The following is a 72,089-nucleotide window of genomic DNA, read 5'->3' as shown; positions in this document are numbered from 1 at the left end:
AAAATCTTAGGCCTTTCTTAAACATTTGAAATCATTTCAACTAGCCCCATGACTTTGTGTTGGAGACTTTAATGAAATTTTGGAGCAATCAGATAAGGAAGGGGCAGCTATTCAACAAGAATCACAAAATGGCAGGCTTTCAGGAAGCTTTAGAAGAAAGTGGTTTGTGTGATTTGAGGTATGTTGGACCTCGATTCACATGGTGTAATAAACGTACGGATGCTTTGTTTACTAAAGAACATCTTGATAGAGCTGTAGCCAACCGGGAGTGGTGTTCCCGATTCAACCACGTGACTGTTAATATCTTCGCAACACATACCTCTGACCACAATCTGATTCTAGTAACTATCCATGAGCAGGTGAACGAGAGGTAGTCTAATAAGAGGGGTTTTAAGTTCGAGGCTAGCTAGATGAAGGATGTAGAATGTCCAGGAATTATTCAGTCTACTTGGGAAAATGCGGGACACTAGGGCTCTACGTTGAACATAAAGACCAAACTTACGACCTGCCAACACTAACTGCTTAGGTGGAGCGGGAGGAAATTCGAGAGGTCAGAGGAGCAATTAAATAAGAAATCAAAACAGCTTCTGGAACTTCATAATCGGAATAGCCCAGTGATGTGAATTTTAAATGTACTCACAAGTGCACGAATCGTTTGTAGTTAATGGATTGCAAGTGTGAGGTCGATCCCACAAGGAATTGTGTTTTTGAAGAACAATTTTGTTTCTAAACTATTTTTTTTTTTTTGAACGGGTTGTTTCTAAACTAATTAAACCTTAACCAAGTTCCAAAAAAAATTGATTTTGATAAATAAAAGAAAAAAAAAACATAAATAAAATAAAACCAAAAGAAAACAAATGAAAAATACTAAGGTTTTGGAATCCACACTCACCGAATCATAACAACATACTTCATGTTCATCAATATTAGTCCGAAGTTCTCACAATTAAAATCTTAAGTATGTTTTATTATGCTTCAAATAGTTAATCAAAACATCTCATATATCCATTCTTTACACAAATCACAAAAAAATATCCGGTTTAAACCAAATCATCAAATGTATCCGTAGACTAAATCACAAGGGATATCCGATTGTTTTGTAAATAAAAACCAAGCAATCAATTATGTGAAATTATCTCAAATCAACAAATGTATCCTTGAATCATAAAAGATATTCAAGAATCATTCCACACATTGAAAAGAAGCAAAACATTGGAAAAATTAAACTCAATACAATCGGACAATAAATTATTGTTGTTTTTTTATTGATGATGCTTCATCCTCAACCTTAGTTGAAAAATTAGCTACACATGGCCATGAAAAATAAATCCTAAACTAAAGAAAAACTAAACTAAAAAGAGAAAAATATGAAGTTTAGTTTCTGCTCTCTTGCTTCCCCTCCTCTTCTTGAAACTTAGAGGTTTATTTATAGGGAGAAAACAAATCCTAGAAGCCCTAAAATTTCTAGAAAAATTGGTGGTTAGTCTTATAGTTTGAGTAGGATACTCAAAACTAAATCCAAGAAAGAAAAGGATTCCAAATTCGTCCAGATTTGCAGTCTTTTATTGCAGGGCGATTTTGGTATAGCAGACGTCTGAATTAGAAAAATCCTATTTCATAGTGATTTGTAGTATTTTGAGTTACATTTCTAACGCCACTTGATTCATCTTAATCTGATACTTGAACTAAAAGTTATGGTCAAAATACTATGATATGTGCAAAATCTGAAATTTAATCCAATCCGATTTTGACTCCAATTAGAAAATTTTCGATTTAATCATTTCATTGGTTGGGTTAAACATAATCACATCATCTAGGTCTTCTCAAAGTGTGCTTTCTTCTAAGCCTTGCATTTTTCACCTTAAAGCTATTGTTTTCTCTCAATGAGTTGCAAAATACTAAAATATCAAAACTAACCAAACACATTAGAAAATAACAAAGCTAAAGGCTTAGTAAATACAAATTATGGGGTCCACATATGCAATATTTTGCACTCATCAAATACCTTCAAACTCACATTTTGCTAGTCCCTTAGCAAAACCAAACAAAAAAAGAAATTCAAAGCATGAAACATAAGTCATATTTCGTGGGAGAAACGATTGCATTTAGCGTATGCAACAAGCCTTTTAAACTTCTAGGACTCCCTAGTGGACGAGTGAAGTCTCATGAGGGTTTGACAAGAATGATACCCACAAACATTTTAAAGTACTATATTGTTGACAAACAATGACATCCACACAAACACATGGTTCATATATCATGAGCAAGTTTAACAGGATAAATATCACAATCACGTCATCAGGACATCAAAAATCATTTAACTCATAGCTGGAAAATTGAGATAACTCATGCTCAAATGAGTGCAAAGTGAGATAAATATAGACTCATGAGGTTTCAATTTTACTCAAAGTTTGTGTATCCCAAAATTCTTACGAATCCTATCAGATGAAAATAACCAAGGCTTAAATCAACAAGTTTGTTTTTTTTTTTTTTGTAGGCTGTGCAATGCCTAACTCCCTTAAGCTTTCTAATTGACCTATGTAATGAGTATTGGGCCACTGATTCCCAAACTAAATGGTTTTAGGACACTAGATGTAGAAACATCCCTAAGGACTTAATTACTCAAATCAAAAAGGCTACAAAGTCAAACTAGCCATACGATCAACCAAATTGAATTTCTCATCTTTTTACGCGAATAATCAATGCTTAGTGAGGCAAGAGGCCCGGTTACTCAATGAGAACTCAAACTGATGATTTTATTATTATTATCTTTTTCTTCTTCTTTTTTTTTTTTTTTTTTTTTTTTTTTTTTTTTTTGAATTTAAGCCAAGGTTTCATCAACAAACCATCCTACAAATCTTAAGATACACATTCATCAATTCAAATCTCATACCTCACAGAACCAATGCTAATGTGCTTGTAATAAATAATTTAAACAAGTGAAGTCTCTCTAATCCAACAGATGAGTCAAAAGATTCAGATTTCTAATGACATGTAGTGTTCAGCATGTTAAACAAACCAATGATATACAAACCACAGTTGTGATGTAATCATGCTCAATCAACAACATAACACAATATTTTTATTTATTTTTAAAAATTTTAAAATTTTTTAGAACAAAAAGTCAAATAAACAAACAAACAAATAAAATTTTTTAGAACAAAAAGACAAATAAACAAACAAATATATAGAGTGCTTTCCATACCTCCAAACTTGAATCACACATTACCCTCAATGTGTAGTATAGAAAATGGCCGGTGCGTCCCCCAACCTTAAATTATACATTGCCCTCGATGTGTAGTGTAGAAATACATCACCAAAAGTAGGGAAACATCAAGGTGTGAAAAAGGCCAGTCCGTGCCCCAAACTTAAACACCAAAACACCTGTCAACAAAACTAACAGCAATATTTTTTTTTTCTCATAGAAACGAACATCAAAAGGTTAATTGCTGTCAAAAACAAAAATAAAATGACAAGAAATAAAATGAAAAAAAGGAAAAAGAACTCATAAATTAAATGCGAAAAAAAAAATTACCATACCTTCCCCAATCATTTGAATGTCCAACCAATCTCTTCCACCATTTTTTTTAAAAAAAAATTTGATAGCACTCTGGGAGGATGTTTCGCCATCTTAGGTAGCTAACTTGCTTACTTGGAAATATTTTCTTGGGACGATGATTCTTAGATTTGTGCGCTTGTCTATATAAATCCTTGAGAATCTTGGCATACGATGGCTCTTTGAGACATTGAAGAATTGAAGCTTTGAATTCATGATGTTTCTCAAAAGGGACAATGATAAAGGAATGAGCTTCAGTACTCACTTCCTTGTTGAAAAATTGACTTCTAATATAAACAAGTGTGTGTGTGCACAAAGTGTCAACAAAATAGTATCAATGCGAAAATTAAAAGACACAAGAATTTTGTTAACGAAGTGGAAACTCAGTATGAGAAAAACCACTCCAGGGCAGCCGATATCCATTATTCAGAAGACAAGACTAGTTACAAAGTAGTAGCACTCACATACCCCTGATGCAGTGGTCGTACATTGCACTCTAACGTGTAGCCTAACACAAACACCTCCCAACCAAGTCTCCTACCTGAATGGGTCTGCAATGGAATCATTTACCTTAGGGCCAACCCTTAAGATAGACTTCAGATCAGCACAGCAACAACACACACAGCAATGGCTTCAGAGAGACTAACTCAGCACAGTAACTTTACAATATAACTCTCTAAGTACTAAAGAATTCAATACCGAATTCTTGCAGTTCTCAAGCCTAGGGACCTCTATTTATACGTTGCAGGTTCAACTGAGCGTTTGGCTTGATAAAAACTAGGCTCCGTCCAGACGGTAGTCATAAGGCGTTCGGACTAACAAATGTACGATCGGCTTTCCAAAATTTCACTGAAATTCTTTCCTGATTTGAGCCGCATCCGGACGGTGTTGCCCTGTTGTCCGGACAGTCGTACTTCAGTTGCACGCAATTTCCATATTAAGGCTTCGAGCGTCCGGACCAAGGGAATGGTTGTCCAAACAGTTGATCTGATGCATTCAATTTCCATATATGATGCTCGCGCGTTCGAACCATGAAAGATTGGCGTCCGGACGTCTGAATTTTGAATGCAATACTTGCCTTATGGATGAGCACGTCCGGACGAGAATCCACATCGTTCGGACGGTTGCAGCGATCTTCCCATATCTGTGTTTTGGAAAGAAATCTTGTAGCTGGTCGAACACTGCGTGTCGTCCGGACATGCTGCTGAAACGTTCGGACGGATGTAAGCTGGAGCAGTTCGAAGCTTCTCGACACAGAGGAAGGTCCAAATGGAAAGTACTCGTCGTCCGGACGAATGATGCTTTGGACAGTTGGGCGTCTGGACAGTATATCACGTCGTCTGGACGGGTACAAGGGATCCAATTTTTCTGACTTGCAGACTGTGCAGAATCTTCTAGAAGCACTCTGAATAGCGAAATCCTTGTTTAAAAACATCATTACATAGAAGTGATTTTGTCCAACAGAATGTGGCCAATTACAAACTAACAAACTCCCCCTTTGGCCATTCTGTGAGAAAACTCACTTGACTGGTTAAAAATATAATCTTGGTCCAAAATAAAAATTACTCCATCTTTTTGTCACAAAAGGACAAAGGGTAAAACAGAGTAATAAAGTCCACAAGTTTAAAACAAAAAAGGACTAAATAAAAACATCTTGCTAAAGTGAAGAGAGAAGAGCAGCAAGGTTAGATCCTTCACAAGTATAGTAGCACACACATGTATCTCAGTCTGAAAAATTAATCAAAGAGCAAGTCAAAATTATGCAAACATAGAGTCGATAGACAAGTATAAAATAAACAAAGATTTTCCTGCAAACATAATAATAAAAATAGCTTGCTCAACTCATACAATGCGTGTGTGTGTGAAGACTTTTTCCAAAAGGTATGACTTTCACTGATATGACACAAAGCAACTAGATTTTCTAGACAAGAGAGAAAATCAATGAAAGATTAGTCAAAAGTCAAACCTTATAAAGTACTAAGGCCTAGCCACCCTCATTTGATACACTCCCCCTAAGATGCAGCACCCAATTATTTTACTTGTACTATGAAGAACAAGGTAAAATTTTACTTGCACCATGAAAGACAAGATATATTGCTAATTCAGCACATAGGCAATGAATATACGTACATAGCACATAATTCATAAGAGTAATGTTCTCAACCACATGTAAGAATAATTCATCAAAGCACAATGAATTAATAAACCAGAAAAGATACATGAGATAGCTGACAAACCTTTGAAAGAACTGCCCTGCTACAAAAACTCCCCAATTTATTATTATTATTAAAACCATCATGCTAGTAGAGGACAAGACTTAAGAAACACAACAACAAAAGTCTTATCCTAGCATGGAAAAACATGTCTAGGACATGTCACAAACACCAATGGCTTTCCAAAGAGATTCAAACCTGCTACCATCTAGAGGTTTGGTAAGAATGGCAGCCAATTGATTTTCAGTGGGAATGAAGGAGAGAGATACTACCTCGGATTCCACAAGATCACACAAGAAGTGATGTCTGATGTCGATATGCTTAGTCCGAGAGTGCTGAACGGGATTCTTGGAAATATTTATAGCACTAGTATTATCACAGTTGATAATCATGGTCCCTTGAGAGAATTCGAAGTCACCTAGTGGCGTCTTCATCCATAGTAATTGGGTACAACAGCTTCCCGCGGCAATATATTCAGCCTCAGGCATGGAGAGAGATATAGAGGCTTATTTCTTACTCGTCCAAGCGACGAGATTGTTTCCCACATAGAAGCATCCTCCCGATGTGCTTTTTCTATCATCAGCATTTCCAGCCCAGTTTGTATCAGAATATCCTACAACAACAAGATTTGTTTCCCTGGAATACCATATGCCATAAAGAAGAGTATCATTTACATACCTGATGATACTTGACTGCAATGAGGTGAGATTCCTTAGGATTTGCCTGAAAACGAGCACAAACTCCCACACTGAAGGCAATATCTGTTCGGTTGGCTATGAGATATAAGAGACTCCCTATCATACTTCTATATAGAGATGGATCAACTAGTTTCCCTGCAAAGTCACTACTAATCTTGACACTGGTGCTCATGAGAGTTCGGGCACTACTCTTCCCATCTAAGCCGAAACGTTTAACCAGATCCTTAGCATACTTGGATTGAGAGATGAAAATGCCTTCAGCAGTTTGTTTGACTTGGAGACCAAGAAAGTAGTTCAGCTCACCAATCATGCTCATCTCAAATTCCTGCTTCATCTCCTCAGAAAATTCATGGGCAAGGGAGTCTAAAGTAGCTCCAAAAATAATGTCATCAACATAGATTTGAGCAATGAGCTTGTGAGTACCTTGATTTCTGATAAACAAGGTTCGATCAACCTGTCCCCTTGTAAATCCCTTGGCCAAAAGGTATGTGGTGAGACACTCATACCATGCTCGAGGAGCCTACTTAAGACCATATAGAGCTTTTTTCAACTTGAACACATGATGGGGATGATGAGGATCTTGAAATCCTTTCAGTTGTTCTACATAAACCTCTTCTTAAAGAATACCATTCAGAAATGCACTCTTTATATCCATTTGATACAACTTGAAATCAAGATGACAAGCAATGGAGAGAAGAATTCTGATGGATTCTAACCTGGCAACCAGGGCAAAAGTTTCATCAAAGTCTACTCCCTGGGCGACAAGACGTGCTTTATTCTAGACCACTGTACCATGCTCATCTGTTTTGTTCTTGAAAATCCATTTGGTGCCAATGATATTATGTTCAGCAGGTCAGGAACCAGAGTCCAAACATCATTTCTGGTAAATTGATGGAGCTCGTCATGCATGGCAGACACCCAGCTTTCATCTTGTAAGGCTTCTTCAACTTTCTTGGGCTCTGTCTGAGCAAGGTAGCAGCTGTAGGACACTTGATTTGCTACTTCACTGGTAGGCTGAATAATCATGTTTCTTAGTCTACGCCCTTCATTCACGATCCCAAGAAACTGCTAAGGAGGATGATTGAGCTTCACCCATAACCACTTAGGAGGATTTGTAGGAGTATCCTCATCTTCGGAAGCACTGGCAATGGTATCTGAAGTTGTGGGAGTAGAAGGAGATTCAGCCAAAGACACACTTGGAGAAGCCTTGAGAATGTCAGTTGAAGTTACTGGCAGTTCAGCTGAATCGAGCTGATTTTCCTCTCTACTGCTTGGTCCCTCAACTTCATCATCATCAATAACAACATTGATGGATTCCATCACAGTCTCTGTTCTTTTATTGAAAACCCTGTAAGCACGACTGTTTGTGGAATACCCCAAGAATATACCTTCATCACTTTTGGGATCAAATTTCCCAAGATTTTCCCTGTCATGAAGGATATAGCATTTACTTTCAAAAGTTTTGAAGTACTTTACTGCGGGCTTTTTACCTCGCCAAATCTCATTGGAAGTCTTGTTTGTTTCAGGCCTTAGGTGGACTCTGTTGATAATACGATATGCAGTATTAACTGCTTCTCCCCAAAAGTGTTGAACGAGATTCCTTGAATGGATCATCACATGAGCCATCTCTTGAATTACTTTGTTCTTTCGTTCTACAACTCCATTCTGCTGAGGAGTGATAGGAGAAGAAAATTTCTTTTTTTTTCGAATTCCCTTCCATGATCACTGCAGATTCTCATAATCTGGCAATTTTGCTCAACCTGAATCTTCTTGAATAAATGTTGAGCTCATTGAAACCATCAGATTTTTCCCGAAGAGGAATAGCCCATGTATATCGAGAGAAATCATTAACAATTACCAGTATATACCTTCTCCCACCTAAACTAGCAGTTCTAGTGGGACCTATGAGATCCATATGCAGGAATTCTAGATTTCTGGAAGTTTGAATACCTGAGGTCTTTTTATGAGCTGCTCGAGTCTGTTTCCCTAGTTGGCAAGAACCATAAATTCCTTTCCCAGTCTTCTCCATTTTGGGTAGATCTTTAACAATATCTTTGCTAGCAATCTTCAACATATCTGTGAAATTTAGATGCCCCAACCTTTGATGCCATAGTTCACTGTCATCTATAGTTGCCTTATTACAAAAAATTTAAGGGTCTACAGTGAGACTAGGAAGACCATAGCAATTGTCAACAGTTCTTTCTCCCCCCATAAGCCACTTCCCACTGCTGTCAAATATATTACATTACTTTTTGGAGAATTGTACCACCAAATCATTGTCACAAAATTGGCTGATGCTGAGGAGATTTACCTCAAACCCCTCCACATACAAAGCTTCCTGAGATGTTCCGAGACCTGGAATGTCGATGATTCCTTTTCCAATAACCTTGGATTGGCTCCCATCTCCATAAGTGATTCTTCCTCCTTTGCCCATCTGAACTTCTTTTAGCAGAGTCTTATCACCTGTCATATGTTTAGAACAGACATGTTTGGAATCTTTCTTTTTGTAGACAGATCTTTGTTCATTAGGGGAGAGGTAAGCTAACTTTTCACTGATGAGCTTAACTTGATCACTTAACCTCTTGACTTGTTCTTCAAAACCTGGTTCATCTTTTCTAGGAGCATGAGTTTTATACCTAGGTTTTTGAGTACAAATATGGAAACAATTTGGGCGAATATGACCATTAACACCACAGTGGTGACATGTAGGTATAGAATGATTATGAGACATGATAGGTTTAATGAACATAGTTCTATGAACAGACATAGCATGAGAAATAGAAGCAACTTTATCAATACTCAGATCAGACATGGTAGAAGTCAAACAGAATATCACTCAAGAATTTAATCTTCTCAGAGTGTACCAAGCTCTGATACCAATTGAAAAATTGACTTCTAATATAAACAAGTGTGTGTGTGTGTGCACAAAGTGTCAACAAAATAGTATCTATACAGAAATTAAAAGACACAAGAATTTTGTTAACGAAGTGGAAACTCAATATGAGAAAAACCACTTCGGGGCAGCTAAACCCAGAACATCCACTATTCAGAAGATAATACTAGTTACAAAGTAGTAGCACTCATATACCCCTGATGCAGTGGTCGTACCTTGCACTCTAACGTGTAGCCTAACACGAACGCCCTCCAACCAAGTCTCCTACCTGAAAGGGTCTTCAATGGAATCATTTACCTTAGGGCCAACCCCAAAGATAGACTTCAGATCAGCGCAGCAACAACACATACATCAATGGCTTAAAAGAGACTAACTCACCACGGTAACCTTACAATATAACTCTCTAAGCACTAAGGAATTCAATACTGAATTCTTGCAGTTCTCAAGCCTAGGGACCTCTATTTATACGCTGCAGGTTCAACTGAGCGTCTGGCTTGATAAAACCTAGGCGTCGTTCGGACTGTAGTCATAAGGCATCCGGAACGATAACTGTGCGATCGAATTTTCAAAATTTCGCTAAAATTCTTTCCTGATTTGAGCCGCGTCCGGACGGTGTTGCCCTATCGTCCGGACGTCGCACTTCAGCTGCACGCAATTTCCATATTGAGGCTTCGCGCGTCCGGACCAAGGGAATGGTCGTTCGGACGGTGGATCTGATGCACGCAATTTTCTATATATGATGCTCGCGCGTCCAGACCATGAAGACTGGCGTCCAGACGTCTAATTTTTGAATGCGATACTTGCCTTATGGATGAGCGCGTCCAGACGGGAATCCACATCGTCCGAACGGTTACAGCGATCTTCCCATATCTGTGTTTTGAAAAGAAATCCTGTAGCTGGTCGAACACTGAGTGTCGTCCGGACATGCTGCTGAAACGTCCGGACGGATGCAAGCTGGAGCAATTAGAAGCTTCTCGACACAAAGGAAGGTCCAGACGGAAAGTTCTCGACGTTCGGAAGGATGATGCTTTAGAAATGGATCCGATTTTTCTAACTTGTAGACTGTGTAGAATCTTCTAGAAGCACTTTGAATAGCGGAATCACTATTTAAAAACATCATTACATAGAAGTGTTTTTGTCCATCAGAATGTGGCCAATTACAGACTAACACTTGTTATTGGACAGACTTGTATCAGCTGGGGGCTCAATTTTCTCTCTATGCTCAACTTGCTCTATGTGTTCAATTTGCTCCTCTTTTTCTTCCTCCTCAGTGATAAGCGTTGAATGTTTACATTCAACGCCCCTTAATTTACATATGTTAAACCCTAATTTATGTTGTTAAATAACGTTTTAGTATGTTTTAGTGTTTCATCTCTTTTTTAGGTCTTAATTGAAAAACAAGGAAAAATCAACAAATTAAGCCTAATGAAGATATGTGAAGATCAAGTGTTACTGCCAAGGAGAAGAAAATCGATCAAGTGTATTCGATCGATCGAAACTCTATTGAGTGAAACATTCGATCGATCGAAATGTCGATCGATCGACATTTACAAGGCAAAACAAGTCGATCGATCGACTTCGGACATTCCAGAAATATCTTCAGATGTCGGCAGCTTTTTGTGTGGCTCTAAATCATCCTCAAATTGTGCGGTTCAAAACAAAAGTTAGCACCATTATTTTGCACGGTGGAGAATGAGTGTTAGAGCTAGGGTTGTTGTTCCAAAACCTCTATAAATAGAGGATGAACGTATGGGTTGGAGGAGATAGGTAGTTTTTAGTTGATAAATTATTTTTCTTAGTTTTTGTGCATCTAAGTGATGCACCCTTTTCTTCATATTTTCCAGAGAGCTATTCTCAAGATAAGTTTGTACTATAGCTTAGTCTAAACTCGTTTTTATAGTAAATTGAAGTTGAAGTTTCATTTATTCAAGTGTTCTTGCTAGTTCCTTTACATTTCCAGCAACTCTTTCTTCTTCTTTCTATTGTTTTTGTGTTATTTTATGTTGAAAACGATTCTGGAATCCTTAAATTCCAGAACCCATAGCTTGTTCTTTAAGTTTTATTTAGAATTTCTTTTCTTTTAAGCTTGTTCTTGAGTATTTTTAGTTGTTAAAAATAGATTCAATAATCAAGGTTGTAGTTTTTATATCCTCTAGAGTAATGGGTTCTTCTTCTTCTATAAGAGAATTTCATAACTCCATGAGTGGCTAATTTAGTTGTAGGGTGTTGATGAATTCTTTCTAAAGGCCATGGGGTAAATTGTGTTGTTCTTGGATTTCTATGTAAGTGTGATGATTATATAACCTAAGGATGGTTGTGTAATGGTGCTTATGACATAATTTATGTGAATTTGATAAACTCATGCTAGGGAGCACATATCTCTCCACACTCTTTTTAGTTTAATTATTGCTTAATTGCTTTTCCATATTAGTGTAAATTTATGTGGAGATTATGTGTTAAACTAAGATGATTTATGCTTTTTCCATAGATGTGTATGCTTATTAATAGACCTTATAATCCATACTAGGAAGCATGAATCATTCAACCCTAGATTTGAGTTGAATGACTTGTGTATGAATAGATGGTTTATCATTGTCATTAACTAAAGTAATTTCATGTTGAGGTCGTCGTGTGATTGACAATCATTACGCGCTCGTATTGCATTTGTTAAAGAAATCCGAGAGGAATACAATATACCATGTGCTTAAGGATTGAGTGAAATCAATGCCCTACACTTTCTTTATTTTTAGAATTATCATTTTTACTTGTTTATCTTAGTGTTAAAACAAAACAAATCATCATTTTCATAATTAAATTAGGTAACATTTTAAGTACTTCATAACCTAAACAAACTTTCCAATCTCTGTGGTTCGATCACCCTTACTATAGTACAATCGATACGTGCTATTGCGAGTGGTTAAAAATATTAAAATCCACGTAGTTGTGAAAACCGATTAATTGTAAAACCAAATTCCTATTTTTAAAACATCGGTTGGAACGCTACCAATTTTTGGCGCCGTTGCCGGGGATTGCAAACGGTTGTTTGTGAAGTGTTTATGATTTTATCTAGTTTGATTCTGTGCATATTGTATATTCTGTGCATAGGCGGTTTCGGTTCTGTTTTAAATTGTTTTTGGGTTTGAACACTGATTTGGTTCTGTTTCTGCAGAATTCTGTTTCTGCAGAAGTATATTCGATCGATCTACTTTTTAAACCAAAAGAATCGATCGATCTAAAAAATCGATCGATCTAATTATTTTCGATCGATCGAAATATCGATCGATCGCATATATACTCGATCGATCGACATATCTCAGTGACATCTCAGCAGCTGTTTCAAGGCAGAAACTAATTTTATTTTTATTTTTGTCAATATTTCATGTTTGTGTACAAATATAATTTTTAATTTTTTTTTTTAGGATTCGGTAGAGTTTGTTCTTTTGCAGAGAAAATTCGATCGAGCGACACATAATTCGATCGATCGAAATATCGATCGATCCATTTTGAAGTCGATCGAGCGACTTTGGTGGAGCAACAGAAACCACTGCATCAACTGGAACTCTTCTGAAACCAGTATTTTTTTCTAAGTCCTTGTGTCGTATATATTGTTTTATTTTTGTTAGTTTATGTTCGGTCGACGGTCGCTATTATTGCCTATTATTCCATTCGACCTAGACCTAGAGCGGATTCCTAGACGTCGTAGATCCGAAAGGAAATCACGTCAAAAAGCCCGTTCGAAAACACCTATGGCTGAAGAAGAAAAGCCCGTGTTGTTGAGGGATCATTATGTTCCCACTACATACACCCCTTCTTCAAGCCTTCAGCTGCCAAACATTACGGCAGCTCATTATGAAATTAAGCCTAGCATTATTCAAATGCTTCCATCGTTTTATGGGCTTGATAACGAGGACCCCTATAAGCATCTTGATGAATTCCTTGAGATTTGTTTAACTATGCGATTACAGAACTTTTCTGAAGATGCTTTGCGTATGCGTTTGTTTCCATTTTCTCTAAAAGATAGAGCAAAATATTGGTTGAATTCCCTAGAGACTAACTCTATCACTTCTTGGGCTCAGATGCAACAAGAGTTCCTTAAGAAGTATTTCACCATAGGGAAAACAAACCAAATACGGAAAGCCATAACCGGTTTTTCACAAATAGAGGGGGAACCTTTTCATGAAACTTGGGATAGGATGAAGGACCTTTTACGAAAGTGTCCACATCATGCTGTTCCTAAGTGGCAACTCATTCAGTGTTTCTATGATGGCTTGACTGAGCCTCATAGACAAATGGTAGATGCCTCCTGTGGGGGTACGTTTATGCTTAAAAGTGAAGATAATGCGTGGGTGTTGTTTGAAAACTTAGCTGAAAATTCTTTACATCATTCATCATCTGGTCGTAGGGCCCCTGCATCTAAGAATCAAAGAAGTGAGACAATTTTCGGAGTAAGCCATTCCTTAGATATGACTACTAAGGTAGATGCCTTATCAAGGAAATTAGATCAGATTATGGCCGCTGGTTTTGCACCTACGACTATTTCTCAAATTCCACCTTCACAGGAAATTTGCTCATTTTGCTCTAATCCATCGCATCATGCGAAAGATTGCTCCGTCTTAGGACAATTCTCTGAAGTTTCTCATGAGCAAGCAAATGCAGTCATCTCCAGACCGGGTAATGATCCATATTCTCATTCATATAACCCGGGATGGAGAAATCATCCAAATTTCTCTTGGCGACCTCCAGGAAATCAGGGACCGACTATAGGAGTGCATAATCAGGCACACCCTTCGCCTCCTAATCAATCCTATAATTCCAATTATCGACCCCATCAGTATCAGTCAGCTGCTCCTCCAAGAAATTCTGCTTTTGAGGATAAGGTTTTAAATGCACTTGGCAACTTGGAAGCAAATACTCAATTGCTGAATTCTCATTCCCAGTCGATTGCCAAGTTAGAAGGTCAAATTGGACAGCTGGCAAATACATTTAATCAGAGAAAAGAAGGGAAACTTCCCTCCCAACCAATAGCCAACCCTAAGGGACAATACATGGTCGATGGGAGTGCTTCCAGTAGCACCACCCACGAGCAAATCCAAGCGGTTACAATTTTGAGGAGTGGAAGGACAGTCGATAATCAGGTCAGGCAGAAAGACACTGAAGAAGTTGAATCCCAATCAAATCCAAAGATACCCCTTGAGAATCCAAAAGATGAGTTGAAAGCCACTCTTGAGATACCTTATGAGCCTAGAGTTCCATTCCCTGAACGTCTCAAGGAGCCTCCTAGTGCTGTGAAGCAAGGAGAAAGATATCAAGAAATAATGGACGTTTTTAAAAAGGTACAAGTTAATATACCATTTCTTGATGCTATCCGACAGATCCCACCTTATGCTAAGTTTTTAAAAGATTTGTGTACTCAAAAGCGTAAGATGAGGAAGCGTAGTCCAGAAAAAATTGTTTTGACCGAGCAAGTAAGTTCTTTGATACAACATGCTGTAGCCCCCAAAGTTAAAGATCCAGGTGCTCCCACTATTTCTTGTATTATTGGGGACCATACCATTGAAAAGGCACTTCTTGATTTAGGTGCAGGTGTTAATTTGTTACCTTACTCGGTCTATCAGCAATTAGGACTCGGAGAGTTGAAGCCCACGACGGTTATCTTACAACTTGCAGATAGATCCGTAAAGAAACCTCGTGGTATAATTGAAGATGTAATCATTAGAGTGGATAAGTTCTACTTCCCAGTAGATTTTATTGTTCTTGATACAGAACCTGTCCCAGACCCCGCAAGGTTTATCCCAGTCATCCTTGGACGCCCTTTCTTAGCTACGGCTAACGCTTGCATAAATTGCAAGACAGGAGAAATGGAGATAACCTTTGGGAACATGAAGGTAAAGTTGAACATTTTCAATGCTTTTCAGCATCCATCAGATATTAATGAGTGTTTCTTATTGGACATGATTGAAGAAACTGTTAAAGACACACTCCCCCACCTTTTGATTAAAGATCCATTGGAGGCTTGTCTATCTCACTTTGACTTTGAGGATTTTGATATTGAGCATTATGTTGGCGAAGTCAATTCATTACTTGATAATATGGCTGCAATAGACTTTCCTTCTTGGGAAGTACCAAAGGAGCCATTACCTAGTACTTCAGGCATCCCTCCTATTCCTTCTCTGATCTCCCCACCAAAGCTTGAACTTAAGCAACTTCCTGCGACACTTAAGTATGCTTTCTTAGGTATGAATGATACTCTCCCAGTTATTATTGCATCTAACCTACAGGATGACCAAGAGAGTAATTTACTCGATGTTCTAAAGGAACACAAGGAAGCAATTGGATGGAGTGTGGGAGACTTGAAAGGAATTGATCCCTCCATATGCATGCATCGTATTCATCTTGAGGATAATGTTAAGCCCTCCAGGGAGGCACAAAGGAGATTGAATCCTAATATGAAGGAAGTAGTCATGAAAGAGGTGGTGAAACTATTAGATGCGGGTATCATTTATCCCATCTCGGATAGTACATGGGTGAGTCCCATACAAGTGGTACCTAAAAAGTCTGGTATCACTGTGGTTGAGAGTTCTTCTGGTGACCTAATTCCTCAACGCACGACCACTGGATGGCGTGTGTGTATCGATTATAGGAAACTCAACTCTACAACTAGGAAGGATCATTTTCCATTGCCATTTATTGATCAGATCCTAGAACGTCTTGCAGGCCAAAGTTATTACTGTTTCCTGGATGGTTATTCGGGATATAACCAAGTGGCCGTTGATCCCAAGGATCAAGAGAAAACAACTTTCACCTGTCCCTTTGGTACCTTTGCTTATAGACGCATGCCCTTTGGATTATGTAATGCACCTGCAACATTCCAAAGGTGTATGATGTCTATCTTTTCGGATATGGTAGAAAAATTTCTCGAAGTGTTCATGGACGATTTTTCCGTTTTTGGACCTACATTTGATGAATGTCTCCATAACCTTTCACTCGTTCTTCAACGATGCAAGGAGACAAATTTGATATTAAGTTGGGAGAAGAGCCATTTTATGGTTCAAGAAGGGATTGTTCTGGGACATATAGTGTCCAGAAGAGGTATAGAAGTAGACAAGGCAAAAGTGGAGTTGATTTCTAAACTTCCACCACCTACCACGGTTAGGCAAATACGCTCATTTCTCGGACATGCTGGCTTTTATCGTCGTTTCATCAAAGATTTTAGCAAAATTTCACGACCCTTGTGCAATCTCCTTGCCAAGGAAACTTCGTTCAATTTTGATGAAGCATGTTTAGATGCATTCGAGACACTTCGCTCTCTTCTATCCTCAGCTCCGATTATGAAGACTCCCAATTGGTCTCTCCCTTTTGAGATCATGTGTGATGCATCCGACTATGCAGTGGGTGCTGTTTTAGGTCAACGTGTGGACAAGCTCCCTCACGTGATTTATTATGCTAGTAAGACTCTGTTAGAAGCCCAAGCAAATTATACCACAACAGAGAAAGAGTTACTAGCGGTTGTTTTCGCTTTGGACAAATTCCGTTCTTATCTTTTAGGGTCCAAAGTGATTGTATACTCTGATCATGCCGCATTAAGGCATTTAATGGCCAAGAAGGAAACAAAGCCCCGTTTAATTCGATGGATACTCTTATTACAAGAGTTTGATTTAGAGATACGGGACAAGAAAGGATCCGAGAATGTAGTAGCTGACCATCTTTCTCGTATATTTCTTGAGTCTTCTCTCCTCCCAGTTCATGATTCCTTTCCGGATGAGCAACTGTTTGAGATCACTCCTCAAGAAATACCATGGTATGCTGACATAGTCAATTACCTTGCTACAGGTAAGATCCCTTCTTATTGGTCTAAGCAAGCTAAGGATCAATTTTTCAAGCAAATCCGATCCTACTTTTGGGAGGATCCTGAGCTTTTCAAGTATTGTGCTGATCAGATTATTCGCCGTTGTGTACCGCAAGGTGAAATTCAAAGTATCCTCATGTTTTGCCATACTTTAGCATGTGGAGGACATTTTAGTGCACAAAAGACTGCGGCGAAGGTTTTACAAAGTGGATTCTTCTGGCCATCCTTGTTCAAGGATTCTTTTAAGTTTTGTAAGGCGTGTGATCGATGTCAACGCCTTGGAACAATATCTCGGAGGGACATGATGCCTCTAAACCCCATCTTAATTGTGGAAATTTTTGATGTATGGGGAATAGACTTCATGGGACCCTTCCCGCCATCTTTTGGATTTGAATATATTTTAGTGGCGGTAGACTATGTTTCAAAATGGATAGAGGCTGTGGCAACCAAAACCAATGATCATAAAGTTGTTGTGAAGTTCATTCAAACAAATATTTTTAGTAGATTTGGTATGCCTCGTGCAATTATCAGTGACGGAGGAACACATTTTTGTAATAGATTCATAAAAACATTGCTGGTTAAGTACTCCGTCACTCATAAAATTGCCACACCCTATCATCCTCAGACAAGTGGCCAGGTAGAATTATCTAATAGGGAGATAAAAAGAATTTTGGAGAAAACGGTTCGGCCGGATCGCAAGGATTGGTCATTGCGCCTCAATGACGCATTATGGGCCTACCGTACAGCGTTCAAGACACCGATTGGCATGTCGCCATATCGGCTTGTTTATGGAAAGGCGTGCCATCTCCCTGTAGAGTTAGAGCACAAAGCTTGGTGGGCAATTAAGACTTATAATTTCGACATGAAATCTGCAGGATCCCACAGAAGGTTACAAATAAGCGAGCTTGAAGAGCTCCGCAATGATGCTTACGAGAGCGCCCGGATGTACAAGGAAAGAACTAAGGCATTTCATGACAAACACATCCGGCCGAAGACTTTCGTTCCAGACCAGAAGGTATGGCTGTACAATTCTAGACTTAGCCTGTTTCCTGGTAAACTCCGTTCGAGATGGGATGGACCCTTTGTAGTCACATCTGTATCCCCTCACGGAGCAGTTGAGTTAAGTGATCCCAGAATTGGCCAATTTTTTAAGGTTAATGGTCAGAGATTAAAACCCTACATTCAGGGTATTGCGCATAACGAAGATGTGGAATCCGTTGATCTAACGGATCCCATCTACTTTTGATACTTAAAGCTTCAGTTTGTACAAATTTTTCCGTTGATCTCGGTGGTATTTTTGTTTTGTGTGCTTATGTTTCATTACCATGTATTTTGTTTTATTTGTTTTATTTTTACCATGTATTTTATTTTGTTTTATTTGTTTTATTTTTACCATGTATTTTATTTTGTTTTATTTGTTTTATTTTTACCATGTATTTTATTTTGTTTTATTTGTTTTATTTTTACTGTTTTTATCTCTTTGTTTAAAAAAAAAAAAAAAAAAAAAAAAATTTAAAAAGGGGACAATTCGATCGATCGACCGTCGATCGATCGAATTGTCGATCGATCTAATTATATGTCGATCGATCGAATTGTCGATCGATCGAATTATATGTCGATCGATCGACATCGCCCAGTAGCCACGTGACAGGGTTTTAAAACACCCGTGTCCCTCCTCATTCCTCATTTTCTCCCTTTCTTGTCAACCCACCGAAAGCCAATATTTCTCCCTTCTTTGTTCTTTCTTCCCAACTCTTCTATTTCTTCATTTTTTCTTCATTTTCCATCAAATTTTTTTTGCTTTAAAACTCTTCCCCTTCCTTTTACCTTCATTTCCCACCAATTACATATCCAAAATTTTTCCTCTCTTGGAAAATTTTTTGTGGCCCACCAAGTGTTCGATAAAAGTCCCCAAAGGCACTTTTCAATGGAACAAGCCTCTCCTCTTTCCCCCGACAGTCCCGGCCACATTGGTGAGTTTGCTACACATGAATGGAGGCACAAACCGCTCAATGTCGAAACTCGTTTCGACATTGTCGGTGAATTTCGAGAAAAAGAAGAGGTGAAATGGGCGTATCGTCAAATTCGGAAGCGCAACTTGTCGGCACTTTTGAAGCCCGCCGGTGATTTCTTCTATCCTCCGTTTGTACGTGTCTTCTACCAAAATCTCACTTATGACACGGACAACCCGGCCTACTTGTCATCCGTTGTCTTGGGACAACAAGTATATGTGAGCGTGGACGACATAGCCAATGCGCTTGGCTGCCCGACGGATGACCCGCGCGGTAAATTTGGTGAGTACCCTCCACATTGTGACTTACACTTCATTATACATGATATGTTTGGAGGTACTTACGGGGATATGAGATGCACTTGTGCGAAGAGAGCACAATTGCCACCTCACCTATTGCTTATAGATTCAATCTTAAAGAAAAATGTGTGTCCATTGGGACACAAGACACAAAGGATAGGTGATGTTTTAGCCGCTCTTTATGCTTTTGAGAAGCGTTATTGGGTGAACGTCCCAGAGATAATTTGGGGACAAATGTACAAGTGTTGGGAGGACATGATTGAGAAACGGCTAAAGAACGCTGCACAGAGGCCACTACCATTTCCATGCCTCATTACAAAACTTATCATCTCTAGTGGCATTAATCTTCCGGAGCGGGCCAACTTGGACAGGAATATTCCAGTATTCGGCTTAGCTCAGTGGACTCAGAGCATTTCTCACATGCCCCAGTTGGGCGAGCCACAGGTCGATATGGAGATCGATGATGGTGCTCCCGTAGACGAGGTACCCGAGACTGAGCCTTCCGCTCCACATCAGACTTCAGTTCCGTCCACTTCTACAGATTTTTCTTTGCTTCAGAGTCAGCTGGACGTCATAGTTAGAGAGATGCGCGACACGCGTACTGAGATGCGAGAGACACGCGCAGAGATCCTGGCTCGGCAGAGCACTATGGAGGATATGATGAGAGAGATTTTAGGACGCCTTCCACCACCTCCGGATGCAGCTCCATGACTGCCATTAGGGCACTTATCTTTCTTTATGTTGATTTTTATTCTAGGCATGTACTTTTGATAGACATTGTGTTTTCTTTTGGATATTTTATATTTTACACAATGTACTTTGATATGCCTTTGGGATGTACTGAACATGTTGGAAATGGGAAATTTTCTTTTATTATTATTTCTTCTATCTTGTATATTACTTTGGTGTTTAGTTTTGTTTTTCAGGTTAAATGTTCATACCTCTAAGTTTGGGGGTATGCTTTGAGCCATACCTCCCCATCCAGGTTTTTCCGTATCCCTTAAACATGCTTTCGTTTTGTCCACATTGGGGACAATGTGTTATTTTAAGTTTGGGGGTATAGAAGTACACTTAGTCTGAATTCTGTACAAATTTTTCAAAATTTTTTGTGAATATCTATGTTGTTTTGTAGAATTTAGTTGATTTATAATTGTGATTTGATTTTCATTGACAATTTTAAAATTTTGAACACATGATCACACAATCAGTCTAAGTCTGCTTAATTACTTTTGGCTATGAGATTCATATGTAGAAAATTTGAAAATCATGACATACATTGGCATATTGTTTGTGGGGTATGTACTTAAGTTAAATACCTTGCATACAGTCTTTAGTGTCTCGGAGAACCAAGATTACTTGTTAGATGGATGACGTGGGCATAGTCTATATTTATTCATTCAAAAAAAAAAAAAAAAAAAAAAAAAAAAAAAAAAGAGCTTCATTAAGTAACCGGACCTCTTGCCTCATTAAGCATTGAGTGTTCGTGTCAAAAGATGTAAGTAAATAAAAATGGTTAGTTCAACTTCGTAGTTCTTATTGACTTGAGTTATTAGGCCCTTAGGGATGTTTTACATCTAGTGCCCTAAAGCCATCTGGTTTGGGAGTCACTGGCTTAACACTTGGTACATAGGTCATTTAGAAGCTTAAAGCAGTTGAGCATTGCACAACCATAATAAATAAAATATGTCTATGCCTTGGTTATTCCATCTAGTGAGAGATATATAGAATTTTGAGACACTGAAGCATGTATGTAGGTAATATTCTTTGAAAGCCTCATAAATTGTATGTTAATATCAAACCACATCATTTCTAACATGTGAAGTCTTAGCCGGCCATTTGTAAGTAAGTATAGGATTTACTTAAACTGTGTGAAGATGGAGTTTATTAGTTTAAAATTATTCATGAATTATGAACCATTGTTGTGATGATATTTCTTTTTATTAAGTAACATGTATATTTTGTAAAGATGATGTTTGTAGGTAGCATTCCTGCTAAACCTTCACGAGACTTCACTCGTCCACTAGGGTAGCCTAGGGGTTTAAAAGGCTTATTGCATGTGCTAAGTGCAATCGTGATTCCCGCGAAAGAGGTTTTACTTTAGTTGTTTAAATTTTAATCTTTAAATTATAATGCTAGGGACTAGCATTATGTAAGTTTGGGGGTGTGATAAGCGTTGAATGTTTACATTCAACGCCCCTTAATTTACATATGTTAAACCCTAATTTATGTTGTTAAATAACGTTTTAGTATGTTTTAGTGTTTCATCTCTTTTTTAGGTCTTAATTGAAAAACAAGGAAAAATCAACAAATTAAGCCTAATGAAGATATGTGAAGATCAAGTGTTACTGCCAAGGAGAAGAAAATCGATCAAGTGTATTCGATCGATCGAAACTCTACTGAGTGAAACATTCGATCGATCGAAATGTCGATCGATCGACATTTACAAGGCAAAACAAGTCGATCGATCGACTTCGGACATTCCAGAAATATCTTCAGATGTCGGCAGCTTTTTGTGTGGCTCTAAATCATCCTCAAATTGTGCGGTTCAAAACAAAAGTTAGCACCATTATTTTGCACGGTGGAGAATGAGTGTTAGAGCTAGGGTTGTTGTTCCAAAACCTCTATAAATAGAGGATGAACGTATGGGTTGGAGGAGATAGGTAGTTTTTAGTTGATAAATTATTTTTCTTAGTTTTTGTGCATCTAAGTGATGCACCCTTTTCTTCATATTTTCCAGAGAGCTATTCTCAAGATAAGTTTGTACTATAGCTTAGTCTAAACTCGTTTTTATAGTAAATTGAAGTTGAAGTTTCATTTATTCAAGTGTTCTTGCTAGTTCCTTTACATTTCCAGCAACTCTTTCTTCTTCTTTCTATTGTTTTTGTGTTATTTTATGTTGAAAACGATTCTGGAATCCTTAAATTCCAGAACCCATAGCTTGTTCTTTAAGTTTTATTTAGAATTTCTTTTCTTTTAAGCTTGTTCTTGAGTATTTTTAGTTGTTAAAAATAGATTCAATAATCAAGGTTGTAGTTTTTATATCCTCTAGAGTAATGGGTTCTTCTTCTTCTATAAGAGAATTTCATAACTCCATGAGTGGCTAATTTAGTTGTAGGGTGTTGATGAATTCTTTCTAAAGGCCATGGGGTAAATTGTGTTGTTCTTGGATTTCTATGTAAGTGTGATGATTATATAACCTAAGGATGGTTGTGTAATGGTGCTTATGACATAATTTATGTGAATTTGATAAACTCATGCTAGGGAGCACATATCTCTCCACACTCTTTTTAGTTTAATTATTGCTTAATTGCTTTTCCATATTAGTGTAAATTTATGTGGAGATTATGTGTTAAACTAAGATGATTTATGCTTTTTCCATAGATGTGTATGCTTATTAATAGACCTTATAATCCATACTAGGAAGCATGAATAATTCAACCCTAGATTTGAGTTGAATGACTTGTGTATGAATAGATGGTTTATCATTGTCATTAACTAAAGTAATTTCATGTTGAGGTCGTCGTGTGATTGACAATCATTACGCGCTCGTATTGCATTTGTTAAAGAAATCCGAGAGGAATACAATATACCATGTGCTTAAGGATTGAGTGAAATCAATGCCCTACACTTTCTTTATTTTTAGAATTATCATTTTTACTTGTTTATCTTAGTGTTAAAACAAAACAAATCATCATTTTCATAATTAAATTAGGTAACATTTTAAGTACTTCATAACCTAAACAAACTTTCCAATCTCTGTGGTTCGATCACCCTTACTATAGTACAATCGATACGTGCTATTGCGAGTGGTTAAAAATATTAAAATCCACGTAGTTGTGAAAACCGATTAATTGTAAAACCAAATTCCTATTTTTAAAACATCGGTTGGAACGCTACCACTCAGCTACTAATGAAGATGTGTCAGCGGATGATATCTTAGTGGCTTCCTCATTCTCAAGTCGTATCTCAGGAGTGGAATCCAATAAGGTCTCAACTTGCTCACTTATCATGCCAAGGTCCAGATCAAATTCAAATTGAGCAAAGCTCTCTTCTAAAGGATCTTCTAGACTTGGCTCATTAGCAATCTCCTCAACAGCTTCTTCACTCCCAAGTGTTGTGGTGGCTTGGACATGCTCATGATGAGGATTGCTGGACTCATCCTCTTTAATCATGTAGTGCCTTTCAGCCATTAACTGACTCTGAAGTTCTTCTTCCTCCATTCTATTTAACTCAGTAACCAGATGATCTAACTGTCCTTTCATTCTTTCAATCACTGGAGTACTGGCCATAGTGGCATCTTTGATCTCTTGAATGGCTGGGCTATTGACCATGGTGACATTCTTAAGCTCTTGTATGGTTTGGCTATTTAAGTGTATGAATGCTTTAAATGTGTATTCCAATTATGACTCTGATTTTGGCACTTGAATGGTAGATTGACCAGTTATCTCCATGAATTCCTTTAGCATGTCTTCCAATGATAACTCTGGTTGTGGAACTTGAATGGTGGATTGACCAGTTATCTACATAAATTCTTTCAGTGTGTCTTCCAATGATAACTCTGGTCGTGAAACTTGAATGGTGGATTGACCAGTTTTCTCCATAAATTCTTTCAGTGTGTCTTCCAATGATGATTTTCGAGGAAGGGGATCATATGATGAAGGATGAAGGACTTGGTTTTCGAACTACGGATATTCAGAATGATGCAGTTCCTGAAATTGGGGAGCACGATTTCCCATGGCTTGAGTTTGCCACAAGAAATCAGGATGGTTGCTCCAGTCTGGGTTGTAAAAATTAGAATTTGATTCAAATCCCGGGCTAAAGAAATTGATGTTCATTTGCTCATATGAAAAATTGGAAAATTGTCCCCAGGATGGACAATTACTTGAACTATGATAAGGATTGGAGCAATATGAACATGGTTTATGTGGGTAAAAATTGTGAGTGTAGTTGGTAGGATCAGGTGTCCTACCATTAGACGAAGCATACTGTGCAGAAAAATTGTTATAATTGTCAAAATAAAAATCCATACTTCACTCACATCCTATAACATGCAAATATCCCACACAAAATATGAACCAAGTTTTTTTTTTTTTTTCCAACTAAAAAAAAAAATGCAAGTGGGCTAGACAGAATTCTCCAAGGACACAGGTTCGTTCCCAGGAAAGTGAGGGGGGTCACATAGACCTCTTAAGTCCCAAGACCTTCCTAACTAGAACTTGGCTAGACACTCATTTCATACATTGAAAAGAAGCAAAACATTGGAAAAATTAAATTCAATAAAATCGGACAATAAAAACTTTCATGAAAGTATTATTGTTTTTCATTGATGATGCTTCATCATCAATCTTAGTTAAAAAATTAGCTACACATGGCTATGAAAAATAAATCCTAAACTAAAGAAAAATTAAACTAAAAAGAGAAAAATATGAAGTTTGGTTTCTGCTCTCTTGCTTCCCCTCCTCTTCTTGAGGCTTAGAGGTCTATTTAAAAGGAGAAAACAAATCTTAGAAGCCCTAGAATTTTTAGAAAAAATCAGAGGTTAGTCCTCAGTTTGAGTAGGATACTCAAAACTCAATCCAGGAAGGAAAATGATTTCAAATTCGTCCAGATTTCTGATCTTTTATTGCGAGGCAATTTTGGCATAGCAGACATCCTAATTATAAAAATCCTATGTCACAATGAATTGTAGACTTTGGAGTTAGATTTCCAACGCAACTTAATACACCATAATCGGATACTTGAGCTGAAAGTTATGGCCAAAATACTAAAACATGTGCGGAATCTGAAATTTAATCTAATCCGATTTTGACTCCAATTAGAGAAATTTCGATTTAATCATTTCATTGATTGGGTTAAACATAACCACATCATCTAGATCTTCTCAAAGTGTACTTTCTTTCAAACCTTGCATTTTTCACCTTAAAGCTATTATTTTCTCTCAATAACCTGTAAAATACTAAAATATCAAAACTAACAAAAAACATTAGAAAATAACAAAGCTAAAGGTTTAGTAAATGTAAATTAAGGGGTCCACATATGCAATATTTTGCACTCATCACCCAGCCTTGGCCAATTCCATCAAAATTATGCAATATGAAATTGAGGAGATTTTGGAGAGGGAAGATGTGATAAGATGGAAGCAACAGGCAAAACAAAACTGGTATCTACAAGGGGATCGGAATACACAATATTTCCATTTTTGGGCAAATCACTGGAGGAAGACTAATAGCATCCGAAACATTATTGATAAGAATGGGCAGTCATGGAGGAAGAAAAAAGAGTTTAGTCATGTTTTCATGGACTATTATCAGTAAGTATTTACTTCACAAGGGCCTACAGGTATTAATCAATGCATGTTTGGAGCATTTGGATTGTCGAGTAACTAAAGAGATGAACGCTAGATTAATATGGCCGTTCACGGAGGAAGAAGTTTCCTTTACTCTTAACCATATACACCCTTTAAAATCCCCGGGTCTAGACAAGTATTCTGCTGGCTTCTATCAAAACTCTTGAGGAGTAGTCGGCCAAGATGTGACAAGGGCAGTTCTACACTTCCTTAATGGGGGTTCTTTTGATAATGCTATCAACTCCACCAATATATGTCTTAATCCTAAGGTCCCATCCCCCTCTAAAGTGACAGATTATAGGTCAATTAGTTTGTGCAATGAGCTCTACAAACTTATGTCTAAAGTGTTAGCAAACTGGCTTAAGGTGGTGCTACCTCACATTATTTCCCTAGAACAAAGTGTGTTCATTCCAAGGAGATTAATCACGGATAATATCATGGTGGCTTTCAAAACTCTTCATACCATGATTACAAGACTTAAGGGTAAAGAATGTTCTATGGCCCTCAAGCTCGATATGAGTAAAGTGTATGATTGCTTAGAATGGGATTTCTTGGAAGCTATGTTGCGGAAATTAGGGTTTGCTAACCGGTGGATCCAACTACTCAAGGCTTGTGTCCGATCGGCTACATACTCGATCCTCATTAATGGGCAGCGTCATGGACACATAGTTCCATTCGTCGAGGTGACCTTCTCTCCCTTTACCTTTTTTATCATTTGTGCAGAGGCCATGAGCTCCATGATGCACCAAGCAGAGAAAGATGGAGGGCTAACTGGGATTCCAACCACCTTCTTTTTGCTGACGATAGCCTCTTGTTCTGCCGAGCTAACCTCCAGGAATGGGGGAAAATCCAAGCTCTCCTAAATTCCTATGAGGCGACGTCGGGACAGAAAATAAATCTTGAAAAGACTTCGATCTTTTTCAGCCGGAATACTAGGAGGGAGGACTGAGCCACCCTTCTTCATGGTACAAGATTCAGTTCTATTCAGCAATATGAACAATATCTAGGCCTTCTTGCTCTTATTGGCCGCTCTAGGGTCTCTACGTTCAATGGTATAAAAGGCAGGATCTAGAACCGAATTATTGGGTGGAAGGAGAAATTTTTAACACATACAGGCGAGATTCTACTTAAAGCTGTAATCCAGGCTTTACCTACTTTTACTATGAGTGTTTTTAGGATCCCAGAGAACTTAAATCGTGAAATCAATTTCATGATGAGCAGGTTCTGGTGGGGGTATAAAGAAAACACCCACAAGATTACATGGATGGCTTGGAGTGGGTTAGGAAGGAGTAAAAATTCTAGTGGATTGGGGTATAGGGATCTTGTCTGTTTCAACATGGCTCTTCTTGCTAAACAAGGTTGGAGACTTATTCAACAGCTTGATTCTCTGGCCGCACGGGGAAAAATACTATCCGCGGGGGGGGGGGGGGGGGGGGGAACTTTTATGAGCTCTTCCTTAGGTAAGAGGCCATCCTATGTGTGGAAGAGTATTTGGAATGCCCGACCCCTACTTGAGGAGGGCATGATGTGGCGTGTTGGTGATGGTTCACAAGTAGGAATTTGGGGGGATAAATGGGTTATATCCAATCATACAAATAAGATACAAGCTCTTATACATATGCTGGATGCGAATGCTAAAGTACATGAAATCATAAAATGTTCAAGCAAATTGGTGGAACATACCGATGATTGAGCAGGTTTTCCCTCCAGAAACGATTGAGTAAATATGTAGCATTCCCATTATTCCTCGGTCGGCGACGGATAAACTGATTTGGGTTGGCTCACATTTCAAAAAATTCACTGTTCAAAGCGCCTATTACTCCGAGATCGATCGGTGGGCCAAAATACAAGCAAGCAGTTCGACTACCCCTTCGCCAATTCCAGCATGGAAAGTGATATGGCAACTACAAAACCCTCAAGTAGTCCAGCTCTTTCTGTGGAGGGCATGTAATGATATTTGCCCACATGAGAAAAACTCTTCCGGCGGAAAATTGTAGAGGAGCCCTACTGTCCTATGTGTGGTAGAGAGGTCGAGAACGGTGGCCACTCTCTTTGGAGTTGTGATGCAACATAAGCGATATGGGCGGAGTGCCCTAGGTGAATCCATAAGTGTCTACATGAAGAGGCTGATTTCTTGACTATTTTTGTGAAACTGAGCAGCCGGTTGGAGTGAGAGGAACTGGAACTTGTTGCTGTGGTTGCCTAGCATATTTGGTTTCGTCGAAACCAATATATGTTTGTAGGTAGGTTGTGAATCCGTCCTATTTGATGAAATGTGTAGCTGAAACTCTAGAAGACTATCGAAAAGTACAAACCCAAGCTTGGGCGCCTTCTACTCCGGCACTTGCACACCACCAACCCACCCTGTCGGTTAAGCCATCCCCTAGAAGAATCAAGCTGAATTGGGACATAGCTTTGGATCAGACGAATAAAGTGAAAGTTGTGGGTATCATTGCTAGAGATCATATGGGCACTGTGCGAGCTTCTAAGTGTTATTTCCAGAAGTATATCTTGGACCCATCCTCTGCTGAAGTGTTTGGTGCATGTCTTGGGGCGGAATTTGGAAGATATTTGGGGTTCCCTTCGATTACCTTGGAAGGAGACGCTAAAGAGGTGGTGATGGCATTGACTAGAGAAGCTAAGACGAGGGACTGGGCCGGTATGACAGCCTTATTTTGTATGCTAAAGAAGTACTTAAATGTTTGGGATAAACACCTTTTTAGTCCCTGAGTTTTGGCAACTTTATTTTTTAGTCCCTGAGTTTCAATTCGCATCACAAATGATACCTAAATTTTTGGAAATGACCAAATAAGTACCTCGGTTAACTTCTCCGTCCAAAAACTAACGGCTCGCCACGTCACTGACACTTAGCACCACTAGAATGTCGACATCTGTCCAATGAAACACGTCAGCATCCACTTAATTTCCAAATCACCCAAACACCTCCACATCACACACCCACGTCATTTCTTCATTTTGGGGGGAAAACTATTTTTTGCAATTTAAGAAACTCAAAACTGAAACTCAAATATTTCAAACAAAAAAACTTAAATCATTTCATCGTTAATCTGAGAAAGAAATCAAAATCCCTAAAATTAACTTGTGAAGTGAAGAAGTGAAGAACCCTAATCCCTAAAATCCCCCTCGACCGACTCTCTCTCGACCGGCCGACTCCCTCCCAGACTGCCACTCGATTTCTCTCCCGTCGACTCCACAGAACCGGCCGACTCCCTCCCGGACATCGAAGAAAGGGGATTTCACCTAACCTCAGCCGGACATCGAAGGAAGTGGATTTCGCTCGCTCATCAAGTCGGCACATTCCGAGGTATTTTGCCCATTTTTGTGTTTTTAGAAGTTTGTTTCGTTCTATATATATATGGATTGTGTATTGTGCTTGTCGGTTGAATCTTTGTTTTAGTTTTTGGAACAAATGCTTGTCGGTAGTTGGGCAAAGTGATGAGGTTATAAAAACCGAAACTTTCGGTTGTTGTGGGTGGATAAAAGTTGATGGCTTCTTGTCGCATACGAGATTCCAAAGGGAAGGAAGTTTCCCGTGGTGTAGACAAGGTCGGTTCTTAGGCTCAAATTTTTTTAAAAAATTTGTAATTTTTTAATTTTTTTCCTTAATTTCCGTTTGAAGATTTAGACAATTTTTTGTTTGTTATGTGTTTTGTGTTGTCCGTTCCTTGAAGTCATCATCCGGATCGTCCTCAGTGGGCCGTGTTGACATATCCTATTTCTGTTTCTGCGATTTACCCGCCTCATTGAAGACCTCGTGGACTGGGGAAAACCCTGGAAGAAGATTTTGGGGTTGCGCAACTTACAACTCAAGAGTAAGCATTTTGTTATAATTATAGATAGTCGGTCGTGAGTTTTTGCTCTACACTTCAACATGCAGACAAAAGCTGCATGCAAATTTTTCAAATGGCTGGACAAGCCAACTTGTGCAAGGGGTGTGGAGGTTTTAGATGAGATTACCAAGAAGCTTAACGAAGTAGAGGATGCAAATGGTACTTTGGTAGCAAGGGTTAAAGATTTGGAGAATGAAAATGTCAGTTCCATGGAAAGAGTTAGGCAATCACAGAAGTGGGATGATAAACAAATGGAAATCATCAAGTGTCTAGAGAAGGAAAATGACAGCTATAGGACAAGAGAGAAATTTTTGATGTATGCTTTGTTCTTGTCATGGTTTACAATTCTGTTGATTGCTTGTGTTGCACTTATGAAATGAAATGTAGTTTGAGATATGAATTGTAGATTATGTAGTTTGGATATGTATTTTGTATATTTATGAGAAGTATGTAAGTTTTATGGATGGAGCTGCTGGAGAAATATTGTTAATATGTTATGTCAAACAATATCCCTTCATGCTGCAATTGTACACTCTGTGCTCAAATTCTGGGTCTAAACAATTTTATTCCATTGCCCTTCAAGCAGTATCACAGAGAGTACCTCATGTTTCCATTTATATCATAGTAGGTACCTAGATTTTATATAAGTATCACACATAGTACCTCCGTATGGGTTTTAACAAGTTTTTAATGTAAAACACAAACAATATCCCTTCATGCTGCAATTGGTCAACAAATACACACTAAGTGCTCAAATTTTGGGTCGAAATAATTTATTTAATTGAAATTCAGGAAGCACACAGAGAGTACCTCATGTTTCCATTTATATCATAGTAGGTACCTAGGTTTTATATAAGTATCACAAATAGTACCTCCGTATGGGTTTTAACAAGTTTTTAATGTAAAATACAAACAATATCCGTTCATACTGCAATTTGTCAACAAATGTACACGCTGTGCTCAAATTTTGGGTAAAAACAATTTATTCCATTGCCCTTCAGGCAGTATCACATAGAGTACCTCATGTTTCTGTTTATATCATAGTAGGTACCTAGGTTTTATATAAGTATCACACATAGTACCTACGTATGGGTTTTAACAAGTTTTTAATGTAAAACACAAACAATATCCCTTCATGCTGCAATTGGTCAACAAATGTACACTCTGTGCTCAAATTTTGGGTCGAAACAATTTATTTAATTGAACTCCAGGAATTATCACAGAGAGTACATCATGTTTCCATTTATATCATAGCAGGTACCTAGGTTTTATATAAGTATCACACATAGTACCTCGTTATGGGTTTTAATATAAGTGTCACGAGCAACCTGTGCCTTGATTACAAATAGCCTGCCTAAGAAATATGTGTAAATAGTTATATCAACAACCAGTACACATCCAGTAGGGTAACAAAATACATTAACAATATGTGCATCCAATAATCAAACATGTACAAATATGTACATCAACAGCCCTTTTTGCAAAATATCAATACAACACAAAATATGTGCACATCACATGAACACCCAGTAGGGTAACAAAATACATTAACAATACTCTCGGGCATCCACAACCCGGATACAAGCATCCATTAACATAAAATGTGTCTTGTCTTTGTCTTGTACATCAATCTATTTGAATTGGTTGTGATCCACCTTGCTGCAACCCAACCAAGAGATAGGTCAATCAACATGTATTTAAATAACAATTAACTAGCCCACATAGGGTAACAAAAGTTAAAAATTAGTATGTGGCCAACCTTTGGTTGCCTCTTGTACACGGAAGACATTCTCCTTTCTCTTGGTCTTCGACGTATGCTTGTTCCTCGAGGTATGCTTCGTGTTCGAGGTGTCCTTGCCGGTTGACCTGATGGACCTGCAGGGGCAGATGGGCCTACATGGGTAGGTGGACCTGCAGGGGCAGATGGGCCTACAGGGGTAGGTGGGCCTGCAGGGGTAGATGGGCCTGCAGGGGTAGATGGGCTTGCACCTGATGGCCCTGTCCTTGATGTACTTCCCTGCCCATATTTGACAAACACATTAGTTATAGAAATATGGTCATTGAACCAGTAAATAGAAATATAGTTATTCGACCAGAAATACCTACCTTCGGTTTCCTAGGCTGTTTGGGATACTTCTTCCTATTCGGGTTGTCGGGTTCACGGCAACTCCTAGCATTGTGCCCCTTTTCACCACAATTTCCACACCGCACATCGTATCCCTTGCGACTCACTTTGATGCTCTCGTCTGGCTGCTCATTAACTCCTCTTTTCCTCTGTTTTTTGGGCCTCCCGCGTTGTTTCCTTGGCTGCGGTGGTTTTATAGGTTCCACACCCTCATCAACAGGCCACTCATCTGGGCCAGGCATAGGACAAATCCCGGAGGCATAGGACTTTCTGTACGTATCCATCATGTACCAATGGCTGACATAAGTCTTGGGTTTTCCTTTATTGAGGTATATTGCACAAACTGCATGGGGACAAGGAATACCATTAAGTTGCCACCTCCCACAGCCACATGTTCTTCCTTGAAGATCCACCACCCGCTGAGACTCATGGGCACTATCGACCTCAAACTGCATCTGATTGCTCCACCGGCAAATATAGTTCTTCGCCTCTAACTTGTTTCTCTCCAACTTCTTCACAATCTTTGGACAAATTACATTCGGTGTCGTTGCTGCCCCAGCATTTTTCTTACTGAACCGGTTCATAATCTGCCACCGTATAGTCTCGAAACAAGTTAGTATCGGCTGGCCTCTTGCTTCCAACACCCAAGCATTGAAGCTCTCGGCGACATTATTTAGCAAGATGTCGCTGCAGCTGGTGGTTCGAAATGCGTGCCTTGCCCACATTTTTGGGTCAACCCCCTCAATGTACTCGAGAGCTTTTTTGTCCATACCTCCAATGACAGAGAGGTAGTACTTAAATTGGACTTCATTGGGTGCCCTAGCTGCACCCCATAACGCGTCCTTGAACTCCTTCCCCTTCCATCCCTTCCCCTTCATGTTTGCATGCAGGTGCCTAACACAATAACGATGCTTGAGGCCGGGCATTAGATCCTCCAGAGCATCGATTAGTCCCTGTGTAAACAATAAATAAATATCAAACAAATGTTATTAAAATAAAAATGACCATACGATAATTGTATTAGATATTACCTTCTGTCGGTCCGACATGAACGACCACATATGCTCCCGCGGAAGCCCAATATACTCCAACAGTTGGACCAAGAACCATGTCCATATCTCCTTGTTCTCGGTCTCGCATACCGCAAATGCAATAGGATATATGTCATCATTACCGTCACGGCCGATTGCGGCATGCAACTGCCCACCCCATTTCGTCTTAATGAAACATGCATCAACACATATCATCGGCCTACATCCTGCCAAGAATCCTTCTTTACATGCCATCAAAGAAACATACATCCTTTGGAAGAACACTCCGTCCCTTTGGATGTAAGCCGAGCTACCGGGATTCCACTTCCGCAATGCATTGCAATACTCTCGGGTGTGACAATCGAGGATTTCGATTGCCATCTTCTTTGCACGATGGCAACTCAATATTGTCATCTGCACGTTGTAATCTCGGCGTATCATTTCCTTCAACGCCCTAGCCTTAAAGCTTCTTTGGTCTCGAAAAATCTCTACATATCGATTTGCAGCCCACCTGATAGTTGCCTTCTTGTTGTAGTAATCACTGCCACAGTTATGCTCATCATGGAGAGTCTTGATCTGAAAATACTTTCTACATGGCGTCCAGGAGGCATGTATTTTCCATTGACATAACGATTTGCAGTGGGCGGTTACCCGTTTTTGCTCGTTATGCACATACTTGTAATCAAAGTTATTTTGCACTGCGAATAGTTGCAATGCTTCTTTAAATTCTTTCGGGTTAGTAAACCTCAACTCTACACTTAACTCCACTGTCTGACTCCAGTCTCGCTTTTTCTTCCACTGGTAATACCTTTTCTTACGCTTTACAGTTGACCCTTCACTGTCTTCTTCACCACTGTCTAGACTGTCAAAGTACTCACTGTCATATGAATCCGCGTCCGGGTCATTTGCTGCATCGACTCCAATTCCCGCGTTGGAATCTTTATCCCAAGTCTGAAACCAGGTATTTATATCATCATTCGGTTCCCGTAGGACATCATGTTCCTTCCCTACAAACATGTCCTCCTCCTCGCCATCAGTCAACTCAAAATCACTCAACTCAATGTCCTCATCCTCCTCCTCCTCCTCCTCCTTCTTATCCCTCTATTTCCTTGGCCGCCCGGCTGGCCGTTTCCTTGGCTGCTGTGGTGGATGTTGTACTGCTGCTGGCTCTTGGGGTGTCTGTTGCACTGCTGGCACTTCTGGAGGAGACTGGGTCAAAAGCAAAATAGGGTTTACCACTTCAATTGGAAGAGGTTCTTCATGATCCACAAAAACATGCAGCTTTTTCTTGCCACTACTCAGCAGCCCTTCTTTTAGAGTAGCGAAATCACCATCTTTGGTAAGACCGTGTATTTGCTCGTTGGTCTCATCATCAAACTTGTAGTACATTTTGGGTATGTTGCTGTATTCATATTGCAGGTAGCACTCCAAAATGTTTGTCAAATCTCCAAACTTGAACTGGGATGCATCTATACCGGCGATTGTAAGAATGTATCCGCCAATATAGGCCATCCTGTGTCCAGATAGTGACCCATTATGGTAAACAAGTAGGTCAAATGTTGGATCTGACATTTTCTGCACCCTGTGAATTAAACAAAAAATGATCGTCACACTCTAGCAATACAAACTGTAAAATTAACTACCAAAGAGATGGGCAAAGAAAGTATGTAAAATGTAAACTCACACGGGCACAAAAGAGGGGCTTCTTAGAAAGTCTCTTTTGTTTTCCTCTCTTTTTTTTTTTTTTTTTTTTGATGTAGTAAGTAACATGACACATTTTTGGGATGTTTTTCAAAAAATGATCTTGCCTTCAGATAGGCATAGTCATTCAACCTTCATCCTCAAGTTTATTAATGATTTCTGTCCCGAACAATAGGAACTTTATGTTAGTGGGTCAGGTTTAGTTAATAAATGTAAATCATCCTAAGTGTCAGTCATCGTTTTTGTTTTGAAAAAATAAGTCTGTCTGTTAATTGGTGAAGAATTGAAAAAAATGAATTAGTCCTGTAATTGGTAAAAGTTATATGACTTCTAGAGTGAATATGAGTATATATTTGGTGTGTGTTCGTGTGCATATCTATTTTTAATAGATTGACTTTCTCTTGTCTGCAGCATGGGAGGCTTGGTTATCAAGCAGATGCTTTATAAAGCTAAAGCAGAAAATATTGATAACCTTGTGAACAACACCATTGGAGTTGTATGCGTCAATCAATAATTTTCACATTGCAGATGCTTCTTAGACAGGATGTATAGTGCTTTTTGTACTTTATTGTTTCCTTTTGCACAGTTGGGACCCTCTTGGCCAACATGTGCAACCACAAACACAACAGATAAAGACAGATATGCAATAAAGTCATACATTCAATAACGCAATGTGCTCAACAACAACCCAACCAAACTGGTTGTTGGTTTTCTTTGCCCAACAAAAGACAAAAACATGTGACGATGGCCAGGCCTTACCCAACTCGGGATACACCCACAACAACTGAAAGTTTCGGTTTTTATAACCTCATCACTTTTCCCAACAATCGACAAGCATTTGTTCCAAAAACCAAAACAAAGATTCAATCGACAAGCACAATACACAATCCATATATATATAGGACGAAACAAACTTCTAAAAACACAAAAATGGGCAAAATACCTCGGAATGTGCCGACTTGATGAGTGAGTGAAATCCACTTCCTTCGACGTCCGGCCGAGGTTAGGTGAAATCCCCTTTCTTCGATGTCCGGGAGGGAGTCGGCCGGTTCTGTGGAGTCGACGGGAGAGAAATCGAGCGACAGTCCGGGAGTCCGGGAGGGAGTCGGCCGGTCGAGAGAGAGTCGGCCGAGGGGGATTTTAGGGATTAGGGTTCTTCACTTCTTCACTTCACAAGTTAATTTTAGGGATTTTGATTTCTTTCTCAGATTAACGATGAAATGATTTAAGTTTTTTTGTTTGAAATATTTGATTTTCAGTTTTGAGTTTCTTAAATTGCAAAAAATAGTTTTCCCCCCAAAATGAAGAAATGACGTGGGTGTGTGATGTGGAGGTGTTTGGGTGATTTGGAAATTAAGTGGATGCTGACGTGTTTCATTGGACAGATGTCGACATTCTAGTGGTGCTAAGTGTCAGTGACGTGGCGAGCCGTTAGTTTTTTGACGGAGAAGTTAACCGAGGTACTTATTTGGTCATTTCCAAAAATTTAGGTATCATCTGTGATGCGAATTGAAACTCAGGGACTAAAAAATAAAGTTGCCAAAACGCAGGGACTAAAAAGGTGTTTATCCCTAAATGTTTTCATGCATGGGAAGTAAGTCACGTAGGGAGAGAGGGAAACGGAGCTGCCCAACACCTTGCAAAACTGGCTATTTCTAGGCAATTAAACAAGGTATGGGTCGACTCTTATTCCAGCTGTCTCTCGGGAATTGTAAATGTTGAGCAAATTATTTCAAATATTAATAACATTCCAATTTCCCTTAAAAAAGAAAAAGTATAGCTATCATAATGTTCGAATGACATTATGACCTTGTAGATATACCTCCATGATGCCAAAATTAAATTGAGGATATATTGATGCTTAGGATAATGATCTACAACCTACGTATAAATGATGTTCATGCACTCTTGTGAATAGTGACGTGCATGCACTACCATGTGAATAGTCGTTTAAAAATAATTTAGAACTAATATACTGTCTTGTGTGAACATGATAATTGCGAAGAGTTCCAGTTGTTGGAGTCTACTCAGCAGTAAAGGAAGAGATTGTAAGTATAATGAAAAATAAATAGACTCTTAATTTAACGTGTGTGTGTGATCAATTGTGCAACAAAATATTAAATGCAAAATTTTGGAGTGAGAAAGTTGGATTAAAAGGCTTAGCCATGCTAACGATTCTGCCTTGAAGTATTTGAAGCTCTGCTAATGCTAGGCAGTAGGCATCATCTTGGCGTTCTAAAGCCAAGAGCCACAAAGACCTTACGTCAGATGTGCATCACCTAAGCTGTGCTTACGATGTTGGGCAGCGGTTTTCGGCAGATTTCAGCGGCAGGTTTTGGTGGTGAGTTGTTTAGGAGTAAATACAGTGGGATTAGAATGAACGGTAGAAAAATGAATTTTTCTCTAGGTTTCGCATTCAATTCCTCATTTAGGTTGACCTCCCGCACCGGCCATTTTGCCCTTCCAGAATGGTACAAATGCCCAACATCATGATTGACATCAACGAAACCTCAACAAGTCAATGATATCATTGATATGTGTGTCTATAAAGTAGATACGTCAGCATGTGACGGAGACAGAATTTTAGGGGTAGAATTAAAAAGAAAAAGAACTGAAACAAAATTGATTGTTGAATTTATTAAAGAACATAAGTAAAAAAATAAATGAATAATTAAAAATTTATTTAATTATCATTTAAAACATGTAAATGTGTATGCTTTTCAATTGAGCGTGCAGAAAAATATTTTAATCTTACGCTAGGGCTTTGGGAAACGTATATATAGCACTATTTGACAATTATTGCTTTTTAACTGTAGACTTTATTTTGAGAAACATATACAGCTATTTGCTTTTTAACTGTAGACATTGGCTTTTGGGAGTTGGCTTCCGGCAGATTCCAGTGGCGGCGGGGCAGAGATAGGATTTAAGATTTGAGGGGTCAAATTAAAAAAAAAATTAGAAGGGCCAAAATTATAAAAATAACAAAATTTAAGAATAAAATTAAATATATATAGGAATTTTTTTTTTTTTTGGGGGGAAACCCCTGGCCTGCCAGGGGTAGCTCTGCCCCTGAGTGGCGGCGTTTGATGGTGGGTTGTTTAGGAGTAGATACGGTGGGATTAGATTAATGAATGGTAGAAAATTAGAGGAATTTTTCTCAATAGTTGGTTTGGGTTTAAAGATCCAGTGTTGTTATCTCTATTTAATTTGATATTTTTAATTTTTTAGTTAATGTGTCAATTTTTTATTGGTGGCTATAAAAGAATGATTTTATACCAAATCCGGATTGAATATTGTTTTCTCTTCTTTGAAATACGAGATGTCAATCTCGATGATATAGGTTTCATTTGAAAACATTTTTTTGAAATTCTTTTTTAATAAAGAAAATTAAAGCTTAATAAAAGAATTCTAATAGCAAGACACTCAAATAGCATGTTTGGATGCAAATGAAAAAATAAAATAAAATAAAATTTACTTGCTACAGTATTGAATGTTTTATCTATATTCGTAATTTTTTAAAAACAAATCACATTTTATCTAATTTTTTCTAATTTTACCTCATAAGTCAAACCATCAAAACATCTTTTTCAATTTAATTTTACCTCGAAATTTATGCACCAAATAATAATTAAATTCAGATTTCAAAAATCAAACACCCAAACGTACCAAAAATTATTTTCATCTTTATGTCATATTAAAAAACGTTTTCAACCAAAAAGTAAAAACAGCCCTCTAAAAAGTTTTATCAAATGAACCTATAATATATATACTTAAAAAAAACTGTTAATTAGCGGCGTCAAATGATCTAAAAGCATCGCTAACTAATTAGCGACATTTAATTACCGACGCACAGTGGCGGAGACAAAGGGGGGCGGGCAGGGGCGCTCGCCCCCCCTAAATGGCTGAGAAATTTTTTTTTTTACAGATATTTTTTAAAAAAATTACATTAAAAAGAAGAAAAAAAAAATTGTTGATGCTAGCCCGCCCCTCCTGCTGATAACAAACGAAAAAAAAAAAAAATTACATTTACATGGAAAAACCAACCGTCAAAGAAAATTTTATCAAAAAAAAAAAAAAAAAACCAACAACAATCATTAAATTCTCACTTGCTCAGGAAGAGGAACGGTCGAACGAACAATTTTGTGGAAAAAAAAATACCAATCTGCAAAAGCCAACCATAAGAAGCCATTAAGCCAATAATACAAATCTTCTTCTCTGACCTCCGGCATCTGAACCACCTCCTCGCTCCTCGGCAAACTGCAGTCGGCAATATCTCGCATGGTAAGCAGTAAGCAAGCCATCTACCTTTTTTTTCTTTTCTTTTCTAGTACTGGGCAATGGGCATAGACGCATAGTGGATGAGACGAATAATATATAGACTGCAGATTTTCTTTCATTTGCTTTTTTCTTTCAAGATAACTAGATAAGGGGCGATTGGGCGAAATATGTGGTTGAGAGGTTCACGACTTTTCAACGTTACCATATATATATTTTTTCTTTCTTTCTGTTTTGTTGATTTTCTTTCTTTCCTTTTTTTCTTTTGTTTTTCCAACTTATTTTGACTTTTCAACGTTGCCTTTCCAGGATTGATTTTTTTTTTTTTCTTCTTTTTGTCGACTTAATCTAACTTTTCATATTTTTTTTTCTTTTTATTTTGTTGACTTCTCTAACTTTTCAATTTTTTTTTTTTATTTTTTTTTTTGTTTTGTTTTGTTAATTTATTGACTTTTCAGATTTATTTTTTTTGCCTTTTTGTTTTATTGACTTCTTTTCAGGTTTTTTTTTTTTTTGAATTGTTGCAATGTGAGTCATGTGACTTGTCAGGCCCACAACCACATTTTTTTTCTTTTTCTTTTTTTTATTAAGTTAATTTTCTTTGTATTGCTTTTCTTTATTACTTACGGTCATTGCAAATTGCAATTTGAAGCATATATAATTTTATTGACTCATCTTTTTTTATTATAGTTTTTTATTTATTATTCTGATGAGAACAACATTGTCATTTTTTATTTTTATTTTTATAAGGTTTTCTTTATACTTTGGGATTGGTTCAACTGGCCAAGTGACAAGTTTCAGTAGAATTTTTGCCACTCTCAGGTATGTTATTTGCTATTGTTTGTTAATTTGTTAGATTAATAGCTATCAGAATATGCTAATAATTTTATTAGAATATCATTAGAGTATGTGTCATTAGGACATTAGTTGTTTAGTGTGAAAAGTCTTAATACTAATAGATAAATAAATTTTCAGGTTTCCAAAAACTCTTAAATTACAACATGAGCAAGTCAAAAACAATTGATGCATTTTTTAAGAAAAAAGATGCTGATTCAAATTCTAAAACGTCTTCCTCAACATCTAATCAACAAACTTTAGCTCCTGAGCAAGTTGCTTCTAAGATGCCAAGAATTGAATTTCAAGAAGTTGAGTCAGTTGACATTTCTACCCTACAACATGATCCAGGGTTACGTCCTCAAATGTGGGAATATCCTGTTAATCAACAGGATGAAATTAGACATGCTTATCTTAAAGACGGTCCATATAGATTCATTCCTCCTGATAGTCCTGGATATCCGTTTTCAGGAAAAGGAAAAAATCGTCGGAGATTTCAATCATCTTGGTATAAAATGTTTCCTTGGTTAGAATACTCTCCTACAAAAGATGCTGCTTATTGTTTACCCTGTTATCTATTTTGTAAAAAGCCAACGGGACGGTTTGGAGCTAATGCATTTACTATTGACGGATTTCGTAATTGGAAGAAGGTTAATGATGGTATGAATTGTGCTTTTTTGGTCCATATGGGAAATGGGCCATGTTCACCTCATAATAATGCTGTTAAGTATTGTGACACTTTGATGAATCAATCTCAACATATTGATAAGGTGATAGATAAGCAAACTTCAGAAGAAAAAATGAACAATCGATTGCGATTGAAGACTTCAATTGATTCTATTCGGTATTTAATATCTCAGGGATGTGCTCTTAGAGGTCATGATGAAAGTCCCGATTCATTAAATCGTGGCAATTTTCTTGAGTTGATAAAACTTATCTCCATTTACAATGAGGATGTTGCTAAGGTTGTTTTAGAAAATGCTCCACAAAATGCTAAATATACTTCACATCATGTCCAAAAAGAGATTTTACATGTCTTGGCAAAGAGGGTACGAGATGCAATTCGTGAAGAAATTGGTAAATCAAAATTTTGCATTATTGTTGATGAGGCACGAGATGAGTCTAAGAGAGAACAAATGGCTATTGTTTTGAGATTTGTTGATAAAGATGGATTTATACAAGAACGCTTCTTTGATATTATTCACGTTAAAGATACATCGGCGTTGACCTTAAAAAATAATATATCTGATGTTCTTTCTCGATATTGTCTTGATATTCAAAGTATTCGTGGACAAGGGTATGATGGTGCTAGCAATATGCGTGGTGAATGGAAAGGATTGCAAGCATTATTTCTTAGTGATTGTCCTTGTGCATACTATGTTCATTGTTTTGCTCATCGATTGCAATTAGCATTAGTTGCTGCATCTCGAGAGGTAGTTTATGTTCATGAGTTCTTTTCAAATTTGAATTTCATTATCAATGTGGTTGGTGCTTCATGTAAACGTCATGATGAACTACAAGCAGCTCAAGCAGCAGAAATCGCACATTTGATAGCTATTGATGAACTAGAAACTGGAAAAGGAGCTAACCAAATTGGCACTTTGAAACGAGCTGGTGATTCTCGATGGGGTTCTCATTATCATTCTATTTGTAGCCTAATAAGGGTGTTTGGTCCTACTTGTTCAGTGCTTGAAAATATTATCAAAGGAGGATCTACTTACTCTCAACGTGGGGATGCTAATGCTGCTTATAAAATGATTACATCCTTCAAATTCATATTCATTTTACATTTGATGATGAAAATCATGGGTACTACCGATTGTCTTTGTCAACATTTACAGCAAAAATCTCAAGACATCTTGAATGCTATGAAGCTAGTTTCTAGTACAAAAACACTCCTCCAAAAATTGAGAGATGAAGATTGGGATAATTTGCTTGAGGAAGTAGTATCTTTCTCCAAGAAATTTGAAATTGACATTCCAGATTTGAGTGCTCGTTATGTTGAAGGTCGAGGTCGTCATCAACGGGATCACATCACGGTCGAGCATCATTATCATTTTGACATATTCAATGCTACTATAGACTTTCAATTGCAAGAGCTCAACAGTCGATTTGATGAAGGAGCAATAGAACTTTTGACACTTAGTTCATCTTTGAATCCAAATGATGCTTATAAATCCTTTAACATTGATGATATTTGTAGTCTTGTGGAGAAGTACTACTCTCTTGATTTTTCTGAGCAAGAGAAAATTCATTTGAGATATCAGTTGAAGCATTTTGAACTTGATGTGCTTAATCATCCAAAATTAAAAAACTTGTCTTCCACTGCGGAATTATGTCAAGGATTGATAGAGACAGGAAAATCAGAGATATACTATCTTATTGATAGATTGATTCGTCTTATTTTGACTCTTCCAGTGTCTACGGCGACTACTGAACGGGCGTTTTCAGCTATGAAGATTGTTAAAACAAGACTTCGTAACAAAATGGAGGATGAGTTTCTTGCAGATAATTTAGTTGTCTACATTGAAAAGGAAATTTTTGAAAGTTTCAATTCAGATTTGATACTTGATGATTTTGTTTCTCTAAGGGCGCGTAGGATGCAATTTTAGACACTTTGTACTTTTGTATTTTGTGTTTTTTATTTTGTATTTTGTATTTTTTTTTTTTTTTTTTTTTTTTTTTTGTATTAGTGCCTACATGTTAACTGATACATCAATTTGGCATATATTTGTGAAGTTTGATAGCTACATTTTTTGTGATACATATATTATGTTATAATTTATATTTTGAATTGTTATTACCATACTTTTATGTATTATAATAAAAATCTAGTATATATATATATAAAAAAAATTATTATTTTAATTCCGCCCCTACTAAGATAGATTCCTAGCTCCGCCACTGCCGACGCATGTACAGTGCCGCAAAAGTATGGTCGAGAAATTATATTTTTCGACGCTTAAATGCAAAGCGACGCAGATTTGCGTCGCTTACATATGAAATGACGCCAACACGTTGGCGTCGCTTGTCTGATCATTCACAAACGTCGCCAGTTAAAGCACATATATATAGTAATATATTATACGTTTTGCAAGCATGCAGTTTTTTTTTTTTTTTTTTTAATTAAGAGCAGTTTGTCTTCTTTTGCAAGCACATAATGCAGACATAATAAACGTTTGTCTTTTTCCATTAGCACTCTGGTACTCAATAAATGTAAACCTCTCATACTCTTATAGTGAACAATAAGACGAAAGAGTAAAAAGTAATTGCAATATTATTAAGAATTGGTCAAAAGGAGGCAAAATCCTTCGAGTACATAGTCTCTACACTTTAACAGAACATCAAAAACAAGTATTAACTAGCTAGATTCTTTTTCTCTTGCCCTACTGTTGGCGGATTTCTGCTTTCTTCTTCTGCCAGTCTGTCCAATACACTATCAGCATCTCCCTGGAAAAGAAAATAAAAGAAATCAGAAGAAAAACTAACACTTAAATCCATGAATTTTTAAATATAAGTCTTAAGAAATCAGAGTCAAAGATGGACAATGAAAGAAAAATGTACAGAAAATTCTGGGAAGCTATTAATATATCATAAGCACTCCAACACATACATTCCATGGCCATTGTTCAGGCTACTTTTAGTCACAAAGGATATTTCAAGGCTCAATGCACATACCAAAACATAATTGGTGTGCACTTAAAATGTTTATTACCAAAACACCTTCCATAAAGTCATCATAAAAAATCTAATATTATGTGAGAGTGAAAGTAATTCTATAATTCAAACCACAGAAGTTTCAAAATCACAACGTCAGTAGCCATTTTAACGACACACATAGACGCACATAATCAAAATGCAATTTTGTTTCTTTTTCCTTCTAGATGCCACTCTGAAATTTCTAAAATTTCTAGACGCCATTTTAGCAAACATTCTGAAATTTCCTCTTTTTTTTCCCACACTTTCCTGGCATCAAAACAGAGCCAACTCAAAAAAAAGAAAAGAAAAAAGAACTAAACGTACTTCAACATATAATAAACTAATAAAAAGAAAATCGGAGCGAAAACTCAGCTTCCAAAACCTGGAACTAAAAAAAGAAACCCTAAATTGAACAAATTCTGCAAAATAGGGGAGAGCAGCGAATAAGAGGTTTCTGAGAAAATTCCAGAAAGAAAATGAGGGTATAAAAATCTTACCGGCCGAAATGTTTGTGAGAGCGAAGAATTTGGACAAAAAAAATGGAATTATGCTTCGTGCTTTCCATGGAGAGAAGTGCCGTTCATTTGTGAGAAGCTGCAGAGATTAGAGGCGGATCGGAAGAGAGAAAATGGAAAAGGTAGATATAGGGTTTCTCGGGTGCTTACATATATTATATTATTAGTTCCCCTCATTCTCGACGTTCTATACACAACCGACGCGAAAAAGAAAAATAGCGTCGTCTCTCTTAGGAAGCGACGTTAGTTTAAGTCGTTTATCTAAATCGACGTGAATTAACGTCGCTTTAATTTGAAACAACAATAAAGGTCATATTTCACGACGCTCGTTAGAAACGGCATTAATAAAAACGTCAGGAAAAGCCAATTTTTTGTAGATAAAAGAAAATATATAAAACAATTGCAGCAAAAGCATGCTAGTATAAGTACTTTTAGTCTCTTCCCCCTTCTTTGTCACGAATTGAAGGAAGGATAGTGCAAAAGAGAATGTGCGGCCAACAGGCCGCGGTAAAAGAAAATATGAAATGTATTAATGAAGATAAGACATTAAAACCCAATATAATTCTCCAACGATCTTTATTCCTCAAGTAACAAGCTTTATAGCGGGCATACAATTAATACGTGCATGATTCTGATAAAGATAAAATGAAAGATAAAACGAGTTTGAGATAACATAGTATCTCTTTATTCTTTACTAATAGAAATATATAGGAATCATCCTCCAGCTAGCCGTTGCTTGTTTGTTCCTAGGACTCTTGGAGATAGTCCTCATGCCTTTTACTTTCTTTCTGTTACGTAACAGGATAGTGCAAGAGATCGTGAATTGACGGGCGGCCAACAGGTAAAAGAAAATATGAAATGTATTAGCTAATACATGATTAAAAACCAGCAGATCACATAACGTAGAGACGAAAAGGAGTGATTTAATTAGTAAATAAGGAGTGAATCTGTGCATCTCCATAAGATGTATACGAGTAGTCGTTATCTAGTTATTTACTTTAGAGTTAATATTGCAGTAATTATATGCACGTGTTAGTTATCTAGTTAGCACTATGGTGCATGCACTTGTTTCAGTAGGAGTTTATCTCCAATGATTGTAGAAGTTCAAGTCATCCTATATTTTTTTTTTTAAAGGATGATCCATTAATAAAGAGTAAACATAATTATTAATTAACATTAAACCTTGTGTCTGTAAAATAAAAATTTAAGGTGTAAGCTTTTTCGTCAAAAATTTAAAAATACAAAAAAAAAAAAAAAAAAAAAAAAACCAACCTAAAAATTTATCTTATATATATATCTCTTTAAGTATTTAAAAATTATTCACGCCACATAGCATATGAACTGGTGTGTGATTTGTGTAGATCCATCTTTTGTTTGCTGGCGAGTTTCGCACATCTGTGTTGTCACTTATAAAAATTAGAGTAGTGATTCACTACCACCTAAATATACAACTTTTCACCACCTTGTCTATGTGGCAAGATGGTCCCCCACTTTAATTTATTTTAAAAAAATAAAAAAATTCAAAAAGTTGTGGGGGACCACCTTGCCACATAGGCAAGGTGGTGAAAAGTTGTATATTTAGGTGGCATTGAATCATTATTCTAAAAATTATTCATTAATGCACAACAAGTCCCAAGTAGTTTTAATATGTCAAAGCCTTTAAACACCCCAAATCATATAACATGAAAATTTGCTAACCCAAAGATATATATATATATATATATATATATGCGTAATATGCATAGTTCTAAATGTTATATTAATATCCTTCTTGAATCCTCTAATTAATATCTTTCTTGTATCCTCTAAAAAGTATCACGTATATATAGAATTACCGTTTTACGGGTTCCGTATCTTAGGGGCAACTCCATCAGTAGTCCTTTTGTTGGCCCTGAATATGTACAAACGCCCAACATTTGGAATGACACCAACGAACGAATGCTCAACAAGTCAATGATACATATGTCTATAAAGTACTACATACGTTAGCATGTGACGGAGACAGAATTTTAGGGGTAAAATTAAAAAGAAAAAGAGCTGAAACAAAATTTCTTGTTGAAATTATTAACTAACATAAGTAAAAAAAAATTAAATGAATAGTCAAAAATTTATTTAATTATTATTTAAAACATATAAATGCATGTAACTTGTAATAAATTTTTTATGTTAATTTATTTGGTTGCTTTCTACAATTTTTTATATTTTGAAATTTCTATATAATCATCAACACATTAACTACAATTATATAGTTTACAAAATTAAAATATAGAAAGAATTTAGATATACTTATCAACACATTAACTTAAAAGAACAATTTAAATATAGAAATTTAGAAAGATAATTTGATTACTTCAGCATAAATTGCGAAAATAAATCCATGTGAAAGTTTTATAACATATTTAAAAAATTTCAAGAAGTGCGATGTGTGCCTTAATTTCTTTAAAAAAAAAAAAATTATAAAATCTGATTTTCCATTTTTTTTTTCCTAATTTACCTTCTCCATTATTAATATTCTGTATAGAGAAAAATGTAGAATTTTTTTTTGTACGAAATGTATTAGTAAAGATAAGAGACATGATTAAAACCCAACAGATCACATAACGTAGAATCGAAAATAAACCGGATAGAATTGTTTGGTTATAAAACAGTACTGCGCAACTTACTGGGCCTGTGCCTGGGCCTGGTCCTGGTCCTGGGCCTGGGCCTGGGCCTGTGCCTGGGCCTTGGCTTCATGTACTTTTTTTGTCAGCTTACCGACGGCTTGCACCAACTCCGTTAAGAACTTTATAAAGTCCTCATCAACAATGGCTGAAATACGTTTCAAACTTATTAGCATTCTTTGTTTTGATTGACACGTTAAACGACATAACATAACAACTTACTAACCGCTGAAAATACTGAGAGTTGGGAATTGATTCTTTGTTTTCTGTTCTTTTTCTGCAGAAAACGGTTTGTTTCTGTTTTATAGGGTTGCCGTTTATAGGGTGATGTAAATGTTATTTTGTTTGTGTTGAAAATATTGTTTGCTCTGTTCAGATAGGGAGCAGTGCATGTTTTGGTGTTACATGTTACGATAATTGTGATTTGAAGCTAAGGAAATAAATTATCTTAAGGATTATATATCTAGTTATCTTTATTATATTGGTCCTTTAGTACTATTTATCGTTTCGTTGTTGGCTTTTAATGGTAATAGTAATTTAGTAAATAAGGAGTGAATCTGTGCATCGATCTCCATAAGTGTTAGTGATACTAGCCTAGCTACCACACGTATCACCAAGGCAATTCCCAAAGATCTTGCAGAAAATCATGCAGCCTCTCAACATGACACCTATGCTGCAAATCAAGCACACTCAGCTGAAGACACCTATGCAATCACCGTAAATCATGCCGTAGAATCCAATGCCACTAATGCTGGGATCAACACAGATCATGCCACATATCCTGCATATTCAGAAAAAGGAAAATATACAGCCACTCAATGCGATCTTCCAACGACAACAAGAAAGGCCAATCACCATTACTCTTCAATACAGAAAAGGCAAGACCTGTAGCACCTCTCAAGGAAAGATCTCTGCTCAATCTGTCAAGTACCTCCTAAGGAAACTATGCCTGCTGTATTAGTCATTACACCCCATAACCCGATCTCCTATAATCACGTGTAATTGACAATTCCACATTCTGTGGAATTACCTTAAAGCCTAGCATATTCTGTATATATATGGCATGCCTGTAATGTTGTAAATTATTGTGAAATAAACTCTTTTAGTATACTTCTCTCAATTCTTGCATGGTATCAGAGCGTTTCTAGGCCCTCGCCTCATTTTTTGATCTCCAACCTTCCGCTACCTCAAATGGCCTCATCATCTAGTACCCTCTCTATCACTCTCCAACTACCTAATTTCCCTCAAGGTTCACTCAAACTTGAGGATACCACCACCTATCTTTTATGGCTTTCTATTATGGTGCCTATACTGAAAGCTCATGAAGTCCTAGGCATTGTAGATGGTTCTGAGCCATGCCCAGAGCAATTCCTCACCAATGAGAATGGTGAAAAGCTGCCTAATCCTGAGTTCTCCACTTGGAACATAAAGGACCAGTATCTACTCAGTTGGATCAATATGTCCCTCTCTCCATCTGTGCTTTCCACTGTTTATGGATTGCACACCTCAGGGCAGGTATGGTCTGCCCTATCAACCAGATTTGCATTACAATCCAGGACCCGTGTCTCCCATTTGAAGAGACAACTTCAAGGTCTCCAACAAGGGTCTAAATCCTGCACTGAATATCTTGGACTTGCCAAGTCCATTGCTGATCAACTGGCTGCAGTTGGTAAACCTGCAGACGATAAGGATCTAATATCCTTCATAATGAGTGGCCTCAACCCCTCATTTAACTCATTTATCACCTCCTATTCTGTCACTACCCGAGACCACTCACCTACCTTTGCAAACTTTCAAGATGATGTCTTGAACCATGAAATGCTGTTAAAACAGCAATCTGCTGTCTCTGCTGATACCACCAGCAACTTTGCCTTCCATGCGCAGCGACAAGGATCCAGTCCATCCAATTTCAACCGCAGGCCCTTCCAGAGAAATCGATCTGGACCTCCATTCCAGAAACACACTGGCAGCTCTTCCTATGGCTCCAAACCTGTTGGTCCCCGGTCTCCATCATCCGGACCTCAGCCCAACAATGTATCTTTCTCCTCAGGCTCCAACCTCAGCAACAGAACCCCTTGCCAAATCTGTGGTAAGACAAGTCATCAGGCCCTAGACTGCTTCCACAGGATGGACTATTCTTATCAGGGAAGGCATCCTCAAACTCAGCTTGCTGCAATGGTTGTACAAACCAACAACACTCTAGAAGAACAGGAATGGCTGGCTGACAGTGGAGCCAACACTCATGTCACCAACGAGCTGGACAATTTAAACATTCAACAACCTTTCCAGGGCCGAGATTCTGTAGCTGTTGGAAATGGAGCAGGACTTGCAATTGAAAACACTGGTTCCTCCTCTCTCATACCCTTCAACTCTAAATTTCAAACTGAATTTTGTCTTAATAATATTCTGCACTGTCCTAAGGCATCTGCCAACCTCTTGTCCATCCAGAAATTTTGCCATGATAATCACTGTTATTTTAAACTAACTTCCACACATTTCTTTGTGAAGGACATTCGGACCAGGGCAATTCTTCTGGCAGGCAAGAGTAAAGACGGCTTGTATCCCTTGAGGTTCAAAAGAGCATTTTCCAACAATAAATGCAGCTTCACTGCAACCTTAGGATTAAAGACCACACCTTTTGTGTGGCACTTTAGACTAGGTCACTGCTCTTCTGTAACCATGACTCATGTACTCAATAAAAGCTACTTGCCTATTACAAGTGCTATTAATAAAACATCATTCTGTGATTCTTGTCAATTGGGCAAAAGCAAAAGTTTACCCTTTCATCCCTCAGATCGAATAAGTTCTCATCCTTTAGAACTTATTCACACTAATCTTTGGACCTCACCTGTCCTTTCTAAAAGTGGCTGCAAATATTATGTCTTGTTTGTAGACGACTTCTCACATTATACTTGGATATATTCCATTCATGCTAAATCTGAAACTTATACCTGTTTTGTTAAGTTTAAGACTTTAGTTGAAAACCAGTTTTCACATAACATTAAGAAGCTTCAATCTGATGGGGGTGGGGAATACACATCAACTCAATTCCAATCATTTCTTTCACAACATGGTATTCTCCATAGGAAATCATGCCCTCATACCTCTCAACAGAATGAATTGGTAGAGAGAAAACTTCAACACATTCTTGAGACAGGATTAACCTTATTAGCCTATTCAGGTCTCTCTAATAGCTATTGGGTTGATTCCTTCCTCACAGCCGTGTACATCATCAATAGATTACCTACTACTGTCCTCAGCCAATTGTCTCCATTTGAAAAATTGTTCAATACCACACCAGATTATACACTTATGAGAGTCTTTGGCTGCAAATGCTTTCCCCTCCTTCGTCCTTACATTGCCAACAAACTTGAGTATAGGTCTAAACCTTGTATCTTCTTGGGATACAGTCATGCTGGGTATAGATGTCTAGACCCTGTCACAGGCCGTGTCTACTTGTCCTGCCATGTTGTTTTTGATGAAAGCTCTTTTCCCGCAAAGGATGCTGCCCACTCTTCTCTACCGTCCAGAATTACTGCCTTGGAGGATGCTCCCTTCTTCATGCCTCTTCACTTGTCTCCTTCCACTTTAGGTAATTCACCAAGCCCTACTTATCCTTCTATTCCAACTTCTCCTACTGCTACTGATCCTCTGCCAACCGGCCCCCAGCCTTCTCTTGTATCTGATTTTCTTGCTGTAGATGTAGTCTCTGCATCTCCACAGCAGGAACCTTCTCCTTCTACTGCACCTTTACCATCCCCTGCTACTGCCTCTGAGCCTGCTACAAATCCTGAGCCTCATAATCTACCCATAGCTGCACCCTTATCTCATCCTATGCTCACTAGGTCCCGTACTGGTGCATCTCCACAGCAGGAGCCTTCTCCTTCTGCTGCACCTTTACCATCCCCTGTTACTGCCTCTGAGCCTGCTACTAATTCTGAGCCTCCTAATCTACCCATAGCTGCACCCTTATCTCATCCTATGCTCACTAGGTCCCGTACTGGTGCCTCTCAACCCAAACAATTTCCCGATTTCCATTTGTACTATGCCTCTAAACATCCACCTACCACCTTACCCTCTCCCTTAGCCTTGCAAGAACCCTCCTGCTACACAAAGGCAACTACTGACCCTCGATGGAAAAATGCTATGGCTCAAGAGTTCTTAGCTCTCATGTCCAATGGAACTTGGACCCTCTGTCCCTGACCTACTCACCATCACACCATCCGCAATAAATGGGTGTACAAAATTAAAAGGAAGGCTGATGGGACACTTGATCAATTCAAGGCTCAGTTAGTAGCTAAGGGTTTTGAGCAGCAAAGTGGTGTTGACTATAATGATACCTTCAGCTCTGTTATCAAACCTTCTACCATTCGGATTGTGTTGGCTCTAGCAGTTCAATTTAGGTGGCCTCTCAAGCAACTGGATGTCTCCAATGCATTCCTCCATGGTTCTCTACAAGATGAAGTTTATATGGAACAACCCCAAGGGTTTAAGGATGCTGCTTATCCTGATTATGTTTGCAAACTTCATAAGGCCATTTATGGCCTAAAGCAGGCTCTAAGGGCCTGGTTTCAATGCCTCTCGACATCTCTCTTGGAACTTGGTTTCACAGCATCCTTGGTCGACACCTCTTTGTTTATTTATCATCATAATTATGATCAGATTTTTCTTCTTGTCTATGTAGGTGATATTATCATCACAGGTTCCAACATCTCAGTTATCAACTCCATCATTCACCAACTCCAGCAACAGTTTCCAGTCAAGGAACTGGGCAGCCTTACATTTTTCTTGGGCATTCAAGCTACCCGCACCCCTACTGAACTTCACCTCAGTCAGACCAAATACATCACTAATCTCCTACATCGTGTCAAGATGCTTGGTGCTAAACCTGCCTCTTCCCCGTGCCCTACTGGTACTAAATTGTCTGCCATTGATGGTGACTCCATTTTTGATCCTACTGAGTATCGAAGTGTTGTGGGGGCATTGCTGTATTGTACTCTCACCAGGCCTGAAATCTCATTCTCAATCAATCAACTATGCCAGCACATGCATAGTCCCACTACCACTCATTGGACTGCTGCCAAAAGGGTCCTCTGCTACCTCAAAGGGACCCTTGATCATGGTTTAACTTACACTGCTGGTTCTAGACAACTTCAAGCCTTTTGTGACTCGGATTGGGCAGGTTGCCTTGATGATAGAAGGTCCACTTCTGGATTTGCTGTTTACCTAGGTAACTGTTTGGTCTCTTGGAGTGCTAAAAAGCAATCGGTGGCTCCAGATCGTCCACTGAATCAAAGTACCGAGCCATGTCCATTACCACTTGTGAGCTGTTTTGGTTGCGCATGCTCTTTTAGGAGCTTGGTGTCCCTCTCCCTGTTGCTCCTATGATCTGGTATGACAACATTAGTGCCTTAGCACTTGCATCTAATCCTGTTTTTCACGCCCGAACTAAGCACATTGAGGTAGACTACCACTTTGTGCGAGAAAAGGTTGTCAATGGTGATATCCTCCTCAAGTTCATCTCTATCAACGATCAAATTGCTGACATTTTTACTAAAGGTCTATCCACTGCTCGTTTTCACTTCCTAAAATCCAAGCTAATGATTGAGCCTCCTCCCATTAGCTTGCGGGGGGATATTAGTGATACAAGCCTAGCTACCACACGTATCACCAAGGCAATTCCCAAAGATCTTGCAGAAAATCATGCAGCCTCTCAACATGACACCTATGCTGCAAATCAAGCACGCTCAGCTGAAGACACCTATGCAATCACCATAAATCATGCTGTAGAATCCAATGCCACTAATGCTGGGATCAACACAGATAATGCCACATATCCTGCATATTCAGAGAAAGGAAAATATACAGCCACTCAATGCGATCTTCCAACGACAACAAGAAAGGTCAATCACCATTACTCTTCAATACAGAAAAGGCAAGACCTGTAGCACCTCTCAAGGAAAGATCTCTGCTCAATTTGTCAAGTACCTCCTAAGGAAACTATGCCTGCTGTATTAGTCATTACACCCCATAACCCGATCTCCTATAATCACGTGTAATTGACAATTCCACATTCTGTGGAATTACCTTAAAGCCTAGCATATTCTGTATATATATGGCATGCCTGTAATGTTGTAAATTATTGTGAAATAAACTCTTTCAGTATACTTCTCTCAATTCTTGCAATAAGATGTATACAATCGATCGAGTAGTTATCTAGTTATTTACTTTGGAGTTAATATTGCAGTAATTATATGCATGTGTTAGTAGCAGTTTATCTCCAATGATTGTAGAAGATCAAGTACTCATCCTATATTTTTTATTTAAAAGATATGATGATCCATTAATAAAGAGTAAACATAATTAACATTAAACCCTGTGTTTGTAAAATAAAAATCTAAGGTGTAAACTTTTTTGTCAAAAATTTAAAAAGAAAAAAAAAAGTCAATAAAAAAAAAAAAAAAAAAAACCTAAAAATAAATCTCAATCTATATATATATATATATATATCTCATGATTAAGTATTTAAAAATTATTCACGCCACATAGCATATATATGAACTGGTGTGTGATTTGTGTTGATCCAGCTTTAATTTGTTTGCTAGCGAGTTTCGTACATTTGTGTTGTCACTTATAAAAGTTATTCATTAATGCACAACAAGTCCCAAGTAATTTTAATATGCCAAAGCCTTAAAACACCCCAAATCATATAACATGAAAATTTGCTAACCCAATGATATATATATATATATATATATATATATGCGCAATTTTAAACGTTATTAATATCTTTCTTGAATCTTGTAATTAATATTTTTCTTGTATTCCTCTAAAAAGTATAAGGTATAGAATTACCCATCTCTAGACCTTGCTTCTTAAGGGTTTCTATAGACTTTTTAAAGTCTTCAGCCATTTTGCCCTTCCAGAATCTGCATGTACAAACGCCCAACGTCATGAATGACAGCAACGAAAACTCAACAAGTCAATGATATGTATGTCTTTAAAGTAGATACGTACGTCCGCATGTGACGGAGACAGAATTTTAGGGGTAAAATTAAAAAGAAAAAGAACTGAAACAAAATTGATTGTTGAATTTATTAAATAACATAAGTAAAAAAAAAAAAATTAAATAAATAAATAAAAATTTATTTAATTATCATTTAAAACATGTAAATGCATGTGTATATATGCTTTTCAATTGAGCGTGCAGAAAAACATTTTAATCTTTACGCTGGGGCTTTGGGAAACGTATATATATATATCACCATTCGACAAGAGGACCATGATAATTGTGTTGATGGGGCAGACTTTACTGCTTTTTAACTGTAGAATTCATTTTGAGAAACATCTACGGCTATTTGCTGTTACCGTTATTTATTTGACCATGATGTTGGTGGGACAACTTGTATTGCTATTACGTACGGTGAGGTAGGTTGGGAATTGTTAAGGGTGGGCAAGAGGACAACAAGCCATTTTAACATGTGTTAAATTAACATTTTTGGCGTTAGAGTTAATTCTATAAATTGGTTTTTACTTAATTCTTATACATGATCAGTCTAAAAAAGTTATATATATTTCTAAAATATGGAGAAACACATAATTTTTTTAAGAGTCTATCTATTTGGCATGAGGCGAGTTATTAGTAACACACGATGTGAAAGGTCAACTATAATTTTAACAAATATGCTTAATTGTGTTTCTTAAAATTTTGTTTTAAAATCGTAAAATCAAACAAACCCTAAATATCTAGATCCTTCTAGTTATATTTTTTTGGTTTGCAAATGTCATGAGCTCCCTAGGTTTTCTTGGCCAGATCGATCACTAACTTTCTAAATTCAATCAGACTAGCTATTTAATCAAACTTATATTTAAAAAAAGGCAAGAAACGTTAAAAATAGTAACAAATAAACATAGCCGCTCTTTATAAAGAGGAAAGATTGTAAAGTACGAGGGGAGGGAACAACAGTACGTATACCCAATATAAATCTATGTATAGTAATATAATTATAAAAAGCCTTAATTATCCTATAAAAGTCTTGAAATCTATTGAGAAGGAAAGGAAAAAAAAAAAAAAATGTAAAGTACTCCTATTCTTCTCTTCTATATATTTATTTTTATTTATTTTTAATTTTTTTTTTAACAATCAAAAACTATGGTTCATATATATATATATCGTATTGACCCGGATCTAAGACACAACTAGTTCCTTAATTACAATATCATAAATTAATACTCCTAGAAATATCCTCTAACCAAACAGATTCTATATATAGTACTGTCAGTGACTGACTGCCTCCTTAATTTGCAAGTGTATGAGCAGCTCAACTGACTTCCCTACGAACATGAACAACACATGAGGATCTGAAAAAACTCAACTCTTATTCGACACTCCCCACAAAATAGCCAATTCAATTCAAGCGTAGTAAATCCGAATTAAGTTCTTGTTAAACTAAAAACATAATTAAAACTCTAGTTCAATCTAGCTAATTAAATACTCTATAGATAGTATAATATAAAAATTAAAGATAAAAGATACAACATAAAATATAAAATATGAAACCCTTTCATCACAGCGACTGGCCTCACTGAATTGAACCTCAATTTATTTTACTTTTTTTGTAGGTAGCTTTTTAACATCTACGGCAATTTGCTGTTTTACCGTTATTTATTTGACCATGATGTTGGTGGGACAACTTGTATTGCTATTTTGTACGTTGAGATAGGTTGGGAATTGTCAAGGGTGGGCAAGAGGACAAAAAAGTCATTTTAGCGTGTTAAATAACATTTTTGGCGCTAGATTTAATTCTATAAATTGGCTTGCTTAATTCTTACGTACTCTCAGTCTAAAATTAAAAGTTATATATATTTCTAAAATATGGAGAAATACAACATTTTTTTTAATTTTATTAAAAGAAAAATGTGCTAAGTAATACTTAGCATTTATAAGAATTAGCTACAACGAATTTGTAGCTAATTTTTTTTCCTCTCGCCGCCCCCTACTAGCTTTGCCCTTAATGGCAGCCAATATTGATAAACCAAGTAGCTTGTGTAGCAACCTGCCTTGAATACATGCTTAAGTTGTTTAAATTCCATGTGACAACTATTTTTAAGATTTGTTTTGGCTCTATAATTTTACAAGCTAAAAGTGTATGTTAAACAAATCGTAGAAGTATCTAGTTTAAAATTGTAATTTTAAAATATAGTGATTCAAAAAACATGAAAAATCTACATTTTCAAATTATTAGGATGGAGCGAGTTATTAACAACACACAATTTGAGAGGTCAAATTATAATTTTACCAAATATATACTTAATTGAATTAAAATTTCGTTTTAAAATCCAAAAACCAAATAAACTCTAAATATCATGAGCTCCCTATCTAGCTAGGTTTTCTTGGCCAGATCAATCATATCACTAACTTTCTGAATTCAATCAGACTATTTAATCAAACTTCCACTGAAAAAAAGGGCAAGAAACATTTTAAAAATAGTAATTTGAAGGTCAACAAATAAACATAATTGTTCTTTATAAAGAGAGAAGATTGTAAAGTACGAATGGAGGACCGGAACAGCAATATTCCCGGTATAAATTCCATGTGGCGGCTTTTTTTAAGAGTTTACTTGGCAATATAATTTTACAGGCTAAAAATGTATTTTAATTTAAACAAATTGTAAAAGTATCTGGTTTGACATTGTAATTTTAAAATATAATGGTTCGAAAAACGTAAAAAATTTACATTTTCAAATTATTAGCATGGCCGAGTTATTAGCAATGAACGATATGAAAGGTCAAACTATAATTTTAACAAATACTTAATTGCATTAAAATTTCATTTTAAAATCTCAAAACCAAATAAACCCTAAATATCATGAGCTCCCTAGCTAGGTTTTCTTGGCCAAATCGATCATATCACTAACTTTCTGAATTCAATCAGACTATTTAATCAAACTTACTTTGAAAAAAAGGGCAAGAATTGTTTTAAAAATAGTTATTTGAAGGTCAACAAATAAACATAATTGCTCTTTAAAAGGAGAGAAGATTGTAAAATACGAGTGGAGGACCTGAACAACAGTATTTCCAATATAAATCTATGTATATTTATATAATAATAAAACCCTAACAATAGATAAACTATTCTCTATCAAACATAATAAGAACGAAATTTCTATGTCTAAGGATCTCCTCATGTAAAATGCTTCACCTGCAATTAATAGATAGACTATATATTCTCTATCTAACATATATAATCCTTTTTTTGTTTCACGGTCTCCAAAAGGAATATGATTAGTAATGATATTTAATTATCATAAATGAATTAAACCACATGTACAATGAAGAAGACATGACAAGAGTATATATATATAATATGAGACAAACAAATACCAGTATAGAGAAGACAATCACTCGAGAATTCGATCCAATCTGAAGGCCAGAGTGCAGTGCAGTGCAGTACAGTTTCTGTCAACCCTTGAGGATTTATATATACCAAAAACCTAAGAGACCCTTATCAGACAGTCAATGTCAATGAGCTGGCTTTTATTTTCATTTTGTTTTTATTTCTATTTTGCACTTAACTGAAAATGTTTATAGGTTGGCCAAATTTCCCAAACATAAAGTATTTAAAAATATTTTACATCAAAATAAATAAACCTTAAAATATTAAATATAGTTTCTTAATTTTTTTTTTAATTATTGCTAATATGACTGTAATCGAGCTAAGCCAAGCCGAGTATTGAATGTTAAAACTTGATTCATTTAATTTTTTTTTTTTAACAAGCTTGAGCTTATTTATGAATTCCTCAATTAACTTATTAGTTCTATTTATAAAGTAAATGTTGTGATTCCTAATTTTTTTGCTTTGTTTTGTAAATTTATATTAATTATTAATTATTTATTGTTAAAATTTATTATTTGAGTAATTATATAAATAAATTAATTCGAATCTTAAAGAATCTAATATCTAATTTATATGTTTGTCTTATATTAAGTATATACATTCATTACACACACAAACAAACACACATATATACATACACATAAACCTACTCATGATATACACACAAATACACCTATATTTATATCAAGACTCACAAAGCTATATTTATTACATATACATTAAGAGCCTAAATTTTTGTTCAATCTCTATTCATTTAATAAATAAGCCGATCTTAAGCCAAACCCAAACTTGTTTGTTAGCGGCTCTATTCATTTAGAACCCTAATTATAGATCTCTCTCCTAGAGGTAGGGTTGTATATGCGGATGCATTTTTTTGCAATGTCCGTAACTACATCCGCGTCATGTTTTTACTAACCGCATTCGCGCAATTATTGCGATTATTATGCTATCCACATATTAGATATTGATCCTATTTTAGACTTTTCGGCCTTCTTTCGGTCTCTATTAATGCCTATTTTATAAGATTTTGAAAATAATTTGGGCTGGTATTTAGTGTATTATATAGGCTTTTTTTTTTTTTTGTTAATACGCAACAAAACTAGGAACGAATACCACAAAACATAGCTATCTATCTAAAATAACATAATCAGATATACTCCAAAAGCTGTAAATCTATTATCAAACATGACCATAAACAGTTACAAACCTTGTTCATATATATGTCTACACTTCCCACTCCCATTGAAATGTTTCAAGTTTTTTTGAGAGATGACCAATATGAAACCTTTTCCGAGTAAAAGGTGGTGGCTTCGGGCTCTAGCGATGTCATGGTGAACTGGTGAAGTGAATGAGTGAACAATGAAAAAAAAACTTAAAACAATGTTAACATGACTTATACCTAATCTAAAACAAAATCATTTTAATATTAAACACCAAAACAACGTCGTTTTTTATGAATTCTATATATATATATAAAGGGTATATGAATCCGTTTATTAACTGTATCCACATCCACAAAAATCACTATCCATATCCGTATATGCAGATAATAATTTTTGATAACCACATCCACATGTATAGATATCAGATAGCATATGTAAGAGACTATTTAATATCCGCCTCATATACACCCCTAGCTAGCTGTCTAGAGGCTTGGGCTTTTATTTTGTGGTCCAATTACATAAAACAAATTGATGCTTAAGATTGCGCTTAAGATTCTTGCTTGATAATTGATAGTTGTGGTGGGGAATATACAGCCAAACATGCGAATGCTTATAACTTGATTCGCAGCCACATTATAAAATTATCACATTTAGGTAACTACGTCCAAATTTGTGGTGTAGGTCGTCCCTTGAATTCAACCAAATTTTTTTGTGCTGTTGTATTGCCTATCTGGATCACCACATGGTGTATTTAATGCCCGTGTCATTTTTTTTGTCGGCCCAGTGAGTCAGTTTTTCCATGCTATATAGCTAGCTAGCTCTAGATAAATTAAGTTGGCCGATATATCTTTGAGCCATCTGGCATTATACAGCCATTATAAATACAGGCTTCTGCCATTGTACAGCCACTATAAAGAGGTGCATGCACCGTACCTGTTTTACTTTAAATTTTTTCCATGCAACATAAAATAAATTAAAATGGAAAATATGAAATCCTTTCATCACTAAGATGACGTAAAGTACTTTCATACATGACCTCACTGAACCTTTGCATGGCCGACCAGATATATTTAGGGCCTTAGGCGAAAGGTTTAAGTGAAGTCTTTTATTTAAAATTAAATATTATTTAATTTAAAATTATATTTTTATTTAAAATGCATTCTTTTCACTTTTTGAGATGCAAAATTATTTATTAAGTTTTTATATTCAAGTTTTTTTAACATTTCCTTTTCAATTGATAATATAGCTAATTCATTTAATCTTTCTTGTGACATTGTTGATCTTATGTAGGATTTTATTAATTTTAATTTTGAAAAACTTCTTTCTGCAGAAGTAACTGTAACTACTATTGTCAATAAAATTTTATAAGCGATACTTGCATTAAGAAAAGAATCAAGTATTTTTACATAATTTAATGTGTCAATTGGAGCACTTTCTTCTATTTGTAAAATTTCTGTTAAAACTTTTAGTTCTGAAAATAAATCTAAGCCATCAATATCATCTTTTAGAAAACCTTCAAGATTAAGACACCTCTTTTTTTTTCTTTTTTTTTTTTAAAGCTTTTTATATCCAGAAGCATATTTTCTAGTAGACATCTATAACTAAAAGCAATTACAAATTAAATAAACACGATTTATATATATAATGACTATAATAAAATAAATTAAAAAATAAAACAAGAAAACCCGATTTGTCAAAGATTGAATTCTCTTTAATTTTTATGGTAGGATTATCTTATACTTTTAACCTGCACAAAGAAAGACAAACTAATATAAAAATATTTCCTAAAATCAAATAAAAAAATTAATGCAATTGATTGATTAATTTTTTTGGTAACTAACCATTTTTCTTTTTTATCGCTGAGTAGATATGGAATGATTTTAAGGACTTGAATAGTAAGTTATAGGGAAAGAATGAAAATGGAAAAGAAGAGAGTAATTCAAATTTTGAATAAAATTGACTTGAATAGAGAACTTGAAATAAAAAATAAAAAATAAAAAATAAAAGAAAGAAACTTATATAGACTCTAACACATGAACGTTGGATGTAGCTAAAAAAAGAAAAAAGGAAGGAACGTTGGGCGCATAGGATTTCCATCTTCAATATATATAGGCTTTCCATCTTCTTTCCCTCTTAGCATTTTTTTTTTTTCATCCTACTTACAAGATGTAACTTAAAAAAGAAAAAAAAAAAAAAAAAAAAAAAAAAACAGAGGAACGTTGGGCGTGCTGCGTACAGGACTTAAATAAATAAAAACATTCTAATTGGGCTAGTTTGGCAAATAATTATCATTCTCCTACTATTTTTTTTTTCTCTTCTTTCAAAAATATTAAATAAAAAACATTCTAATTTTTTTACACTTTTTATATCACATCAATAATTTTTTATTATTATTCAAATAAAAAAACTCACTACAAAACAAAACTTTTTCACTTTTCTATAAAACATTCTCAAATTTTAGGGTTAAATACCCCAGAGGTACCTGAGTTTTACGTGTTTTTAAATTTAGTACCTCAGTTTCATTTCGTATCACAGGTAGTACCTGAATTTGGAAGAAAAAAGCTCTAAGTAGTACCTGTCAGATTTCTCGTCCAAATTTCAACTTCTCGCCATGTGTCAACCGCTGAGGTTGACACGTGGAACCAAAAAAAAAAAAAATTAATAAACATTAAAAAATTAAAAAAATGATTAAAATTAAAAAAATTAAAAAATTAAAATAAAAATTTGAAGGGTTTTGGCCCTAGGGGGTGGTTCGCCACCCCAGACCGGCCAAGGGGGTGGCTCCCCTCTTTTCTTTTCTTTTTTTTTTTTAGTTTTTTTTTAATTTTTTTAATTTTAATCATTTTTTTAATTTTTAATTTTTTTTTTGGGTGCCACGTGTCAACCTCAGCGGTTGACACGTGGCGAAAAGTTGAAATTTGGATGAGAAATCTGACAGGTACTACCTAGGGCTTTTTTCTTCCAAATTCAGGTACTACTTGTGATACGAAATGAAACTGAGGTACTAAATTTAAAAACACGTAAAACTCAGGTACCTCTGGGGTATTTAACCCCAAATTTTATATCATATCAATCACTTTTTACTATACAATACACAAATATTCTCCTACCCAATTACTTACTAAATATTCTCCTACCCATCTTTCACTCTTAGCATTTAATTTTTTTTTTTTTTTTTTTTTCATCCTAAACGTTGGGCGTAAAGGACAATCTACTTATGCTCCGTTTGTTTCGACGTAAAATGGTTTCAAGGAAGTCATTTTTCAGGAAACCATTTTCCGTCGAAAGCATTTTTCGGTGTTTGGCGCGTACGGAAAATCGCAAATATTTTTTTATATTTTTATTCAATCATATTAACTTATAAAAATCAATTTTTATTCACAACATAAAAATATTAATGTAAAATAATATCAAAATCATCAATGACGAGATTTGGTCACTGACCGACAAGATTCTGAATATTTTTACCTGATTCCGGCTAATATAACCAGAATTCAAGATAAAGGCCGGAATCCGGACAGTTTCGTCGGAATCTGGGATAGCCGGATTCCGGCGAATGTGGCTAGATTCCGGCAGTTTCGCCGGATTCCGGCCATCTGGCCAGATCCGTCCGGCCAGCCGGCTGGGAATCGGCCTCTCTGGCCAGGGCCGGCCAGGATCCGGCCTCTCTGGCCAGCCGGCCGGAATCTGGCTCTCTAGCCAGATCCGGTCAGATGGCCGGAATCCGACCAGTATGGCCAGATCCGGCCAGATGGCCGGATTCCGGTCAGATTGGTCGCCGGAATCTGGCTGACCGGATTCCGGCGAAGGTAGCCGGATTCCGTCGCCAGATTCCGGCGACATTAACCAAATGTTGGATTCCGATATCGGCAATATTTCGATGGTGGTCGGCTGCTTGAACGTGAAGGTCGACTGTGCCGTTTAAAATAGATCGATTGCGTCTGGCGTCTTCGAAAAATGATTTACGCTTTTAAAAAGCGTAAATCATTTTTCGAAATTTACTAAACATTTTTGGTCAAACAGAAATCATTTTCCGGTTGACTATTATTTTCGCCCCTACCAAACACCGGAAAATGCCGAAATCATTTTCCAGAAATCATTTTACGCCGAAACAAACGGAGCATTAAGTATGTCTTTTTTTTATTTTTATTTTTTTAATGAGACTTTCCATCTTCATTGATATTTCCTAATTGGGGCCTTATTAATTTTATTTTTAATTTTTTACCATATTTTGAAGCCTTATTAAAGTGTATTGATGACAATTAAAATTTTTATTTTTTTAAAAAATTATTAATAATTTTTTATTAGGGGCTTTATTAAATTAAGGGCCTTAAACGACCGCCTAATTCGCCTAAGGCCCGGCCGGCCTTGAACCTTTGTTTGGCATCAACAACACAAGAAGATGATATATATACTACGGAAGTAGGTTTCACGTGAAATACTGAAATATGTATTCTAAAATTTTCTTCTTCTTTTTATACTCTTTGGATATTTTCTACGTACGTTAAGATCGAAAATATAGAAATCTTACTTTTGTTTTGACTATTTTCTGGTTCTTTTATGGTATTTTCGAGATAAATCCTTGCGTGAATGCACCAAAACAATGAACAATTTGAAGTATTTTTCTTCTTTCTTCAATTTAAATGCACGACGTACTCGTTTGCGGATTTGAAGTTAATGAATAATTCCATTGGTTTTCTGTCCAAAATACGTCTTTCGTTAGTGTCATGTTAACATTTTTTTTTCACGTACATCACATTAAAATAATAATTTTTAATAATATTATTAAGAAATCAAAACTTAAAAAATAGAACAATTTTTTCAATAAAATAAAATAAAAAAAACACTGATAGCACCCCATAGCTATCCCCAAGCTAAGGGTGGCCAGTGGTGGTTTTTTTATAAAACAAATTTTGCAATAATCAAAGAACACCACAACAGCTGCTTTGGCTTCCAGACCTCAAAAGAGTTGTCGTCCTTGATTCTTTATTAACAGATCCCTCCTTATCCGCAGGAGTTGTTTGCGCATCATCCTCAACGACTGAACTTGGACTGATCAGACAATTTCAGATAGATGATGGTGATGATGGACACAACGAAGAAGACATGATCACATGATCAGTATATGACAAACAAATACGACCTGTCTAGAGAAGAATATTGCTACTGGTTAATGGCACAAGGCATTTTTCCTATATATATATATATATATGACGATGTATCTTGTAGTGTTGTTGGGTATGGTCCTTTTTATGCTTAATTGGCTGCATCATCACGTCAAATCCATCATCCTGATTTCAACTAAATACTTAAGATTGCTTGATCGATATAATTCAAGTTGCGGTGGGAAATGCCTTGAATTCGACCTATTTTCTGTTGGCACATGCATTGGCACTGCATGAATTAAACCTACTTGTTTTGTTGTCGGTGTGCCGTACGTGTATTTAGTTTTACCTCTCTTTTGTGGGCCACATGATGTATTTAATTCCCTTTGTCATTTTTTTTTATCAATTATCATCCCAACCTTCAATGCCAAATGGTGTATTTAATGCCGTACCCACTGGTCGGCCGATGCTCGTAGCACCCATTAAATTATTGATGACTTGATTGTTCAATTGGTGTCCCACCTATATGTTTTTTTAGATGATTTCAAAAATGTTGTGTGGAGAGTGTCTTATTTAAAGGCTTATTAGGTTAAACCGTAGATTCCGTTTTCGCCAATTGAGTTATTTTGGCGGCATATTTGCCCACCGTCTAACCGTCTTGCACAATAACAAAGCCAGCATTTTGCTTCACAGGAGTCAAAATTAAAAAGATAAAATTATTAAAAAATATAACTAACAAAATAAATAAACAATTCAAAAAAAATTAATTATTATTTAAAACATATAATTGTAACTTCACAAGAACTCATATAAAATTTAATTAGAACTTAATAAAATCTTTGTTGGTCTCTACGGTATCAAATAACTTTAATTTTATATTTTATACAGTCAAAATATGTAAGAAAAAATATATAATATTTAAACAACTAATTTAAAAGAATAATCTAAATATAAAAGTTTAACTAAATATTTTTATTATTTAAAAATAAATTATAGTAAAAATTTAAAAATGAGAAATTGATTTGATCGACTTCTTTGAGAAATTTGGCTGCATGACAATTCTTTTTTTTTTTTTTTTTTTGACAAATTGAGGAGATTTTTGACAAATAAAAGGACAATTGGTAGCTGCTCGGAAATTGAATGTGATTCTTGGGGTATGTGGTAAAACTTTGAATATTTAAAATTCGAATATATAAATTGAATATTTATATAAACTTATGTCGGCAATCATAATTGGATTTGACGGCAATCTGTTTAACAATATTCAAGACTCAATTTTTTAGATTTCTCTTTCTGGCGACTCAACTTAATCGGTAAAAAATTAAAATCCATCGTTTAAAGTAAGTTAAAAGAAGTCATCAAATTTTTCAATATTTCCAGAAATATTTCCAGACAGAAGTTATATATATATATATATATATATATAGATTCAACCTCAATTTAGATTCTTTTTATTGTTTGTAGTTTCAAAAATCATGTCAAAAGCAATAATTGACATCATCGATCAAGGCAGGCATTATAATTTTACAGATGCTAGGTTTAGTCCAGAATTACGTATCATTGTATCAATATTAATTAATTTTAAGGTATATTGAAATTACATCCTTATGTTTGGACATGTAATCATAAAGCCCTATGGGCTTTCATCCATCAATATATATAATTCAAATTTGTTTAAACGACATCCTTGTGAATTATATACGAATTACGCTTAACAAAAAAGAAAAAAAAAAAAAATCCAAACTTGGAACTGAAACATTGAAATTATATGAAAAATTGTTTCAATATATAATTCCTACCAACATCATTACTCTTGACATTAATAGCACCACTACTGTCACCGTACCATGACAAATTATAACCCCTCCAATCCAAAAAAAAATAAAAAAATGAAAACAATCTTGAATGATGTAAGATCCCTACCCTTCAAGTCTTTATATAAGTAAAAAAAAATGACCATAAGCAAATAAGGACATTGATCAAATTTGGCAGTAGGCAAGAGCTTTGTATTCTTAGCAATTTGCTATATGATCAATTATTAATAATTTAGACAACAAATATATTAAGATAAATGATACACACACTTTCACTCTCACATTTCTTGACGTGAATTTTAAAATCATCATTAGATTAAAATTCAATAGTTATCCACCCTAAATTCAATCAGAGACTGTGGGAATATGAGTATTGTAGGAACACTACAAATTTGAGCCATTTTCCCCAAATAACTCAAATTAGAGTCGTTTTTGTTAAAACGGCTACAATTAGATGTTGAGCCGTTTTACCGAAAAGGGCTCGAATTCGAACATTTTTCCTAAAACAGCTCCAATTTGAGCCGTTTGGGAAAAACGGCTATAATTTTAGCTGTTTTCAAAACGACTTCATTTTGAGCCGATTCATAAAAAACGACTCTAGTTGGAGCCATTTTTTTCAAAACGGCTCCAATTAGAGCTGTTTTTTGATAAATTGGCTCCATGTTAAGCCATTTTTAAATGGCTAAAATTTAAGTCGTTTTAATAAAAAAAAAAAAAAAAAAAAAGAGTTCAAATTAGAGTCGTTTTGTTAAAAGGGCTCCAATTTGGAGCCGTTTTAAAAAATAAAAACGACTTCATTTATAATAATTCTAACCCTATATACTATAAACAACATTAATTAAGATATATTAGGATTGATAGAAGATCTGATCGATCCAAGTGTATTACTCAGATCGATCGAACATCCAATCAATCCTAATGCATTAGTCTGATCGATCGTGATAGAGTTCGATCAATCAAACTTGACACAATGAAAGTTCAATCTAACAGGCGTTTGATCCTAAGTACTAGTTTGATCGATCATGATATGATCATATGATCGATAGAATCATCCAATTGATCCTAGTGTATTACTCCGATCAATCAAACATCCGATCAAATCTATTGCATTAGTCGAATTGATCGTGATAGAATTCGATCGATCAGTCTTGACACAATGAAGGTTCGATCGAACGGACAATTGATCTTAAGTACTAGTCCAATCAATCATGATAGGTTCATAGGATCGATAAAATATTTGATTGATTCAAGTGTATTACTTTGATCAATCGAACATCCAATCAATCGTAGTGCATTAGTCTGATCAATCGTGATAGAGTTTGGTAGCGCGCCAAGCGCTACGTGGATTTTAAATTTATAAGTTTACCACTCGCAATAGTACGAATCGGTTGTACTATAGTAAGGGTGATCGAACCACAGAGATTATTGGATGTTTTGCGTAATGGAATATCTAAAGAACGTATCTAACTTAATTTATCAACAAAAGTAAAAACAAAAGTTGTAGAATTGAAGCTACAACGATAAGTGAAGGAAATGAAAGCAGGAAATGAAATTAACTTAAAAGAAAACTTAGGGTGTTGATCATATCCAATCCTCAACCTATGCAATGCTTAAAGTCTATATGGATCTTCCTAACATGCTTGATATGAGCGCGTAATGGGCGTCAACCATTACGACGACCTCGACATGAAAATACTTTCGTTAAGACGTAATCATAAAGCAACTAGATTTACGTTAATCAACTCCACGTAAAGATTAAACTATAATTGAAAAACATTTTACTCTACCGAAGGTGTGGAGTGACTAACGTGCCCTAGCTTACTACTCTATAACACATCCTAATAAGTATACACAATACACGAAAACTCTATTTAGGCCACAATGATAAGATATCTAGTTTCACACCAAATCATTCCACGTAAAATTAAACTACAATTGAAAGACAATTAGACTACCAAAGGGATGAAATGATTGGTGTTCCCTAGCATACCCTATAAGGTAACTCTAATGAGAAATCATATATCATGTCAAATAGCACCATTGAAAAAGACATCGTTCTTGTTTCCAAGAACGTTGGTTTTACTCAAGACTTCAAGAAAAACTCATAGACAAGTTAAACTCTTTTTCATGAATAACTTTGATTGGAATCTTGATACCAAAACCTTTTAGCATGGGTTTTGATATCCTCTAGCCCTCAACAATCATCAAACATCTAAAGAAAATCCTAAGAACATCAAGAACACTACATGATTTTGGATAGGACTTGGATCAAACCCTAAGGACTAATTTAGCTAGACATGAATTGAATCTAAGTTAAGCATAAATTTAAAGGAAAACAGTAAAGAAAACAAGATTTAAATAAACTAAGAACACTATATTAATCAAAGAGAATTCGGATTACAAAAGGAAATGAAAAGCATTAAAATTAACTAAGATACACCTGAGACAATCGAAGCTCCCAAAAGATGCATGATAAACTACTGATGCTCTGGAAAATAAAGTCAGGAAAGCATACATCTCTCTCTCACCCATGCCTCATATATATAGAGGAGGAGATTTACAAAATAATATCTAAAGAAGAGATAAGATAAGAGATAGGATAAGATAGGATAGGATAAGATAAGATAGGATAGGATAGGATAGGATAGGATAGGATAGGATAAGATAGAATAAGATAAGATAAGATAAGATATTTTGAAATATCTAAGATATTTTGGAAATATCTAATAAAATATCTAAGAAATATCTAGAAATATCTAAAAATATCTAAAAGAGTGACATGTCAACATTTCCAGATTGTTCCGAAAATATCCAAATTCGATCGATCGATTATAAAGTCGATCGATCGCACTTCGCTTGATCGCATTCGTGGTTGCCCTATCTCGATCGATCGCATGTCGCACGATCGATTTTTCTTCGACTGATGATTCGATCGATCGATTATAAAGTAGATCGATCGATTTGCCTTAGCCGATTCTTCACTTGGCAGGAGCAACTTTGAACTCTGGAAATGACCAAATCGCCCTTGTTGTATTTTCAGGTCTAATTCAGGTGTGTTGAACTAGATTTCAATTAAGACCTGAAAATAAGACAAAACACAAAAACTACAACAACACTTTATATATACAACAAGAACTAGGTCTAACAAATGCAAATTAAGGGGTCTTGAATCGAATAATTCAAGACTTATCAGAGTTCGATCAGTCAAACTTGACAAAGTGAAAGTTTGATCTAACGTGTGATTGATCCTAAGTACTAGTTCGATCGATCATGATAGGATCATAGAATCATAGTGTAGTAGTCCTATAGACTATATATAATAAACTATGATATATATAATATACATAGAAATATTGAGTAGCATATAATTAATATATGTTAATTAACTAGATAATATGTTAGTTTATGAGCTAACTAGTTAATATATATGTTAACTAATACACATATAAATATTAAGTAACATATGTAACATATATTAATAAACTGAGTAAAAATTATATTAATAATTAAATTGAGTAAGAATAAAAAACCAATTGGAGCTGTTTTGGAAAAAACGGCTCGAGTTTGAGTCGTTTTATAATCAAGACAACTCCAAATTGTATTTTTTTTTTTTTTGTGAGGGGGGTCCAAACATCTTCGGCGGGAGGCTGAAATTAAAGTGGGAGACTGAAATTTTTTCATCTGGCCAAAGCGGCAAGAAGGCTGAAATATCTAGAAGGCTGAAATATCTAGAGACTGAGCAGAGAGAGATCTAGAGAGTGAGAGAAAGGAAGAGAGAAAGAGAGAGTCTGAAATCAAGAGAGAGACAGAGAGACGATCGAGAGAGAAAGAGAGAGAGAGAGAGGGGTATTTTGTTAAGGTTTCAAGTAATTGAAAGGGTCTACAGTCAGAGGTTTCTTTAGATTCTTCGACACCAATGGCTCCTAAAGGTATTGGATTCGGTTTTTGCTTCTACTTTGGTCTCATTGCTTTCATTTTCTTTCTACTTCTTCTGTTCCTCCATATCTAGTCAGAAATGATTGCAGCCGTTTATATAACAGTTAGAAAGTGTTATTGGTGCCTATGGTGGTTGCAGTTGTTCAGACTGTTGTTGTTGCTAAGGAAGCCTTGGAAGGACACTGCATCTACAATGAAGGGTTTTGCAAGCTTCACATCTCATATTCACACCATACTGATCTCAGCATTAAGGTAATCAAACTATATCCTTTGAAAAGAAGTTTGTCCTATGTGGACTATCATAGTCATGTATATTAGTCACTATAAAGTGTGGTAATATGCAATAAGGAAAAGCCTCCATCATTATGTGGACAATCTCTTTATTATTAATAAGGAAAAGCCCCCACATTGTGTAAGCTGCATCTATATATATAGACTATATGCAATTCATTTTTGGTATATATGTCACACCTAATGTGTTAATTATATAATTTGTTAAACCGAGCTTAAACAAGCAACATTTTTTGCTGTGTTAATATATATATATATATATATATATATATATATATATATATATATATATATATATATATATATATGTGTGTGTGTTTTAATTTAGATTGAGTCGTTTTAGGGACCTAAAACGACTCAAAAAAATGATTTTTTTTTAAATCTTTTTAGAGAGTCATTTTAGGGTCCCTAAAACGACTAAAAAAAATAATGATTTTTTTAAAAAAAAAAAAAAAAAAATTGAGCCGTTTTAGAGTCCTTAAAACGACTCCAACCAAAGCGTTTCAAATCGCTTTGAGCTGTTTTAACCAAAACGGCTCTAATTAGAGTCGTTTTAGTAAAAAACAGCTCAAAACCCTAATTTCCATACCCCATGTTCTGAGCCGTTTTCAAAAGGCTGAAAAAGAACAGCTCAAACCATTTTGAGTCGTTTTTAGGCTTTAAAATGGCTAAAAAAAAAAGGGCTCAAAATACTTTTATTTTTTATTTTTTTGTAGTGGAGTGGGAATGTGTGTAACATTACTCATGTAAGGGAACTCTTATCACATTTATTGTTCAAATTGCTACCAATTCGAACAACAAAATTGTTAATAAGTGATTAAACGAGGATAAAGACAAAGAAAGAACATTCGATCTCCACAGTCAAAGGGATCAACCAAGTATGAAAGTCAAGCTTCGACCAGTGCAATATGTAAGTACACATTTACGAGTCGATTGGTTCATCGCAAAATAGCTCATTCAATAGAGGCTTTAGGTTTTTCAATATTTCTATTTTGTTTTTTTAAAGTCCAAATCTAACTTAATCACGACCATGAAGAACCCTAAAACTTATTACTAAGGGTCATTCATCTAACTATCTTAGTCGATCACTTACCATCCTAACGAGCGAGTCTTGAAGCTTAAGTTCATTATCTTTTGCCTTGAAATTGCTATTAATAAACTTTGAGACTGTTGATTCTCACCTTCAACACTAACATAACCCGGCATTGCATAAATTTAGCGTATATTTGGTACGTAAAATGACTATTCTATTAAGAAAAATGAATAGCTTTTAATAAGAATGAAAAAAAATATGAAATAAAACAAGGGCATTATATGATAAAGATATATATATTCTAACACTTGAAATAATCATTTCCATGGCGCAAAAAGAGGGAATGACAGCTATTTGATAACCAAATAATTATGGATAGTGCAAGAGAGAATGTGCGACCAACCGGTAAAAGAAAATACTAAATGTGTTAATAATTAAAGGGTAAAATATATTTTAGCCCCCCAAACTACCACCCTTTCTTCGGATGGCCCCCCAAACTACCAATGCTTAGATTCTGGCCCCCCAAACTACAATTTTCTGATTTTTTGGCCCCATCTGTCCATTTATGCCGTTAATTCTAAACAAAATTCTGAAAATACCCCTCATACACTTTGATATTCTCACGGTTAAGGGAGATGTATTTTCGGGTTTTTGGCCAATTTCTGTTAGAATTAACGGCATAAATAGACGGATGGAGCCAAAAAATCAGAAAGTGAAAGTTTGGGGGGCTAGAATCCAAGCATTGGTAGTTTGGGAGCCATCCGGAGAATGGGTGATAGTTTGGGAGGCTAATATATATTTTTTCCATAATTAAAGATAAGACATTAAAATCCAACAAAATATGAAACGTAAAAACTCAAAAAAAAAAAAAAAAAAAAAAAAGAAGGAAAAAGAAAAAAAGAAAAAGAAAAGTAAAGGATAGAATTGTTTGGTTATATGTAAAACAGCAAATACAGCACGATCATCTACAAATAGAGCATCCAAGTCTGATCCTCATCAGACATCAGTAGGTGGTATACCTAGCTTGACATCAGTAGGTGGTGTCAGTTTGTGAGGATCTTGATCTGAATATGCATTTGTGTTAACGGAGTCTCCAACAGTTTCAATTGATTGTCAAAACGCGCCGTCACCAGCTTCGCCCAAGCCGGAGTGTCCTGTAATGGGGACGACAATCTCTGCTTCTTCTGTCGTTGTATGGACGACTCTGGTATATTCGATAACAAATTAATCTTAAGATTCTTTCTTTAAACTGACATCTTAAACGAGATATCATAACAATTTATTACCAAGATGATACATACAAAAAACGGTACTAAAAATAAATTTTCTTACCAATTGCTAACGGTGGTTATTCTGTAATATAAATTTAAATAACATGCAATAAAGGTCAAGATCTTAACCATAATGATTTTTACAATAAACTGATAAAAGAACATACCTGAATCCATGACAACAAATCTTCTTTGAATCTTGATTTGGAGCGTAAACACTAGAAAATGGTTTTTCCCACTTTAGCCTAAATTGCACTGCAACTGATAGATATTATATGTATATATTTATAGGGTAGAAAGATGGTTGGTTTCCTAGTTCAACTCAATAGAAAACACTTCTCTAATTTGGCCGATATATATATAACCAATTTATAGATTAAATTCTTACATATTCTTGTTTGAAATAAATTCTTACATCTATGTTATTATTGTAGTTTGACCCAATAGTAATTTTAAAATGGGATAAAAGATGATAAGATTACTCTTACATCTAGTATTACTTATTATTTAATAGTTTTGACAATTA

The 72,089-nt window shown here is 36.1% G+C and overlaps 2 protein-coding genes and 1 pseudogene across 2 annotated transcripts; 1 reads left to right on the top strand and 2 right to left on the bottom strand.

Annotated features, from left to right (window-relative positions):
* Nucleotides 1-13,493: 13,493 nt before the first annotated feature.
* Nucleotides 13,494-13,591, bottom strand: LOC133869973 (small nucleolar RNA R71; annotated as a pseudogene).
* Nucleotides 13,592-32,032: 18,441 nt separating this feature from the next.
* LOC133869262 (uncharacterized) lies at nt 32,033-33,887 on the bottom strand. The gene is made up of 3 exons (XM_062306219.1): nt 32,871-33,887; nt 32,204-32,792; nt 32,033-32,109 (listed from the first exon to the last, which is right to left on the bottom strand). The coding sequence occupies exons 1-3, from the start codon at nt 33,885-33,887 to the stop codon at nt 32,033-32,035; spliced, it is 1,683 nt and encodes a 560-aa protein (XP_062162203.1).
* Nucleotides 33,888-39,847: 5,960 nt separating this feature from the next.
* On the top strand, nt 39,848-42,292 carry LOC133869261 (uncharacterized). Its single transcript, XM_062306218.1, has one exon. It carries the CDS (start codon nt 39,848-39,850, stop codon nt 42,290-42,292), a length of 2,445 nt encoding a protein of 814 aa, XP_062162202.1.
* The last annotated feature ends 29,797 nt before the right edge of the window (nt 42,293-72,089 follow it).

This window comes from Alnus glutinosa, chromosome 5, assembly GCF_958979055.1.
Source record: "Alnus glutinosa chromosome 5, dhAlnGlut1.1, whole genome shotgun sequence".
NCBI lineage: Eukaryota > Viridiplantae > Streptophyta > Magnoliopsida > Fagales > Betulaceae > Alnus > Alnus glutinosa.
Note: the sequence above shows the minus strand (reverse complement) of the source record. Positions and strands in the feature narration are given on the sequence as shown.

Excerpts from the sequence above, each read along its gene's own strand:
- LOC133869261 (XM_062306218.1), top strand. The coding sequence starts at position 39,848 with ATGAGCAAGTCAAAAACAATTGATGCATTTTTTAAGAAAAAAGATGCT.
- LOC133869262 (XM_062306219.1), bottom strand. The coding sequence starts at position 33,887 with ATGTTTGTAGGGAAGGAACATGATGTCCTACGGGAACCGAATGATGAT. Across the intron at positions 32,793-32,870 it reads TCATGTCGGACCGACAGAAG|GGACTAATCGATGCTCTGGA; the intron begins GTAATATCTAAT and ends TTGTTTACACAG. Across the intron at positions 32,110-32,203 it reads TGGGAGGTGGCAACTTAATG|AAAGTCCTATGCCTCCGGGA; the intron begins GTATTCCTTGTC and ends GGATACGTACAG.